The sequence below is a fragment of the Cavia porcellus genome, unplaced genomic scaffold, assembly GCF_034190915.1.
Source record: "Cavia porcellus strain 051 isolate PalLab524CR breed Dunkin Hartley unplaced genomic scaffold, mCavPor4.1 scaffold_5, whole genome shotgun sequence".
NCBI classification, from domain to species: Eukaryota; Metazoa; Chordata; class Mammalia; order Rodentia; family Caviidae; genus Cavia; species Cavia porcellus.
In genome coordinates, this window is record NW_026947488.1 from 74,210,862 (window position 1) to 74,282,950 (window position 72,089).

At 39.3% G+C, this 72,089-nt stretch overlaps 1 protein-coding gene across 2 annotated transcripts; it reads right to left on the minus strand.

Moving 5' to 3' along the window:
• Positions 1–29,054: 29,054 nt before the first annotated feature.
• Positions 29,055–37,335, minus strand: Tm4sf1 (transmembrane 4 L six family member 1). 2 transcript variants are annotated; one of them, XM_005006725.4, is made up of 6 exons: positions 37,044–37,335; positions 35,557–35,649; positions 35,324–35,469; positions 31,572–31,776; positions 30,325–30,329; positions 29,055–29,820 (listed from the first exon to the last, which is right to left on the minus strand). In XM_005006725.4, the coding sequence occupies exons 1-6, from the start codon at positions 37,218–37,220 to the stop codon at positions 29,628–29,630; spliced, it is 819 nt and encodes a 272-aa protein (XP_005006782.1). In that variant the 5' UTR covers positions 37,221–37,335; the 3' UTR covers positions 29,055–29,627. The 2 variants fall into 2 exon arrangements, with proteins under 2 accessions (XP_005006782.1, XP_003476817.1); XM_003476769.5 differs by lacking the exon at positions 30,325–30,329 and having other exon boundaries at positions 29,055–29,850; positions 31,596–31,776; positions 37,044–37,331.
• Between the last annotated feature and the right edge of the window lie 34,754 nt (positions 37,336–72,089).

Genomic DNA, 72,089 nt, shown 5'->3' on the forward strand with positions numbered 1-72,089 from the left:
AAGGTAATAGGAAACTTAAAAATTATTTTTTAATTTACAAAACAGAAGTGTTTGTAATTTCAAAAAGCATCATATTGCATCTCAACTGGGCATTTAGTTCCATTCACATAATATGGTTTACAAAGTGCTTTGCTGGCATAATCTCATTGACCTAATAACAATTCTGTAGGGTAGGCAGGAAGGACAGTGTGCCTTCAGAGAGAGAGACAGAGACAGACAGACAGACAGACAGACAGAGACAGAGACAGAGAAACAGACAGACAGACAGACAGACAGAGAGACAGACAGACAGACAGACACACAGAGAGAGAGACAGAGAGAGAGATAGAGAGAGAGAGAGAGAGAAGACAAAGCCAAGATGGGAGTGACATGCTGTGTTGGGAAGGAATGTTAGGGATCATGTGGGATTGGCACTGGAAAAACCTCAGTCAGTTTTAGCAGCAGTTCCTAACCATTTGTTTCTTTTTCCTTTTAAATCTGTTTTAGTCATAGATTAAAAAAAAAAGAAAGAAAAAATTCAACAAGATAACAATGGTAACATATATTGGTAACATACGGGGTAACAATGGTACATACATTGTGCACTGTCATCCCCAAATCATTCACCCAGAGCATGAGACATCTGCATTCAATTGTCCGAACAATACCAGCACAAATCTTTCTCTTCAGCAAACTCAGAGGAATCAATAGCATAACTATCTTAACTATTTTAATGTACATATATATATACACATACATATACATATGTTTTTTTCTTTTAGCTTGTCACACTAATGAAACAATACAGTGTTTACACATGTGTGTCTTATTTATTTCACTAATAAATATGTTCTCAAGTGTATCCATTTACTTATAAAAATGTCCAGTTTATCATTCTTTGTGGCTCAGTAGTACTCCATTATATAAAAATACTACATCTTTTTTATCCATCCATCAGTCGATGTGCATTTAGGTTGTTTCTAAGATTTGACTATTGTAAACTGTGCTGCTATAAATATGAGTGTACGTACATCACTGTGGTATGATGTTTTTAATTCTTTTGGGAAGATACCCAGAAGAGGAATAGCTGGATTGAATAGAACTTCTAATCCTACTTTTTGGAGAAATCTCCACACAGCTTTCCACAGTGGCTGCACCAGTCTACACTCCCACCAGAAGAGTCCCCTTTCCCCACAGCCTCTCCAGCATTTGGTACTGCTTGATTTCTTGAGAGTAGCCCTTCGTTCTGGGGTGGGGCGAATCCCAGTGTTGTTTTAATCTGAGTCTCTCAAATGACCACTCCCTGCTTGTTTCTAAAACAGCTTCTAACTCAGAATGTGCTGTATAAGAAAGAAATCCTCCTCAAAATTGTATTCATTGCCTGTGACACAAGCACACATCCATTCACCTTCTCCATTCAGTCACACCAGTGAGTCCCAATCTAGGGTGCACATTAATTCATGATTAAAAATTCAGAACTCTAAAGCATAATGTGGACAAACTACATCGTACTTTTGAACATCAGTATTTTTTAAACTTCCCCACTGATTCTGATGCACACCATAGAATTATAGTAAACTATCATTGGTCTAAACTGACAGCTCCTCCTAAGTGGGTCAACTCTTGACTTGAATCTAATAAAATGTGTTGATTATTTGATTCATCCACATAATTCACTTAAGTTCAATTTCTGAAGCAGGCCTGCTCAGCACTGTGCTTCCCTGGTATTACCTCATTTAAACATCCCTTGAGGTAGATATTCTCTACAATTCATAGATGAGGAAGCTGAGGCATACAGGAAGATGTGCTAATAACCACCCAGCAACTAAACGGTGGAACTGGAGCTCAAAACCGAGTAACCCTGACACCAACACCTGCCACAGTTTCTGAGCATCCCTGCCTTTCCCATAACTTTCTTTTTGTTTGTTTGTTTGAGACAGAGTCTCTCTATGTAGTTCAGGCTGGCCTTGAACTCACTATGTGGCTCAGGCTTGCCTTCAGCTCACATTTATCCTCCTGCCTCAGCCTCCCACTTGGGGACACTTGTCAGGTTTACAGTTATGAGCTACCACCTGGACTCTGTTAGATGTTGATTTAATAATTTGTGTCTGCCTTTCTTTCTCTCAGAATCCATGGTGGCACCTGAGATCGACTCAGATCTTCCCTGTCTGTTTTTAAGAGTTTCTGTGATTCTTTCTGGCCAAGGAGACTCTTTGACTGGAAAAGCTGGTTTTTCCCATACGCTCTTTATCTTCCATGCCTAGAAAAATGTCCAGCATCTGGTGAGGCCTATACACTAAGCCACGCTAACTAAGTTACAATGCTATAGTCTCATATATATATAAAATAAATGTTTCATGAAACTGATACTATGGTGTTCACTCAGAAATAAAACATTTCATCAACTAGAAGTCTATCACGAGTAGAGCGAATTCCAGGGGAATCTTAAAAAATTGAACAGCTCTGGGCTGGGGATTTAGCTTAGTGTCTCAAGCACTTGCTTGGGAAGTGCAAGGTTGTGAGTTCAATCCCCAGTACCAAAAATAAATAAATAAAATTCAAAAGTTAAACAGCTCCATAAAAAATAGAGCAATTTGAATTGAAAAATATCTTAGCGAAAAGCATTATGACCCCAGTCAGAACCTGGATTCTTCTACTCATTCCATTTTTCCTTCTAGAAAAAATGTTGGCATACCATGCAGTGAAAGAGCAAATGAAGCCACCCCAATGTCCAGTGGCCTGGAGCGATGCTCAGGGATTCCAGCAAACCTGCACAAGACACGTAATTACAAACTTGCAGAAACGGGAGTAAAGCTGACTTTATTTGAAAGTGTATCTACACAGCACAAACTGCCCCAACAAATCAAAGTGGCCACACTGAAAGAAGCCGCTGTACTCTCCACCTAGCCTAGGAATGAGGTCAGTGTCAGTCTCCTGAAGTCTGGGCTCTCAGTGCTAGTGTGGGATTTGTAACCTGGCCAGTCATCTTCAACCTGAGACTATTGGTCCAGTGCTTGTCTTTACTTCTCTCGGCCACGTGGTGGCACTGTTGAAGACTTAGTCCCCTTAAAATGCGCCCTCTGCTGTGAGCTGACCTGTGCCAGATCCTGCTTGGAGACACAAAGGCCCTGCCTAGAGGAAAACCACTTACTTCCCTTGAAGCTCAGCTCTGCTGAGACCTGCCACAGGACAGCCCTTTAGGCCAGCTATTTCTGTTATGCGCCTCTCAAGCTGGCTGCAGAATGAATTCCCATTTACAAGACTGTCTCCCATTGGGCACGGGCACACCTGTAATTCCGGCTTCATGGAGGCCAAGGCGTGAGAATCACACATGTGAGGTCAGCCTGGACAACTTAGGGAGACCGTATCTAAAAATAAAAAGGCAGGGCATGTAACTCAGTGATAGAAAACTTCTCGGCGCAGTGCCTAATACTACAAAAATACAATCAAACCCCAAATCAAACCAAACAAAAACCTAGATTCCCCTCTATCCTTTTTCCCCAGTGGTAGTGAAGAGAAGGAACGGTAGGGTCCTGCTCCCCACAAGCACACGTGGGTCTTTCTAGTGGCCCCCTTTCCCAGAGTGGGCAAGGCTACTTACTGTCCACTCTCCTGGCTTACTGCATTTAAACGATGTGCCTCCTTTTAAAGAAACACCCTACTCCAGGTCACTGAAGCTAATTCTCATCCTGGCCTGGGAGGGAAAGTCATTTTGCATTTCTCTTACTAAAGAGCCAGGCAGGTGCCTGCTTGACAAGCGCAAGGTCTAGAGCTCGATCCCAGGTACACACACACACACACACACACACAGTCTCTTACCAAACCGCAAAGAGGGAAGAAATAAAGTCAGCTTCTCTTATAGGGCTAAGATAAAATAATACCAAATATATTTTCATTCAATTACTTTTACTCTTCAGTGGTTACAGATCTGATGTGCTGTAATGTTTTGTGATTGGAAATAATGCTAACCCTCTCGTGAAGGTGAACGTATTTCTCCCCACTGTGCTGGTCTTATGTCAGGTCCGCTGAGAGGGGAGTGTCCTTGGGCTGGTCAGGAGGGAGCCAGAATTGAATGGAGCTCATAGAGCCCTGCTCTGTGCTCTTTTGACAGCATGATCCTGCATCTCCACTTCTGAGGACACTGTCAGACTGGGAACAGTCCCGCCTGGGTTGAGTCTGTGAGGTCCCTGAGTCTGTAATAAGAAACTGATTCTTCTCTTGTGGCCCAGGGGGAAAACCTCCAAATTTGTGATAAAGACACGATACTGTGGATTTACAATACCCGTGTTTATTGTTTATAATATTTCTCTGATGAATTATTAATTTTAATTTTATGAGTTTTATCATATTAAACAATAAACTAGGAATAATGTATTGATTTTTAAAATTTATTGGGTGTTTATAAAGAAGCACCCAATTTTTTAATATTGACTGGTTTTTGGTGTGCAAAGTCTAAAAATAATAACAAAAATAAAATCCTATATAAACTGCAATGAAAATACCAATAGAACCCAACCAAAAAAAAAACCTTTACTTCAACTGTTACACATAAGGCAGTCTTCAGACATGAAATCAGCACATTCCTTACACATGGACCATTTACACTGACAATGTATGCGTTCCCTAGTCTTCTTATGGGACATACATGACATTTTGTTGGTCATGCTTTTTTGTCAGAAGGTTCTTATATTATACAGTGTACAGTTAACAGGAACATAAAATATCAATAAAGTACAATTTAAATTCTTAATATGTATTGTGCATTTAGAATAAACATTTCATATCAGCTATATATTTGCTTATAAAACCTAAAAGATAACATCAGAAATACATTCCTATGTGAACTGCAATGAAAATATCAATAGGTCTCTGTAACAACAACAACAAAAATCTTTTCTTCAATTATCGTACCCAAGGCGATCTGCCCACATCTCTCGTATACTGAGAGGACATGGTAGGTTTCCTTTCCTGTGTGTCAGGCTACTCATGTCACTTCTCTTGTCTTCTTGTTCTATCAGGAACTTGCTATTATGCTGCGGAATGCACACGTAACAGGAAAATAAAATATCTATAAAACAAAATGTGAAATTTGTATTGAATGCTTATGAAATCAGTATTTTTAATGTCAGCAATTTACTCGCTTGCAAAACCTAAAAGGTAACATTAGAAATAAAAACCTATGTGAACTACAGTGTAATAAACAGAAGTAAAAATTCATTACAGAAATAATCTTTGATTCAACTGTCACACCCAATGCAATCTTCACACACAAAAACCACAGGTTCCATTCACAAGTATCGCTTACATTGATAGGTATGTTTTGTTTTGTTTTTTTTCTGTAGGGCATAGTTGAAAGCTTTTTTGTTTTCCTGTTGTCATAGTAGGTCTTTGGGATGCTGTGCCTGCCTGTTTATCACCAGGGTGCTCCACAATTTTTTTGTCGTTTTTCTGGGCAGAAACATTCTTGTTTTTCCTCTCGCAAATGACCTCTAATGAGTTCCAGTCCCAATCTTCTAAGAAAAATTCTCCATGGTATTTTGCACTTGTTATTTTCTTTGTAAGCTATCAAACTATTTGTGGCACACGTGATTAGGAGTGAGTAAAACACAACCATTGGCCAGTGCTTGGTGTTTCGAGTGACATCATAGTTGGTGTGTAACTCATCAACAGCATCTCCTCTGCCTTTGGTTTTGTGGTAGAAGGTTACCATCTCAGGTTTCCGTTTTGTTGAGGTTTCCCTGTCCATATTTCCTTCATGGTGAAATGTTGACATTAGCAGTACCAGTTTGTTTTCCTTTGTTATATACAAGGCCAATGTTGTATCTTTCTGAAGTCCAAAGATTATACTGTACAATTTTACGTTTTGAACTTGCAACATTTCATTTAGAATTTCTTATTCCTGGATACAGTTCCTTTACTGGTCAGCTGGTGCTCTGGTCACAAATGTAGCATCAGCTGAAAACTGGTAAACCAATCTTTGAATGTCACCTGCAGATTAGTTTGGCAGATGAGAGCAACAAGTCATTCATAATATCATTTGATTTATTACTATACAAAGAAGGACCTGGTGGCTGAGTTCCAGGTTAAATTTTTAAATTAAAGACATAATAAGTCTTTTCATCTACAAGGGCATAAATTTTTATGCCATATTTTGGAAGTTTTGGGAGACTATTTCACCTGAAGCCATAGTGACTATGAAATGCTGCAAGATGTTCACCGATTGTCACGTATTCAGTTGGTATATACGTTGCTTGACAAGGACCTACAAATCTATTAAACCACAAGTGTATAGCAGGCAGATTATCAATTCTTTTTCTTTCCTAGTGAATGGTTTTGTCATCAGACCTCAATTTTATACCAAATCTCAGTGTCAGTGTTATTTTACAAACCTCAAGTCCACATCCATTGCTTTTCCATAAATCTTTTGCATCCCTGATATTACTAATGGAAAGCCCTGCTAAGTACAACAGACCTATGAATGCTTCCATTTCAGCTAGTGAAGTGCAATAATAAATACATTTTTGAGTATGGCTATTGATGCATACAGAATGTTTTACTTACATTTCAGCATTTGTGTATTTTACAACATCTTGTAGCATTTCACTTATTATAAACAACTTCACACACTGAATGGAAGTGCTGGCATTCCATTCAATAGGTTCCATCCCCAAGATCCTCATTATATTTTTGAATCTAGTTCTAACATTGGATCATTCCATTTTGTGGTGTGACCATTTTGTACCATTTCTGCTAGCTGTATATGCACTCACATTGCTGTTTTTGTCATCATCTGAATGAAGGAGTTTGTATTCCTTGTGTCTGATCATTCAATTTTGCTGCATTTCATTGTCACAGAAACTTTGCCTCCCATAACCAACATCAAACTCATTATCATATTAATCATTCATGCACAAACGATCTGATGATTCACTTTCTACCTCCTTCAAAATTTGTAAATCTGGTTTTTCATGTGCCACTCTACTCAATTGGGTTACTTCTGCCAGAAAAATCAAAAGAAAACTTTTTAAAAACAAAACTTAAATGTAAAGAAGTTTAGCAAAGAGATTTCATGGGTAAAATTCACCAGTTCCTGCTTTGGTTCTCCTATACATACCTTACCATTCGTCTGTCAAGCGGGGAAATGCACAGATGGGTATTTGCTTTCCCCAGGCACAGCTACTGTAAGTCACTCTCACATTGCATTTATTGTAAAATACATGTTTACAAAACAAAAGAATAGTGTGGGTGTATTTTACCCCCTGTGATGCTCTATTATGTTCCATGGTCCATGTATCTGTTTTTGTTCCAGTATAATGCCATTCTTTATTACTATTACTTTGTAACGTAGCTTGAAATCAATATTGTAAGGCTTCCTGCTTTGCTCTTGTTGCCCATAATTACTTCTGGTATTTTAGGTCTCTTCTGGTTCCATATGAATTTTAGGATTGTTTTCTCTAATTCTGTAAAGTATGCTGTTGGTGTTTTGATTAGGACAGCATTGAATCTATACAACAGATTTGGGAGTGTGATCATTTTGACAATATTTATTCTGCTTATCCAGGAGCAGGGAATATATTTCTGTTTTCTGATGTCCTCTTCAGTTTCTGCCTTCAGAGTATTGTAGTTTTCCTTGTAGAGGTCTTTCATTTTCTTGGTTAAGTTAAATCCTAGTTATTTCATTTCTCATGAATGGTATTGTTTTTGTAACTTTTTTCTTATTGAGTTCATTATTGGTATATACAAAATGCTAATGATTTTTTTTGCATTGACTGTGTATCTTGCTATGTTGCTGACGTTTGTTATTAATTCTAAGAGTTTTTTGGTGAAGTTCTTTGGGTTTTCAATGTAAAGTATCATGTCATCTGCAAAAAAATGATAATTTAAATTCTTTCTTTCCTATATTTATCCCTTTTTTTTTCTTTCTTTCTCTTGATTGATTTCTCTGGCTAATATTTTGGGTACTATGTTGAATAGAATTGGTGATAGTGGACATCTTTGACTTGTTCCTGATTTTAAGGGAGATGCTTTTACTTTTCCCCATTTAGAATGGTGGTGTCTGTTGGTTTGTCATAAATAACTTTTATCATATTAAAATATGGGCCTTCTTTACCTGTTTTCTTTAGGATTTTTATCATGAAGGGCATAAGATTTTGTTGAAAGCCTTTTTTGCATCTGTTGATAAGATCATGTGGTTCCTGGCCTTACTCCTGTTTGTAAGATGCATTACATTTACTGACATGAATGCTGAGCTAGTCTTACATCTCTGGAATGAAACCTACTTGATCATTATGTATGAACTTTTTGTTGATTTGCTACATTATATTTGCTAATATCTTGTTGAGGATTTTTGCATCTACCATTAAAGAGATTAGCCTGTTGTTTTCTTTTTCAGTTGGGTCTTTGTATGGATTTGGGACCAGAGTAACACTGGCTTCCTTACATGAATTTGGGAGCACTCAATCTTTGAAGCACTTGAAATTATATAAGTGATACAGCATCCTTAAGTGTATTACAGTATTCATCAGTGCAGGCTTAAATTCCTGGGCTTTTGTTGTTGTTGGTGGTGGTGGTGGTAGATTCCTTATTTACTGTGTCAATTTCATTGATTGTCACTGAGTTGTTAAGCATATTTATATCTTCTTGGGTTAGCTTTGGTAATTTATATGAGTCTAGGAATTCATCCATTTCTTCAAAATTTGCTAATTTGTCAGTATGCAATTTTTTAAACTAGTTACTATTTTTTGAATTTTGAAAGTATTTGTTATGATTTCACCTCCCACATTTCTAACTGTACTGATGTGAGTCTTTTCTCTCTTTCTTTCGGTGTACCTGATAATAGCTTACCTATTTTATTTATTTTTCTAAGAACTATTTCTTCAATTTGTTGATTTTTGTAAGTTTTTAAGTCTCAATTTTATTGATTTCCACTGTCTCATCTTTGTAATTTCTTTCCTTGATTTCAGGTTGAGGCTGGTTTGTTGTTGGTTTTCAAGTATCTTAAGATTTCTCCTGAGGTTATGTATTGGACTTGCTTTCTTTTCCTAATGTGAGCACTGATTGCAATGAATTTTCCCACTGGAACTGCTTCCATAATGTCCCGGAGTTTTGTTGAATTGTACAGTCATTGTCATTAACTTCCAGATATTTTTAAACTTATTCTTCAGTTTCTTCTGTGACTAATTGGTTGTTTAGGAGTAAGTTTTTAATTTGCTAGGAGCTTTTTGCTTTTGCTAAAATTTCTTCTGTCACTAGTTTCTGTTTTCATTGCACAGTGGTCTGATAGTATGTATGCAGTAATTTCAATTCATTTGTAGTTACTTAAGCACACTTTGTGGACTAGTATGTGATCTATTTGTAAAAAGTACTATGTGCTGCTGAAAAGAGTGTATATTCTGTTATAAAGGGATAAATATCCTATAGATATCAATTAAGTCCCTATTTTTAATTGACTTTTTGTTTAGTTGATCTATCTCTTTGCAAAAGTGAGGTGTCAAAAACCCCCTACTATGATTGCGTTAGTGTTTATTTGATCATTTAAGTTCAGCAGTTCTTATTTTATGAAAATAGATGCTCCAGTATGCCTTTAACTAGTATGTAGTGACCTTTGTCTCTTCTAATAAGTTCTAATCAATTTTAGCTTGAAGTTTACCATATATGATACTAGAATTTCTGCTTCTGCTTGTGTTGGGGTTCTAGCACATAAAATGTTTTCCATCCTTTTGTTTTTAGTCTATAAGTATCTTTTTTTTATTAGATCAGTTTCTTGTATGCCACAGACTGTTGGATTCTGTTTTTGCATCTATCTGCAAATTGGAGAGTTGAGGCCATTAATGTTGAGAGATATTACTGCAATGTGTTGATTACATTGCCTTCTTTATCTGTTGATGAATCATTTGTTTTTCTTTTCCTGACATTAATTGATATTTATCCACTGACATTTATTGGAGTTTTTGTTTCCTCTGTGTTTTTACCTGTGTTGATGGTCTCATTATTTCTGTCAAGAATGTTCTTCATTATTTTCTCAAGTGCTGCTTTAGCACTCATATATCTTTTGATGTAGTTTTTTTAATGGAAATACTTTATTTCTCCATCTATTTTGAAGGACAGTTTTGCTGGTTAAGTTAATCTGGGTTGGAGGTTATTTGCTATTAGGGTTTGAAACTTTTCACTCCAAGCTCTTTGGGCTTTCAGGGCTTGTGTTGAGAAGTCTGCTGTGATTCTAACTGATTTATCTTTATACGTAAACTGCTTTTAAAATTCTGGATTTTTAAAGAAAAGAAGGTGCTCTAAAGGTTATAACTGCATATATGTTTAAGTGTATAAGATAGATAACCATATTACTGAGTTTTTTTTTGGATCAATGAACAAAACTCTTTGCACTCTCACTGTTTGAAAGTCCACTTTATATGCTTCAATTTTGTAACTTGAACAACTATTTCTAAGAAGAGAATATGTAATCTATTAACTAGTGATTTCCTACTGTTTATTTTTTAAATTTTGTATTATTTGTACCCCTTTTCTATTTTTTTTTTCTTTTTCTCCTTAAATAAAACATATTCTGGCTTTTTGCTGATATATGGTAATTTAATAAGGATGTGCTTTTATTTGGTGTTCTGTATCACTTGCTTATATTTTAAGCTTTTCTTATATTTGGAAAGTTTTCTTCTATGGTTACTACAAACAAGCTAGTAAATCTAACTGTGTTATCTTCTAGTTTTTCTCTAGCTTCACTTAGCTTTAGATTGGTATCACTGAGTATAGTAGTTGTTGAATAATCTTCTCCTGTTCCTTTATTTTATTGTTATTTCTCTGAGTACTTCATTGTAATTCACTATTTTGTGCTCAATTGCAGACACCCTGTCCTCATATGGGTCATGTCTGCAATTTGTTAATTTTATATAGTTTTTTAAATTTCATACATTTCTATCTGACAACTTCTTGAGGGTCCTATATCCTTCCTGAATCTGTCATTTAAGTTTGGATCTCACTTGGTTAGCTCATCCAGTATTTACTTATTTCCCCTGTATTCTCTATGGGGATATTGAGCGAAATTGCTGTGAAATTTCTACTTGTTTCTTCTTTGAGCTCATCTAACTTATTCATCCCTTTCATAAACTTTTCATAGAGTTCTGCTACAACCATTCCATAGAATTGCTTTTTCTTCCATTTGCAAACTCTTGCTCTGTCTTGGAGAGTTGGGAGACCTCAGGGATCTTCTGTTGCCTCACTTCCCTATGCATCTTTGTATATGCACATCTGTGGGACATATATTCTGGTTTTTCCCTTTTGTGGGTGGGGTGAAGACTGTGGGTTAGATCTAGAAGTTTAAGGAGAGTTTGTGACATATATGGAGGTTTTAGTAGGATGTTGCCTCTGTGTGAATAATTTTCAGCTTTGTATGTCCAGTGCTAATAGCTATTCTTTCTGTTATTTACTTACTGATTTGGATTCTGTCCTTATGTGTTACCAAAAGAATTGCTCCTGGTTACAGCACCATCAATAGACTCAATCACACAACTCTTCTGTATGACAGTTCTTGCATTATACTGCTCCCCTAAGTCTATCCTCTATGTACTCTATGATCATTTATTATTTATAACTGTCCTGCAGTGAGGAAGGTGAAGTGGAAGGAGGAGAATGGGAGGTGACAGAAGGAGGACTGTAGGACACTAGGGGGAGGTTGAAGCAAGGGGTGAGTGACAAGAAGAAAAAAAAATGATGTGGGTTCTGATAGTACTGGAGTCATTTTAGTGGAGTTAGGGACTGGTGTTGACAGTTTTAGAAGGATATTTGTGAGGGAAGGAGTGAAATATTGTAGGAGAGAGGTTTCCTTTGTAATTGAGGAAAGCTATCTGGTTGTCAGAATCCACTGATAGAAAGGACAATAGTCTAGTTAAGATATGGAAAGGGGGGGTTAGCTCAGCAGTATAAGTACCTGCTCCCCGCCAAAACAAAACAAACCAAACAAATAAACAAAAGACCTGGAAGAAGCAAAGACTCAGGACTAGAAGAGTTGAGACTTAAAACTAGAGAAGATCGCAGTGACTATGGGGAGCTAAGTATAGAAAATTAAAATCTGGGAGGGGAAGTTTATATATTTGGAACAAGAATAAAGAAATATGATAATAATATTACTGCAGGGTTTGAGAGGAACTAGACAGAAAGTCGAGGTGAGGGAGAGAACTTAGACACTTATTAAGTCAGACCCAGTGGAAGAAAAACATCCACAAAAGCAAAAACCTGATAACACAAGGGCATCACATAACCCCACATTACCACATAATCCAAGAAACAACAAAATGTCAAAGCTGTAGGATATCCGGTGGGAACACGGCTTAAACATTCCGGTGAGACAGTGTATGTGATTCACACATAGCTTCTTTGCCAGGCAGTTTGCCTACACCCCAGAAACTCCTCCGAACCCTTCACTGCAGGACAGAAGCTAACTCAGAGTCAGGACTCCTGCCTCCCAGGCTGCAGCCAGGCCTGCAGAGTCTGATTCAGTCTGAGTTCTTGGTGTAGGAAGCCTCGCTGTTCCTCTCCCTGGGTGCGAAGGCGACGTTGGCAGACAGATTCACAGGGAGAAAATTGCCCTCTGAGTCAGGAGTATTCCTATACAGCCACATCAGCTACAGTAGAGAGAAGTGAATCAGTTACCATGGTAACTATCAGGGAAAATTGAGAAATAATATACCACGAGACCCAACTTTGAATCTCACTTAAGCCTGGTAACAGTGTAAGAATTGTAAGAGCCTAAGTATGAACCCACAGGTAATACGCACTAAATATGATAGCTATGTTTCCTCTAATGGTTTTTTTTTTTTAGAGAAAAAAGGAGTAACAATAATTTTATAGAATCAATTATCTAAGGCCCAAGGATTGGAGACCGAGTAATGCCAGAGATGTGGGAGAAGAAGAGGGGGGAAAGGTTTTTTTCTTTTTATTTTTAGGTCTACCTTTAATGAACTAGATCAGAAGAAAAAGGCAAGCAGAAGTATGTGCACACACTCATCAAAGACGATGGAAAATAATGGAATAAAAATGATGGGAAATAAACGAAGGAGGAAAACAGAGAAAGGAAGGAAGGAAGGAAGGAGAGAAGGAAGGAATAAACAAAGCCTCCACTGCTTTGGGCTTGACTGTGTTCTCACTGGAAGTCTAAGCTGGCGGTCCTCCTGCCCCCAACCATGCTGGATTCAGACTTCTGCACAGGGTGGGAACAGGCAGTGGCCTTCCAACCCCATGCACCTCAGGGTGAACCTGGCCTCCACCGCCCACGTTCACCAGCTGCCGGCCCTCAGCAGGACTCCCTGCAGCCTGCCTCCTGGTTGCCCGTTGTCTCCCATGGTTGCTCTCCTTTCCTCATCTGCTCTGGGAACTTGACCGGTCCGGGCTGGCTCGTAGTCACTGAGACCCAGGTCTGGACCCTGAGCCCTTCCCTCCAACGGCCACCCTACCAGTTCTTGTTGCTCCATTATGGTGGCAAACTCTGGAGTGAGGTCATTTGCCACAGCTGACTGTGGAAGGCCATTCTGGAATCAGTATCCCCCGTTTTCTTTGTAGTTGCCAACAGTCACCAGGCTAAGAGAAGTGTTAAGCGTGGCTCTCATGAATGAAAAGCTTTTAGTTTCCCTTTGTCTCCCCCCTGGTGGCCGGCCAGCCCCTCCTGGCTGTGGTTTGCAGAGGGTCCCCTCTCTTCCCCATGATGTGTTCTATTCTTCTGTATCATTTAATTCCTTTTCCCCTCTTTTGCTGGTTTCCTCCTCATCCCCAGGTAACATTCTCTCACGTGGATCCCTCTCCAGGCCACTGTTTTCCAGACTGTAGACACTTTGACCTAGAGACGCTGAATTGCTAGCACTCACTGCTCTGCTATTTTCTTTCCTCACTCTCCTAAAACTGGGAAAAAAAAATTTTTTTTTTTTGTCTTTTTCATTTTTATCGGTACCGGGGATCGAACCCATGACTGCCTACTTACAAGGCAGGCGCTTATGCCGCTGAGCTAAATCCCCAGCCCCAAAACTGGGAATTTTTTTGAGCGAGTTTCTTGCAAGGGAAAAAAGGTTTGTTCTGAAGCTACAGTTCTTAATTGTAAAATCTCATTTTCCATATCTTCTTTCTACTTACTTTTTCTTTTACTACCTTAGGAAGGTCATGGAATTACCTACATACTGGCCGAAAGTCAGAAATGAGTCAAGGCCAACAAAAAACACACCAGTCTTTGAGCAGCACCAGAGTTTACATTGTAGCATTTCACCGGAACCACTATGCTATGCTGTTTCTATATCTCACTCTTTCCCAGGCACAAAGTATTCCTGCTCAGACTCCCACCAAATCCACTTGTAGCAAACGTGTGTTGTGTTTTAGCTACCTAAGGTCTTTTTATCCTTTCCGTGAAGGAAGTACCTTCCAGCATTCCACTTGATCCTTGTGGGTTTGCCAGTCATGTTGACCTCTTCTGGGTCCTATTAGAGTGACTACATGACCCCTGCTTGCACAGTCAAAACATTCCGATTTCAGCGCCATGGTGAGTTGGTCTTATCATCTGCTTTAGTTTACTTGTGCTACTATACCAAAATTTTATTGAGTAGAATTTATAGACCATAGAAATTTATTTCTCCTAGTTCTAGAGTCTGGAATATTTGCGATCAAGGTATTGGTATTCTGTATTTAAAGAGGGCTTTCTGGCTGTGTCCTCACACTACAGGAAGCAGAGAGGAAAATGATCTTACATAGTTCTCTCCAGCATGCCTTTCAAAACATGGACAGAGAAATCTAAAAGTCTCTGTCCTGCTTCGAATCATATAAGCAGCTCTCCACCAGGCACCAGTGATCTCTTCAGCATCCCTCTCATTTCCACGCTGCTCCAACTGTACCGCTAGAGAGGCCAAAGCTGATGAGCTCGATGTGAATACAAACCCAAGTGTAGGCTCAGTTTCTCCCAACAGCATTCACACGAGTAGAAAGAACAGAAATTCCCATTTGTTTCCTGTTTTCATCATTCAGTATTGAGTGCTGTGATAGGCAGCTTCTAAAACGGTGATCCCTGCCTCCTATACTGTCCCTTCCCATTCTGTAACAGAGATGCTCTCGATGACCAATAGAATACAGTAGAAGTAACGGTGCATAACACTCACTATTAGGGATTAAAGACTGAATCTTTCTCTCTCTCTCTCTCTCTCTCTCTCTGTCTCTTTTTCTCTCTTCATTCACTCTAGGAGAAGCTGGCTACCTTATTGTGAGAAGCTTTATGGCAAAGCCCATCATGCAGGGAAACTAGAGGTTTTTAACAATGATCACATTAGTGATCTTAGAAATGGACCCTCCCCCTCTATTTAGCCTCAGAGGACATCAGACCCAGTTGATATCTTGACTGGAGACCCTGAGAAACCCTAGCGTGAACCTGAGCTAACTACTCTTCAATTCCTGACCAAGAGAAACTGTGAGAAAAAAGTTTGTTGTTTTAAGATGCTACAGTTCAGAGTATTTCTACTCTGTGGCAGTAAATAAAGAATATAGACCCTTTTCCAATACTGCTTTTCACTGACTTGATAGATAGTTATTGCTAGTATATTTCACTGAATCTAAGACAACTGCATTTCAAGATGACTAATTTGTCCTATGAATCACTTAAAATGAAAAAAAAATGCCATCAACTAAACTATGATCAAATTTTAGGAATGTTGTATAGTGCCAAAAAATGTACATCTTAGAATTGTTAAGACATAGTATCTGATTTTGTTATAGGGCTCTCTCCATGTGTACTGGGAAAATAAAAACTTTCTTTTTCATGCCTATGATTAAGTTTGGTACAGATTCAGTATGTGTGAATGTAGAGGTTTTGTTTTGAGTTGAGAAGTCTTATATCCATGTGGGTGTTACATGACATTTTGGATAAACCCTAACTCGGTATAACTTTGGTCTTAACTGTAAATGCACACGGGAAACTTCAAAGACACAAGTTGTTCCAATTCACGTGTCAGTTGAAGGGATTCCCAGCCAGCACTGCTTTCTGTGCTTTCCGTTTGTCCAGAACAAAAGTGTTGCGCGAGTACCTCTTCACAATCTAGCCCAAGGCGACCCTCACCTCCTCATCCTGGCTGATGCCAAACATCTGCTGGTGTCTGCATTCTCACAGATGATTTTATCATTCCCACTGGACCAGTTGGCAGACATTAAGAAACCTGCTTTAGTAACACAACTAGACAGTGAGAAGGCTGGAGTAACACCAGGGTATTCACCCTCTGTCCTCCACAGATCCCTGTGCTTTCTCTGAAGAAGAAAGGCTATGGTCCTGCCTGTGACCTTAGAGGACAGTCATGGCAAAGGAAAACAAGGCAGCCAGCTCACCCAGAGGCACCAACACACACCTTTTGGGTTTATAATGAGCTGATTTTCATCTTGGGAACACTGAGCATTTTGCAAACATTATCTCATTAATCCTCATCATGTCAGACATTTTTCAAACAAATGAGCTTTTGGAAAGACCTTGAGGTCTGAAGGTTACAGGCACAGTGTGAACGTACAGCATTGTCCTATAAAGCCTGACCAACTGCCACGGAGTCAACCTTGGGGAGCTCTCCTGTGAAAATGCCAAACCTTCTGCATCCTGGAGATACAGGCCAGAAGATGGGGAGCTCAGTTCCACACAACTACCTCTGACTTGAGGGAGGAGTTAGCCTAAAGCTGAGCTGCCAAAGGGGATTCCACTGGAAACTGGTCAACTATCTGTGTCTGCCTGACACACTAAGAAGAATCCCATGGCCACATTCAGGCTCCCTGGGAAAGAGCTGTGGAGTGATTAGTGCGGTTTGCCTTGGGTGTAGGACTGGAGAATTTACCATTTGGGGGATCAGGAATCCTCAATGCTGGCTGTATATTAGAATTATCTGAAGAGTTGGTAAACTAAAAATATGTAGGTATTTTCCCAGCACAATTGAATCAGAATTTAGTGAGTGGGCCTACGCGGTCATCTATATAGTCTTAAGAGTGCCCAGGTGATTTAAACTGGCAATTCTAATTTAACACTCACCGAGATTTAATGGGTGATTCTAATCAAGTGTAATTGAGATTCACCATAGGGAGGGTAGCAGGTAGGGCAGTAGTTCTCAGCCTTGACTGTAATTGGGATTACTTAGGGTATTTAAAAAAGTTGCTAGTCTGGATCACTCCCCATTTACTTGGATTTAATTGATTCTGGGGGTAGCTTAGGCCTTGACGTTTTGTTTTGTTTTGTTTTGTTTTGTTTTGTTTTGTTTTGTTTTGTTTTGTTTTGTTTGAGAAAGGGATTCATTATGTTGTCCAGGTTCCTCTCAAGTTAGGCTCAAGCATTACAAGAAGCTGGGGCTATAATCACAGGCCTTCTTATCCATTTTGGCATTGGAAATTTAGAAAACTAGGGGTTTGTTTTGTTTTTAATATAAATATTTTTAGAGCACGTTTAGTTTCACAGCAAAATTGATTGGAAAGCACAGAGTTTAACTCAGACACACTCCTGTCTCCATACACACAGGCACTTCTGCCTCGCTACCCTCTGGAAAATTTTCAACTGTGTGGGAATTAAACAACACACTCATGAACAACTGATGGGTTTAAGAATAAATCAGGGGAAATCAAAAAATACTTTGAGACAAACAAAAAAGGATGCACAACATACCAAAATTTAGGGAATGTATCAAAAGTAAATTCTAAAAGGGAAGTCTAATGTAGTAGAGGACAATATTTTTTTTAAAAAAGTATCAAGTAAATCTAACTTGATACTTCAAAAAGCTAGAAAAAGAGCAAACTGAGCCCAAAGTTGCGAAAGAAAGGAAATAATGGACTAGAAAAAAAAATAAAGAAACTAGAAATACAATTGAAAGAATCTGTGAAACTAAGTTGTTTTTTCGAAAAGATAAACACAATTAAGAAATATTTAGCTACAGTAACTAACTAAAGAGAATAAAAGACAAGACTCAGGTAAATAGATAAATACAAGAGGAGACATTATAACCCTATTCTACAGAAATATAGGACATTAAGAAACAATAGAACACTCTAACGGATATAACAGCAAGTGTGTTTAGGGGTGTTAAATAGCTGACTGTATCAATGTTTTTGGATCCTTGAACACAGCTGTTTGCAGCCTACCTGTTTGAATGTCCACCTTGTATTCTTTGATACTGTGATTTGAGGAACTATTTTCAAGATGATAATATGTAATATACTAACAGGTGATTTCTTACTGTTATGTTTTTTTGTTTGTTTGTTTGTTTTGTTTTTTTTTTGTTTTGTTTTGTTGTTTTTTGTAGTTCTGTATTATGTGTACCCTTACACCGCTTTGGTTTGTTTTGTGTTTTTCTCTTTTTCCTCTTAAATAAAAAAAAAAAAAGAAAGAAACAATAGAACAATTATTACATGCCAACAAATTGAGTAAGTCGGAGTAAATGAATAAATTCCTAGAAATACACAAACTACCAAGATTCAATCATAAGTAAAGATATAAACAAAGTAATAATGAGTAAGGTGATTAAATCAATTATTAAAAATCACCCTCCCAAAAAGTATAGGACCAGAGAGCTTTATGAATGAATTCATTGAAAGCATTTAAAGAACTAATACCAGTATTTCACAAACCCTTAAAAAAAAAAGAGGAGAAAATACTATCAAACTCATTTCATGATGACAGCATTACCCTCATACCAAAGTCAGATAAATACACTACCAGTACAGAAAATTTAAAAATAATACCCATGAAGAATGCAAGTACAAAAAGCTCCCAGTAAATTTTAACAAACCATACCAAACCACGCAGTAACAGGGTCATACATTATGATCCATGGAGGGCAAATGTGATTCAACATGTGAAAATCAGTAAATGTAATACCCTACATTAACAGAATGAAGAACAAAAAAACTCGTTTATCTCATTTCCAGTGAACTAACGATTTCAGTGTAATACCTGAACCCATTAAAATTCTAAGAAAAAATATAGGAGAAAAGCTGTTAGGCATGTGCTAAGTTAGCGATTTTTTTTTTTTTTTGCACTGAACACCAAAAAACATTGGTGCAACAAAAGCAAAAGTAATTAAGTAGAACTATATCAAACTAAAAAGTTTTTTCACAAATAAGGAAACAATCAACAAAAGTAAAAGGTAACCTATTGAATAGGTGAAAATATTTGCAAACCATATAGCTGATAAGGAGTTAGTATCAAACTATATAAAAGATTCTACTGATATAATTCAACAGCAATCAAATCAAGTAAATCTGATTTTGCTGGGCATGGTGGTGTATGGCTGTAACCCCAGCACTCTGGAGGCTGAAGCAAAAGGTTTGCCATGAATTTGAGACCAGCCTGGGCTACATAAGTGAGTTCAAGGCCGGCTGCACTGCATATGAGATCTTGCCTCGATAAATAAATAAATATAACTAATTTAAAAATGGTTCAAGAATCCCAATAGATATTTTTCCAAAGAAGACGTACAAATCATCAGGGAAATACATATCAAAACTACAATGAGCCATTACCTCCCTGTAATAAAAATGGCTATTATAAAAGACAAGTGCTCACAATAGTATAGAAAAAGGTGAGTTCTTCTACAGTAAACCAGTATGCCCATCGTGGAAAAGAGAATGGAGGTTCCTCAAAAACATAAAAATAGAACCACTATATAATCAAGCAATCCCACTTCTGAGTATTTATTCAAAGGAAATGAAATTTATATCTAACGAAGTATTTGTATCCTATGGAAACAACCTATGTGACTACAGATGGATGAATGGATAAGGAATGTGTGACACACACGTATATACAAACACATGGTGAAATATTACTCAGCCATAGAAAGAAGGAAAGCCTGCCATCTGCAACAGCGTGAACAAATGCAGAGGCCATTATGCTAAGTCAAATAAGTCCAACAGAGAGGGGAAAAGTACTGTACGATCTCACTTATATGTGGAGACTTTCAAAAGACACTAGAATGGTAGTTGTATCATCTGAATTATAGAGGAAATAGGGAGTTAGCCAAAGAATACAAACTCTCAGTCGTAAAATAAATTATGAGGCTCAAATATACAGCATGGTGAGTATAGTTATACTGTATTGTTCTTGCAATTTGCTAAGAGAATAGATCACAAATGTTCTTACCCTTTACACACACACACAACCCACACAAATGGTAATTGAGGTGATTGGTGTGTTAACTTGATTTAAATTTAAAATATTTAAAATATAGGTAGATAGAGACAGAGACAGAGACAGAGAGAATGGTCTTCAATTTACATATCAAGAAACAGACTCAAAGAGAAAAAGGGACCTGATCAACAACTGTGACTCACACCCATGGTCCCAAGTGAACCCAGAGCCCTTTCTATAGCTCTCCAGGTATTCAAATGTCCATGCTTCTTCATTCACTTAAATGTGTTCACCAAGAGTGAGTGTGGTTATCATTTAATCCCCATGACATTAGGGAGGAATGGTTTTCAAAGGTAAAAGGAATTTTCAAAAAGGCAAATGGAGAGAACCGCCAACCTTGGGTGCCTAGAAGCTGCCTCTCTTGCTCTCCAGATTCAGAAGTCCGGCTGGTGCTGATGGGAGAGAGGAAGGTGTGCGGCCGTAAAGAGTGTGTTGGGACTGTCAAGGGAGCCTCCAGCCTTCCCCTGCCCACAAGGCCCATTCTTTGCTGGCCCATCTCCATAGCTATCGGTTCTGGTGCCTCTCCACACATGTGGGTCCTGACACTAGACATGGATATTCTCTTCTTATGCAAGAGGAGACTCATCATTCCCTCCAGCATGATGCCTCCCTGGGCCAAAGCCACATTAAACTGCTCCCAGAGTACCTGACTCACAAGTCTTTTTGACCCTTTGGCCTAGGATGCCCAAGACTGAGTTACTCAGCTTGCGTTTTAGAAACTGGTTTCTATTGTGACATTGGATGTATCTTTTTCCAATCTTAAAATCTCTCTGGACCACATTCACAGCATGTCCTTGTCCCTATGCCTCTCTACCCGTAAGCAAGAGGATGTTTAGACCAATATTCTCAGAGGCTGCTTTTCAAACTGCGGGGATTTGTCGGTGACATGTGTTATTATAAAACACACTCCATGCAAATACCCCCATAATATACATTTGGGGACTCAGAACTGCAGGTGGGTGGAAGAACTAGCTTGGAGGGCTGGAAATTATTGCTATCTCTGAAATTCTGTTGTCTCTGCCACTTAGAGAAGTCTGTGATTTATCAAGTCATCCATGATTGAAATTTTCTGTCCAAAATTATGGGGAAACCAAGACTTCTCCCACATACATAGGCAGCAGGATTGTTTAAAGATTGTATAACATTCACCTTAGAGAAGTGGACAAGGTCAGTAACGTGCATCAATGTTCCCATCTCTGAGTAAACAGCAGGTGTTTTTACAGAGAATTTTCTTCTTTCATCCTAAACTCCAGTTGTCTTTGAAGGATTCCTTTAGACTCTACCCACTTATTGTCATTTAATGAGTTTAATCATGTTTCTGGCACTTTGCTTTCCTTTCCGTCACATTTGCTGTTCACTTTCTTTCCCCAACCTCTAGTCCTAAAGTCTGATAGTTAAGTAACTTGGAAGCTTTGAGTTAAATGAGTTTTTAAGACATGACTTTTCAGAACATTGATGTGTGCGGTGAATCTTCAGGAAGATTTATACAATGTATGCAATAGTCAAAATCTTTTCAAGGGCATCTTATGAGACTTAAGTTTAGTTCAGAAGATGCTGGATAGTCTCAGATGGAAACCAGTTTCTCCTCTACCATGGATTAAATTGTAGCACTCCATATCTCAAAGTGTGAGCTTATTTTAACAGAATAATCAAGTTAGAATGAGATTATTACAATGGTCCCTAATCCACTGTGACTAGTGTCCTTTGAAAGGGGGAGAAATTTGGACATAGAGACAGATGTGCACACAAGGAAGATGGTGTGAAGAGAAACAGGGAGATGATACCATCTACAAGCCAAGAAATTTCCAAGGTTTACAGCTGATAGGAGAAAGGTCCGGAACACACCCCTCCCTAGCAGCTCCAGGGAACGTGAATGTGCCAACACCTTGATTTCAGATCTCTGGCCTCTAGAACCACAAAACAATGCATTTCTGTCACTTTAGCCTACACAATTTTAACCTATACAAGAGAGTGCCCTGAAGGGCTATAATACATCCCTTCATGTCCATTCTTCCATCCGCCTGGTAGGTAAATCAGGTTCACAGGATTTTTTGTCCTACTTTTAAAAGCATATACATTTGAAAATTATCATAATCTAAAGCTAATATAAATACTTGTTTCTCCTTTTAGGTTATAATAGAAGTCTTATTTTCTAGGTAGGTAAATGGCCAACTAGCTAGAGGTTAACACAACTGTTTTCTGTAAAGCATTAGAGAATAATTACCCTTAGGCTATTCAACCCTACCACTGCTTCAGGGAGGTAATACAGTCATCAGTATGTAAAGGGAAGAGTGTGACCATGTTCCCATAAATTTGTATCAACAAAACTGGCAGCAGACCAGGTTTTGCTCACAAGTTACAGCTTGCTGACCTTTAATCACTGTTACTAATGCTGTTACTAATGCTGGTCACTATTTTAGGAGCAGGCGATGCAGTTGGGAGCAACATAGTCAAACTCTCTGCTCTCACAGAGCGTGGAAAATCTTGTTCACAGCTGTGTTGCCAGTAAGTACATGACACACAGTGAGTAATCCACAAATGCCGAATCCGTGAGTGACTGACAGGCCCTCCAGCAGGAAGAAATGAGCCACGCCTTAGGCCAGAGGGAATTCTGGGACTCTAAAATGCTATCTGAAAAGTAGTTCTATTTGCAGTTTGATTCCCTGACAAGGCAAACACAAACATCAGTGGGTTTTCATATGCAGCCAAACATATACACAAAAATGGTCATAAAAGCATGTTTCCTAAATTACCTCAAAATCATTACCTTGCTGTCTCTCCCACCCTAAATGATTATATAATAACCCTTACCAGTCTTGAAAGAGCCACATTAAAGTAGGATCAAAATCTCAAATCCAGTCTTTTCCTTCCCCCTTAATGACATCAGAAATTTTTTAAATGTTTTGTTTTTGAGACAGAGTTTTGCTATGCAGTTCAGGCTGGACTTGAACTTATTTTGTAGCCCAGGCTGGCCACCCAGTGATCTTTCTGCCTTAACTTCTTGGGATTACAGGCATTTGTTATGAAACCCTGCCTACCAGAGCTCCTGATGACTGCCCTGGGGAATATAGCTTCCTGTTGTCACCAGCTTGGGCTGGGGCTAGTTCATGAGCTAGTATCCAACAACATAACGCTCAGTGAGAAAAACCAGGCACAAAAGAGAACATAATCCACAAATCAATGTACATAAAGTTCAGAGAGAGAAAAACTTATTTATGGTGACAGAAAACTGCAATTCCTCTGAGTGGTGGTGGGTTAGGATGCATTTTGCCCAGGAGAGGATAGCGGGGAGTCCTCCACACCAGACGTGTCCTCTGTCTTGATTCAGATGGTATTTACATAGTGGAAGTATATGGGAAAAGTCATCAAGTTGTACATTTTTTTTCTGTGCATTTTATTGCACAAAGGCAGTAATTTTTTAAAAAGTTAAAAATGTAATAGGCATCAGCAGTTATTAGGGAACTGATGTTAGTATTAGAACAGTTCGATCTAAGAGATTGTCTTGGATAAAATTGAATTAGGTGTTGGAGAAATCTTAGGCTGGCTTCTTTCATTTTCCTCTCAAAGCCTTCTGGGCATTGTCTGCTGTCTGAGATAAAGTGATCATTGCACTTGACTCCAACCCCCACCCAAGGATCAAGGTTATCTGGGTACATGTAACTAGCTTGTGGCAATAACTGGAACACTTTACAGAGTCTTCCAATTGGAGGATGCACCCAGGGAGGGGATATATGTTGAAAAGTACAGTTGGGGTGTTGGGGCACAATTATAATGTAAGAACACATTTATAAAATAGCAAACTTATTGGTATTTCATAGAGAGCTACTAGGGGTCTCTGACCAAGTTTCTGACCTTGACAATGTCTAAAGTCCAGCTGCATACCTCTGATAGGCACAGTCTGAGTAACTGTCTATACCTTAAGGCACTCTGGCCTAATTAAACGACGCCCTTTAAGGGTCCTGTGGTGGATTAAAAACTGATGGTCAACTTAAACACCAGTTGAACTGAATCAGTGTGGTGCTAAGTGTAGATGGTCCACCTGAGAAAAATTTCAGCATAAAAGGAGAACTGGAAGAGAAGAATTTAGCATTGTGGCTTCTCGGAAGTGCTGTTGTTAGAAGCTATTGGTTCCCCTTTGTCATGCTGGCTTCCCTGGTACAAACTCGCTCTTACCATCAGAGGAGCTCAGAACCTTATCACTGAGAATGACTGTGGTTCACTTTGGAGGAGCTCTGGTCCTTACTTTGAGCGTTGCTTCTGGCTCCAAGGGGAGGAAGGTGTGCTGTTCAGTCTCCTGGAGAAGCTTGTCACACTGGCTTCTTGATATGAACTCTAGTGTGCTCATTGTTGTAGCTAGTGGGCTTGTTGTCACCAAGCATGACTGTGGTACTTTTGGGGGGAGCTCTGGTCCTTATTTTGAGCATCTGTTCTTGGCTTCAGTGCAAAACTCTTCACTTACTGGCACAGATCCTTCATTCCACTGGCATAGACTTTTTAACTTCTGCTGTTGATGCTGGAGCCTTCTCAGAGCAGATCCATGCAACAGGCTTGCATGAGTCATTGTCGTGGGCTCTAGGTCTCCTTTTGGATTTACGGAGGGCATTGTCATGGGCTCTAGGTTTTCATCTGAATTCACGCAGACTATTGCCATGGGATCCAGGCCCTTGGCTGGTTTTTCTAGGTGTTTAGTATGTAGACAGAGTTCCTGTACTTTCTTTGTATTTGACTCTTTGGATGACTATCATAAAATAATACTATAGATTATGTGTCCCATATATGATTGTTTTCCTTGCAATCCCCTAGATAGCAGACATCCGCCCTGAAATGTTTCTATATTATGGCAATGTCTTTATTCTCATTCTATAAGGGCCCATTTCCCTGGTTCCCCCAAGTGTTTCTATATTATGTTAAACAATCCCTTTATTTCAACAAATCTGTTCAAGACTAGTCGGTCTGTCAATATATGACTCAATGCATGTAAACAATTATATAATGTTTAGTCACTTGCTTTGTATCTTCTAAATTCTGTATGGACCAAGCTCTTCCTAAATTCAGTGCTGTTGCCTTTGTGGAACTATCCTGCAACAGTCCGCTGATGTAAAGATTAAACACTGTCTTCTTACTTGGTTGGTGCAAAGAGTAATCCTTTTGGTTTGGGTTGGATTGGAAATTTTCCCACAACAGGGGGAACGGACTGCTGCTCCTATTCATAGTGTATGTGAATGTTGCATAAGGGAAACAGCTACACTCTTGAGATTACATCCAGAGCTGTTCCTCATAATCGATGATGGGGTGGGGAAATGAATTTGGTCCTCATCAGTAATGAAAGGTGTCCATGTTTTCTCAGATAGAAATAATTTATTCTTATTCACTGCTGAAGTTAAGAAAATGTATGTGTGGTATGAGTGTGTCTATGCGTAATGAGGCGAGGGGACTCCTGGAAATAACGTGAAATCTAGCCACAGAAAAATCTGGAAATCTTTAACTGGAGTAATCCAAATAAGTATCTAAATTGACCTATCCTCATACACATACAAGTATTTACTCTTAAAATAGACTAGAAACAATTTCCACTAGTGTAGAGTGGGACACTCAGTTTCTATGCTTGTTAGGACATACTGGATCATTTCTACAAGCCAGGTAGGCCAAGTTTTATTCATTTGTAACCCTCCTCTCACCTCAGAAAATGAAATTAAGGAAAATTTAGATTGTATTATAAAAAGCTTTGGTGAAAACCAGTGTGCAAAGTAAATGTATGTCCTTACCTTCATTTTTTAAAAAATGGAAAAATACATAGCTGACATTTGTAACAATGTAGCTACACCAAGTAGAACACACACTTACATTTCCACAGAGTGGGAATCCTGGCTTCCCTTAGTGTTTTCAGCCTGTGTTTATTGCCTGCCTCACCTGCGCCATCCCTCCAGTTAATTGCCGCTGTAATTACCTCCAGTGACTACTATAGAATGAATCCTCTGTTTGGGCACAAGAACAATGGTTTTCTCATTCATGTAGGGAGTTTCCTTTAAACACTGTGGGCTGCTTTCTGAATGATTCTACCACATAATCTTTCTTTTTTCTAGCATCGAATCTTTCTTTTCTCATTTTGGTTTTCTCTCCATAGTAACGTGCATTTGTTTTAGAAGCTTCAGAAAATATAAATAAGCAAAATGAGCCAAGGCAAAAATAATCTAGAGTCTGACCAAACTTACTTTCATCTCTATATGACATACATAGTCACACATGTACGTAGGGATAGAGAAGCCATCTTTTTTCTATTTCAAAACTTTCTCCTCCACGGAATGTGTTAACTGTATCATTTACCCTAATTAACTACCCTTTTTCATTTCTTTGTATCAACTACATTCCTTTGAAACAATTACTTTGTTGTCCAATATTTTTGTCATACTTCATGGTATTAGAAACAATAGTCCCATAATTATCCCTGGAAGCTGAGTTATTGTGAGCGTCCTTGATGATTTTCTTATAATAAATTTCTAAAAATACAAATTCCAGCTTAAAGTGAATGTAAGATCTTTTTTTAAATGATGGCATTGGGAATTGAACTCAGGGCCTTCTGGGTGAGCTACATCCCCAGCCTTTTTAATTTTTTATTTTGAGACAGGTTCATTTTAAATCACTCAGTTGCTCAGGCTGGGTTCCAACTTATCACCCCCTCCTCAGCTAACTACAGACTTTGCAGATTCCTGATACATATCACCAAAATGTTTTCCTGAGCAGTCACATCAAATCCCATCCTTGTGCTCACCATGAGAGGACCAGAGAAAATGTAATCAAAGAGAACTCACACACATACAAGATAATCAAATTACGATGAAGGTAAAATTCTATTTATTTCCTTATATTTCAGTCAAGAGATTTCCTTCATGCAGGTGGTTATCTGTAGATTTGGTGACTCTGGTAAACTGGCATTCAGAGGCTAGGTATACTCTCAAGTGATTCAGATTCTATAGTAATTCAATTGATTTTTGTACTGCCAGGTAATAATGAGCTGTCTGGCACAATCCCTTAGGGGGGTTTCCAGCCAAATTGAAAGGTCTAGAAATTTCATATGTAGAGTACAGGCTGTAAATAGAACTTAACTAGGATATAAAGTGACTGGAACCAGCTGCTTCCTCTGGGCAATTGTAATGTCTACTATTAAAGAATTTACAAATGAGGAGAAACTTTGAGTCACACAAATTTAGGCCCTGGGACAGGGATGACAGAGTCACAGGGGCTTGTCACAGCCCCTATTAGGTGGGTGGAGTCTGAGCTTCAGGTGGTTGGTGAGAAGACTACAGTCTCTGGGCAAAGATGACAGAGGAGCAGGAAGATGGAGGGAGGCCTAGGAAGTGTGTTCCTGTTAGAATGCGTGCAAATCACAGCCTTTGTGTTAGCTAAAGACATGGTGTTGGGCAGAGTCCTGAAACTGGCTGAGTTTTGAATCTATAAAAAGGAGGCAAGCTCTTCTTTCTTTGGCAGTTGGAGGATTTTATTGAAATAAAACTGACACATTGAAAGAACCCATCGGTGGTTGCCATATTACTCTAATGGTTAACAATGTTAACCAGTTCCCATTTCTCTTAGCGTTAGGAAAACATGGACTCTATGACTGATCATTAACCACCACCACCTCCTTTTTTTGACAATTTTTTATTCAGGGATTCTTAACAAGAACTCCCTAGAGACCATGGGTAGCTAGGAAAGGATGTTAAATTTGAATGGAAAAGAAAATATACTTAATAATTGGCTGTACACTCCTAGCCAAAGTGTATTGTTTTCTTCCATTACAACAGCATGCAGCAAACTAATCTCAACAATGTTGATCATATTCTGATTTATGGCACAAAATCTATGCATATCATATCACAATTAAAATGTATCTCAAAATAGCACTTTAATTGAAATCATATTTCAAAATGCTGTATGTTCTTAGTGGACTCATTGGAGAGCAGGTGGACAGCAGGTGAACAGCGTGTGCCTGTCTGCAGATGGGATGCAATGGAGCTGGCTGTCAAGACAACTATACTATGATTTTAAAAACATTTGGGGGCCAGTGATATAGCTGAGTGGCACAACACCTGTGTGGCAAGTGCAAGGCCCTGAGTTCAATTTCCCATACCAAAAAAAAGAAGCTTCAATGTAAAAATGGTTTGATAAAATATTACTTTGTTTATTGTTGTTTTACTTAATAATTTTATGTTTTATTTTATGTGTTTATAAATAATTATGCTGAGAAAAAAACCTGTGGGTTTCACCAGACTGGAACAGAGGCCATGACACAAAAAGATTTAGCACAATGGTAGTAAATCTACCGCATGATGCCACCATGGGCAAGCACAGCCCTCTGTCAGCACGTGAGCCACATCACCCCAGCAGCCAAGTATCAGATCTTCAGGTTTCACTGCAGTGCTGCACTTTGAAATAAGTAAGTGGGTTTGGGGCTGCAGCTTCCACTCAGCTCTAAATGGTGCCCAGTCACTGACTCAGGATCTTCAGGCAGGCGCTGCCTCAGGGAGGAGCGCAGGCCTCAAACAGCGGGGGGCCTCTTTATAATCTCTTGTGTGTTGCCCATCAATGGATATCAAAAGCAACAACATTTCTGTGGAGAATTTTCAACAGGTGAGGGAGTCATCACATCTAACACATAATTCTGTACTAGAAGAGAGAAAAGCTCTATCTGCTTCCCCCAGGAATCCGATGTTCAGAGCATCTTGGAGAAATAAGTTACCTAGCTGACGAGCGACCCCGATGGACCCTTCAACACTGACAACTTACAGATAGCAGAGGAAGGCAGGAGAGGATGAGGGAGGAAAATGAGATAAAGAAACCAGGAGACAGGAAGCCCTTGGCGATGCAAACCATCAGAGGCAAAGAGGAGAAACTTTACACAGAAGACCATGAAATTAATACTTTATTTTGCGACAGGTGATCAAGTCTGGGGGAGTGTCCCTGTGGTCTTTCCACCCCTATACCCCTGTCATTTCCCACCATGCTGACCAATGCTCTAGTCCATTTCCCATCTTCTTGCCCAGTTTTCTGCTCTTTTCCTCTTTACACATTTGGTCTTTCTTCAAAGAACAAAAAATTTTTCACATGTTAAAAACAAAATTAGGATCTGGTGGGAGTCCACAGCAACTTGTAGCATTGCATGTTTTGACTCCTTCAAATATTTTCAATTAGGATGGAATACTTTCAATTAGGCCTCCAAACCCAGGCAAGAGTTCATGTTGCACAGAACTAAAATAGTCCAAAAGGCCTCTGGTTAGAGGTATATAGGCATAGAAATGGGAAACACCATATAAGCAATGATACACAACATCTTGGGTTTCTTTCTTCTTGGTCTTAAAAGCAATGAGACATCTTTCATTTAAAACACATACACATATATACAATTGTAATTGGAAAGGCACTTTTATCCTAAACATTACAAAGTTTACATTACCTCCAGTACTGTTTTTCTCATTCCTTAAAAAAAAAGTTGGTTTGCTAAGTTCAAACACTGAAATGGGTGCTCAAACACTGAAATCATGTTAGAACGCCGGTCTTTATACACATTTATAAAAGTAGAATATGAGGAGTATGATACACAGTACAAAGTTTTACAATAATACAAGTACATGTATAAATTACAGTGAAATAGAGGAAGCTTATGGTTCTGTCTTCAGGTGCCCCTCTCAGCAGTTGTATTGCTGTAAAGAAAATGAAATGGGCATTAGTTACAATCAGGATTAAAAAAATGGTGGCATTTCTGTCCTTTACATCCCTGTTGGAGCAATACAAATTTAACTTTAGCAGAGCTTTAGGCAACCACACTTCCGGTTTAGACAAGGCTTACAAAATGTTTTCTAAACAAACCAGGCCCATTGTCTACTCCAGCAAATCGGCAAAATACTGATGCAGGTTTCACTTCGAGTGCAGTTTGCCTGGGCTTTAGGGGTTTTAAGGGATAATGCCCTGGGAGTTTCACCTTGTGTGAGCTCAGTGGAGGTAACCTTTCAAATGAAGTGCTGTAAAGCCAGCAACGGACTCCCCTGCTTACACTCCGAAGTCCTGCTCTTTGAAAGTGTCTTTTGTCTTCTAAACAGAGCTAACAAATCTTCCCAGTGTCTGGGAAAAGCTGTCCCTGAGCAGAGCAGGATGGGAATTGAGTCATGGGAGGTGGCCCTGGCTGCCAAATCACTGCTGCAGTTTTGAACACTGACTTGTTATGTCTGTCCCCAAAAATGACCCACCGAGTTTAAACTCTGTGTTGTACAAATCTGAAGGCTAAATATAGGTTGTGTTCAGAAATCCCGAGAGAATTCTTCTCTGCCCCTCCCGAAATATGCTTGCCTGAAAACAACTCCATGCCAAACGTTTCCCACCCGTTATTTTCTTGGAAATTTGGCAACACCCCAAAATAATTATTAATTTTGCTATACTTGCCTGATAAGGAAAACTATATTAACTTCCCCTCAAAATTATAGAAAGTTTCCATTTATTTACAGCAGAATTTTTCATGATAGAAATGAACTTTTAGTTTCCATTGGACTTTTGTCTCATTGTCCAAGAAAGGTAAAAGCCTTGGAACCAGAGGAGTGAATGGTTTGGAAAATATAAAGGAACAAGTTTCTGTTTGCCTAATCATGCTTTACAGAATATGACAAAAAACAAATCACTTCCCAAAACTGGGCCAAAGCTGGACTTCCATCAATTCAATAATATATATTTTTTAGGAAGATAAAGAAAAAAGAACTTTCCCCGCTATGCACAAATGCATATTTTTCTCCTAAATCATATCCTCAGGAAACAAGTGCTTCCTGGTTTTCTTTTACACGGAAAAGCTTTTCATAATTGCTATTCAAAGGCTACTAGTGCCTCACCATCCCTAGTCTCTTAGACATTTTTTGACCCTTTATTAGGAAGGCATTGTACAAAATCCAAAAGGACAGCAGTGTAGCTTACAGGTAAAGACCGAGCGTTTTGGTATTAAAGCCTGTTACTTCCAGAGGGGATCTTACACATAACTACTTAATTTCCGAATCATAGTGTTATCTGAATAATGAGTTTAGCATAGTGTCTGGTCCAGTTAATGCAATTAACTAATATTTGTGTGCTAGGAACAGGAGAGCAGGTAAAGGAGAAGACTTCCTGGACATCTCTTTCGGGTCTTTGTAACTAGAGCTGGAATAGAGGTTCTGCATTGAAGGTGCAAAGACAGCAGGTCTCTCTGCACTGAGAGCACCGCGAAGAAGCAAGATAATAACCCTGAGAGCAAAACTGAATGAGAGCAAAACTGAACGCTACTGGTGCATCGCCACAGAGATAACAGAAGAATAAATGTTGCTCGTTTGAGCATGTTTGGTTTTGTTTCTTTCTCTTTGATGGAAAGAATGATGTGTTACAACAGCTGAAACACCGGTGCCAGCACAGGCATTTTCTCACAGGTTCTTACCTGCTGACGAGAGCAGCAGTAGCCACAAATGCCTCCGAGCAATCCATTTATTATTTGAATGAGACAAAAGATGAATTCGATTCCACCGAAAGCCAAGAGGAGAGAAAAGAGAGTTACATTCCACTCTACTATGTGCTTGGGTTCCTTGCACTGGGACCACGTGGAGCTATCCATAAGGTACCTGCGGATACAAAGAGTAGCTTCTGACACATGACCTTCCTGATGGGTTATTTCATAAGCTAACTTTTAGTATGGTGGTTTTGATTCAGAAATAAAGGAGGTGAATTAATTAATGTCCTTTGTTAGATTTTCTCACAAAATGGAGAAATTTACCTGAGATTTTACTATTATGATAAACACAAAATTAAAACCCCAAAACTTCTGGCAGGGGATGGTAGCCAACATGAATCTGAACACTCAGGAGGTGAGGCAAGAAGATTCCCATGAGTTTCAGCCGGCCTAGGCCACATAGTGAGTCCAAGGCCATCCTACACTACACAGTGAGATACGGTCTCAAAAACAAGAACAAAGACAAAAATATTTAAGAACTTTTGACTCCTAACACAGGATTCTGTAGTTAAAAATCCTCACCTTAGAATGATGTTTGTGTTCTCTACAGACATATAAATTTCTGTAGACAAAAAATGAAAGTGCAAACTATATTTGTGCCATATTTAAGGTAAAATTCATAGACGTGTGGGATGTGAACTAAGAATGTATGTGGAAAAGTGAAATCAAATTATGTATTCAAGATAGCAGAAATATAGAGATTGTTTTACTTGATTTCTCAAATTTATTGTTGCCTACTTGTTACCTGTGTGAAAGGTAGGACTTTATAGCCAATATCAAGTGACTATTTAGAAACTATGATTTCTTTACATTACTTTTTTAAACTTTAAATCATTTCATTAAAATATGAAACATTCTCTTTGAAAATTATCCAGTTTATGCCAAGTGTAGAGATTTAATATGCTAGAGTTTTAAATTGGGACCTTTTGAACAAAGCTTTTTTTTTTTTTTTTTTTTGGTGTTAAGGAATAAGTTACTTTGCAACAAAAAGCAGAAGGATTAAATTCAATTAATTTGATACTTCTTTACGTTTATGATGTCCCCAAGCATCCATAATAGTATGAAGCACATGATATTCTCTAACTCAACCGAGATTCCTTAGCACTCTGCATGAATTCAGAGCTGGGGATATAATGGTGAACAAGGCACAGGCTCTGGAAGGACACAACGTATAAGGGAGACAACATGTAATAGAGAACCAACAAGTAAGATGATTAGGTGAGCAGAATGTGGAAGGAGCACTAACCAGTCCAGAGTAAATGCCTGGCTATGTCTGTTCTCCAAGGCTATGCTCCATGAAGGCAGGAGCTAGACTTGTCTATCTTTACCACCAGAAGAGTACTTGGCCCGTGGTATTGAGCACATTTTCAAAGTAGCCAGATGATAAATAACAACCTGAAGCCACTTTGGAATGTTAACAAACCATGATGAGATCATACCTGACTGCATATGTATCTGGTTTAAGACAATTTCTAAATATATGGATATTCTTCTTATCTGAAAAAAATCTTCCTCTGATTACTTTCCTAAAATTTCAACCTTTGGTGCTCCCTCCTATTTTAAAAATTTTATTGGCGTGTTTTAAGCTGTAGAGCAATGGGTTTCATTTTGGCATATTTGTACATGCATATAACATGCTTTGATTAGTTTCACTCCACAGTTGCTCTATCCTTGTCCCTTTTCTTTACCTGATCCCCTTTCTCTTCTCTAATAGTCTCCCTTCTGCTTTCTTCTCTTTTTTCCTTCTCTCTCTCTCTCTCTCTCTCTCTCTCTCTCTCTCTTTCTCTCTCTCTTTCTTAACCTTTTGATTCTTAACGAAATAGGGTTTAATCATGTGGGAAAATCTAGGATTGACTTAGTTCCACAAAGAGACCTGGTCTAATCCTTTTCTTATCACTTCTCTTTGCCTCAGCAGAACAAAGGGACTTGCAATTAGAGCCCTAACTTTGAAAGAGTCCATTAAGCCAATCAGAGGTCCATTTTGATGGTTTAAAATTCTTTTATAATTTCTCTCCTTCTGGACCTGGCCCGCTGCATGTTAGTGGAGCAAAAATGTATACATTTTCAGATTGCAATGTTGAAAAACTATTTGGTTCCATGAGCATATTGGTCAACTAATCAGTGACTTGGAACTGCTAGCTAATCCTATCTTGCAATCCCCAGACAAGTTCAAATGCAAGGCGATGGAGAAGAGGAGAAAAGTTTCTTACAAAGCTAGAGCAGATAATGGGAGAGGCATACAAGCAGCTACTAAAAATGTTTAGTGACACAACCACCTGAATTTCGAGTGCATAAATTATGACTTTTTTAAAAGGCAGATTGATGCAGTAGTTTCATGTATGTTTGTACATACATGAATAATCATTTTGTGATAGTATACTCAATATTGACAATTTGGAACACTAAAATTTGGGGGTTTTTGGCACCAGGGATCAAACTTACGACCTTGAGCTTGCCAGGCAGGCACTTGTGCTGCTGAGTTAAATCCCCTTCTAACACTAAAACTTTAAACTCTGTAAGTGCCAGTTTTCCTTCAGAGTTACCATTGTGTGATGTTCACCTTAACCCAGGAGGTAATATGAACACTTAGCAGCAGCAGCAGTGCTATAGTGAGTTAGCCTCTGCAGAACATTTCACGCATTCCATTAATTCTCATGACAACTATCCTTGATATTTTATGGATAAAGGAACTAAAATGCAGACAGATCTGTTCATTTTTTCCCCTGTACTCAGCAACTGCAGAACTTGGATGGAACTCAGGTCTAATCCCAAATTCATTATCTCATAGGGGGAAAAATATGAGAGTGTGTGTATATCCAATCACACTGTACGCTACATGGAGTCATGGAGGCAAACACTCTCAATAATAGAAGGGTAATTCGGTTTCATTATAATATTCTTTTTAATCATGAATCTCAAAACTGGACCTTTCAAAATTCAGCTTTAAAAGCTCAATCAGGAAACAGTAAACTTAGAAACAGCTATTGCTAAAGGACCACGTGATTCATTTATTTCCACATACATTGATTTCTAGCAGTTTTCCTGTTTTTGCTCCTCTCTTTATAATTAATTAAAAGTAAATGTCAGCATGGAACAATGGACTTTCTTAATCTGTCCTCACATCAAAGTTGTGAACAAGATCTCTCTTCTATATCTTGCTAAGTTAAAATAAAGGATGTGTTGTACACAATTCTGATGTTATAGATGAACATGTATGTGTATGATGGTTAGTGTATGATTGTTCTGGGTTTTTATTAAATTCATTTAACTGCTGCTCCTGTTATGTAAGGATCTATAATATTCTCTGATAAAGTGTGTTACATTTAGTTGTTCCAGCATAACATACATGCTATATGGTACAAACTCTGTATACAAATAACTGACTTACGTTAAATTATGTCATATTTCTTGGCTTCCCTTTTCTCATCCATAAAATAGGAGTAAGAGTAGAAGCAAGTTCAGAGGGTTCATATATGCATAGACCTATTAAAAAGCACTTACCCTTGTGTGGTCAGGAATTGGCCACCTATCCTTGGACACCTAGTGCCTAACCTGTGTCTGAGGCAGTGAAACACTGGATGTGCACCTGGTTTAATGAGATCGCCACTATGCATGTGTGATGGATAGGAAAGTAACCCAGATATAGAATAATTACGTACTGTCCATTAGTGTTGGCAAAGGTGTAGTTCCACTGGCCGAGAGAGTCAAGACACCACGGTCCTTCTCCTAAACCCAAAGATGCCACGGTGACACAGTAGCCAGATGCTAAGAGTCCAATAAAAGCAGCAAATATAGAAGAAAACATCTAGAGAAAGGAGAAACAAGAAGTGGGCTGACGCATCACGTGGCTGTATCTCAGGACTGGGTCACGTCATCGGGTGGCAGGACTCACCGCACATCTCTTGCCACAGTTGTCATGGCCACAGCATCCGCAGCAGTCCTCCTCCTCCTCCAGCATCATGAAGACTATGGCAGGCAGGAACATCTGGTTGGGAGGCAAGCGAATTAAAACTATTGTCCTTCCCCAGGGTCTGTTGGGTCAGGTTAAGTAGCATTGGTATATTTAACTCCTCACGGTACTGACTGATTTTGATTAGGTTGACCAAAATATTTGAAAGAACACAAAAGTCTAAAGAGGGAAAAAAAAATCTGTAATATTTGCTTGTTTTCAGGCAACATGCCAAAATATTCTCTAAAATGAGGATGCACAATAACTGTATCCTTTACTGTAAGTAAAATAACATAAATGTGTTTATTCCACCTAATTTCATAATGATGCTCCAGGTACAAACTAAACTCTCCCCTGAAACTGTTAAGTGTAGTTCTTAAATCTGACTTTTCCTCACTTGTCAAATGTAGAAGAAATCAACAAGTCTTAAATAGAATAACTGAATCTTTTTAAGTGGAGGGATTAAATCTATCTGTAATAAACAGAATCACTCTGAAGCTACAAATGTACTGTTCTGGCATGACAATAAACCTCTTTAAGTAATGTAAGTATGACATACTTGAAGTTCAAAGTCATACTTAAACAAGTTCAATGTTAAGGATTATGTTAATATGATGGTAATGTTTAAATTAGAAGCAGATTTGCCACACCTTAACTCATATACAGTGTTAGATTTAAATGTTTCAATGCTTTGTAATGAACTAAGACAAACTATTTGTGTTTGATACTAACAATCCCTAAAATTTCTCTTTAAAATTCTTAATCCCAACATTTTCAAGTTCCAAACTCAGGTTTTCACATTCTTTCCACGCTGAGGCTGAAGTTAATACTTTCAGCTCCCAGCGTGGCAAGCAAATTCCTCTCACTTCAATTAAAAACAAAGCCTGGGAAACACAGCACATTCCACTGTTAACTTCAGACACTGATCCCCAGCTACCTGTGAGATTTTCCTAGATACCATGCCCAAGCAGAATGTGTTGTAAATAGCATTCTTTGTACATAACAATGTACTCAGTTGATTATTTTTTCTTGTCACAGATGCCTGCAAATAAACTGCAGATAATTTTAATCCAAACTGTTGATTACAGCCAACCCTCTCAGATCCCAAGATCAAATGTTAAATGACTATGCACTCCAGTACCAGAAACTCGATAAGTTTCTCAAATGTTGTTTAAAAATACCTATTTTCTAGCTATAAAGTAATACAGTTAGCATACTTTCAGTTCAAAGAAGATTTTGTAAAACAACATCTAATGAAACTAGTAAAAAGTCTATCACAAACTTTGCATAATCTGCTTCCATAAAAAATGAACAACAAAAACCTCTGGACTTGCTAATATGCATCACAGAAAGCTTTCCATGGAGATAACGACAACTTCTAGTTAGCAGCAGAGAATTCTTAAAAGTTGTAGCAATTCTAAATGACTTACCAGCAAGCCTCCTCCTGCAATGCCACCAAAGAACCACACATAGCGGCTGAGGTTATTTTCAGATGCATACTTTGTTTCCCCATTGGGAAAGTAAAGCAAAATATTAGCTACGATGCAGAGCACAGCAAGCCACACCAGTGAGTGTCCGATGCACCGTGCACATTTGCCATAGCACATGGTGGTGATGGGAGCCTGTGAGGTTTTCCCCACCTTGCTCTCTACAACTCGGTGTCACCCCAGACCAGATGAGAGGTGTGCCTGTGTGTGGGGAGAGCAGAGGCAACTCTCAGCCCATTCCTGCTCCCTCTTAAATATGAGCGTTCTTAGTCACTCAGTGGATGAAGTACTTTGCTTTCATTGGTCCTGACTGCAGGCTGGGCTTGGCTGGGGTGGAGGGATGTGGGGGATGCCCCGCCCTTCGAATGCAATCCTTGGGACAAGCGAAACCAGGGGCAGGACATGAGAAACAGCCTCAGTCACAAGCAACCAAGAAAAATGATTAATCCTCCACAAGGTATTCACTGTGCAATTCCTTCTCCGGATAAAGAATCAACAGGAAAATCTACACAACTTTCCAGTAGCTGCCAAGTGTCAGCGGTGGGACCGCCCTGGGAGAGAATTTCAAAAACAGCTGACTGTGACCCCCTCTCTGGACAGCTTCCAGTGTACGGCTGTGTGTTCATTGCTACCTTGGCACTGTTTAATTTGTGACCTGGGGCAATTCTCCCCTAGCCCTGAGTTCATTTCCTTGTTTGTTAAAGACAGCGTGTCCAAACTGTCCCTCATGGATTTGAAGAGGCTGCTAGAAAAATCACAGAGCAGGCTTCGTTGCTCAACCTGTGTGAGCTCTGAATGCCCACCGTTCCTGGATGTTTGACCCCAAAAGAAATCTGCACCCTAAGAAAAGAGCATCAGGCAACAGGATGGATTCTGGCACCTTCTCATTCTTGAGTATTGCTGTCCAGCAAAGCAGCGTCAGGAAGGGCCGACAAAGGCCCAACCTATCCTGCAAGGATAAAAGAAAAAGGCAGGAGAAAATGAGAAGGAGCAGATGGAAAGATGACAAAAGGAAAAAGCAAGAGACTTTGTAAATCAAGTGAGAAAACAAGTTTTTAAAGAACGGGGAGTAAGTAAGAGAATCAAAGCCCGCTGAGCAGGGCACAGAGTAGGAAGGTGGTCCACACTGCCAGACCCTGAGACCAGATTTCCCAGGCTCCCACTTAAAGGCAGATGTGAGGTAGAAGACTCATTTCCGATGTGGTTACATTGCAATAGAAGAAACCAACACCAAGTAAATTTAGCCCTTGAAAAGCAGGTTGCTCCGGCCAGCAGGATGAGGGGGAGAACAGAGTGACCAGATGGGACCACACAGGAGAGGCCCTTCACCAAGACAGGTTTCGAAGTACAGAAAAAAATGAAAGCAGTCAAGGTATTTCAGAAGAGGGAGGCGAGCAAGGCTGACAAATCCGGAGATGTCCGCTTAGGCCAGAGCATGAAGAGTTTGTCCTAAAACTAGAAGGCAGACTACATAACGCAGTCTGAGAGAGCCATGGGGTTAGTGCCATGGAATTGGACTGGGAGTGGAGCCCGAGAGGAAGGGTGGCTGGGCTTACTAACAGGTGTGAGTCACAGTCCAGACTGGGCTGAGAAAGAAAATAAGTGGAAAGTAGGCAGGGAGGTGTGGAACCGTCCGCCTGCTCAGGTGTGCCGGACAAGGGCTTGTAACAGCATCACGCGGTCACCACCACACTTCCGAGAGCAGAGCGTGTGGGCTTCTGCTTGATTAGTCCTGCTCGGAGACAGGATCTCACAGTGAGCATGGCCTGGGATGGACACACATGTCTTCTTTCAGGTATCAGCCTCCTCTCCACTGTACTGATCTGTCCCACCTGGGTCCAAAGTAAGGGAAAGCCATCCTTTGACTGCTTTGCACACAAAGATGAGATGCCAGCTTTGTGTTACCAGCTTTGTGAACGCAGGCAAGTCACATTCCCTTGAATGTTTTCTGGTCCCTAATACAAGTTTTCTGATCCCTAATACAAGTGGAAGGCCACTAACCACTTGTTAAGGGGTTCTTAACAAGTTTTTGAGAACCTTGCAATCCTGACCCTCTTTTCAGATAAAGAAATGTACGTCTATCTAAGCAGACAAAACTTTCATCGTCTTTCTGGGGTTCACAGACTCACTGAAGCCCAATGGTGGATCCTCTTGACATTTCTCTAGGTGTGGCCTAGCTGGGGACCACTTAAAACACACATGCAAATCTGGGGTCTTTCCTTCGAGAAAATGAGTAAGAATTTCCAGGTGGGGCCCAGCAATCTGCATTTTCTGCAAACATTCTACGAATGAGTCATTTGTTCCCTCAGTTTTGGGATCACAGCCCCAAATATGTGCCCTTTGTATTAGGTGCTTTCTGAGGCCATGTGCGCTTCAGTCTCCTCAATATCACCAACACAGGCAGATCACCTACTCGGAGGACTCTCGCAGTTCAGGTGCAAGGTATTTTCAGACATAAACTGACAAAATTCTGCACTAAGGCGTCCCTTCCCCTTCCCCACCTGGTTCTTCTCTTCAGCACCCTCTGCTTCTGTGCCTCAACTGCTCACCTGACCTTGGCACTGAAGTGGGGATCTTTCTGGTTAGTCTCCTGGTCTAAGACCAAGTGTGTTCTTCTGGACAATTTCTTTAGCACTTGACTATGGTCTCCTCCAGGCCTGGCTCCAGAGATGAACCTGGCCTTTCTCCCCTCCCGGGCACTCTGCTTCCTATGCGGGAACTGCCATCCTCACAGACGCTTCTTGGGTTTTGATTCTCTACCCAACCTTGGTCCTGGCCTTAAGCCTACTGCTGCCTCCTGTTCTGAGCATTATCTTCTCCCAAAGCATTATCCTTCAGAAGTCTGTTCACAGACAAGATGAGCATCCCTAATCTAAAAATCCAAAACACACAGAAATCCAGACTCTTAAGCACTAATGTTATACTACAAATGGAAAATTCCACACCTTATCTCATGTGATAGGGTACAGTCAAAACACAGGTGCGCTAAAAATATTGTGTAAATTTATCTCCTGCCTATGTGTACAGGGTATACATGAATTTCATGTTCAGGCTTGGATCTCATGATATCTCATTATGTATAATGAAATATTGCAAAGTTTTTAAAAATTCAAAATTGCGACACTTCTGACCCCAAGTGTTTTGGACAAAGGCTACTCAAGTGTGTCAGCTTCTCAAAGATGCCCGCTCTGCAGACAAACCTAGTGATGCTCTGCCCCCAATCAAGTCACTTTCCATCACTCTGTTCTGTGATGGCCACAGAGTTTTTCAGCCCTGGAAATTATTCTGGGTGTTTCCTTGTTTCCTTTTCTATCGTCTGTCTTTCCTCCCTTCCACCCCTTACTTAGTCCATCCACTAGTGTTTCCCCAGTCCCTGAAACACAATAGCTCCTCTGTGAGTATTGTTGAATAGTTGAACAATAAGTGAGTCGATTTGCTTTTAAGCTCCTCTTACTAAGTTAATGGTCTAGGTCAGTGATGGCAAACCTGTGGCATGCGTGGTGCATTAGACTGGGTCACTGAAAGCTCTAAAAGGTTCACCTTTTTGAGAGAACTCAAAAATAACAGCAAATAATAGCATGCACAATGTTTCAGGCAATGCAGAAAAGGGAAATGGCGGGGGATGAAGGACACCTCACTAGGAGCCTTCTCTAGCACACAGTGGTAACGGAATTGACCTCTCAGGGTCACGCTGTACTGAAACAAGTCAACAACCTGTGCAAACCCTGAGACATCTGGGCATTTAGCAATCGCTCGATAAATGTTACTTATTATTTCAGGTAAGACATCTCTACTCCGGTTATGATGTCTTATGTTTACTTTTCTGAGATCCATTCCTGTGACACATGTTGGACTTATCTTTCCTGGAAAATTTTTAAATATTAAAGTTTCTACAGCTATAGCAAAACTCCCTCAAGTTCCCTCACCTCTCTGGAATCACTCTCAGTTCATGACTGTCTTTGGAAGGAGTTTTTACTGTGATCTCACGTTGAGTACACAGTCGACTACAAGACAGGCCCTGCCCATCCTGCCTTCATCCACCTGCCCCTGTCATCCCCCTGCTAAACTCTGTTCTTCTTCCAGAATACCTTCCATCCCAGCTCAGGCCCAACGGTGACTCTCATCCTGTCCTTGATGTAGCACACCCACATGATTTGCAGGAATACCATGATGCAGGAAACTCTGTCCTCCACATTCCCAAATCCACTAAGGTCTCAAGAGCAAGGACCTTCTGTATTCTTCTTTGAGAGAACAGCTAGCAGAGTGTCAAGGATTTAGTTGGCTGTCAGAAATATTTGCCAGACTTTGCTAAAGTGAATAGGGGAACTCAGTATGTGTAGTCCTAAGGTTATTTCCTTTTAAATAGAATACACATAGGTCATGAAAAGTTGGGCAAAATTGACATCTATTATATTTCAACTTGAAAATTTTAAGTTTTATGCATCATTCACATAAGCTGCTGGCATATGCTTCTTATGGCTTTCTCTGTTATCTATTTGCTGTACAGTTGAGGCTTCAAGAATAATTCTAGGGGCTGGGGATTTAGCTCAGTGGCATAAGCACCTGCCTTGCAAGCAGGCAGTCGTGAGTTCGATCCCTGGTACCAATAAAAACGAAAAAGACAAAAAAAAAAAAAAAAAGAAAGAATAATTCTAGAAAAACTCCCTTCAGTAGTATCAAGTTTCACATAAACATAAGTTTTCATGTTGAAAGCAGCCTCAGTAGACAAAATGATGGGTTGAATGTTTAGCTCAGTGACACAAATGCCTGTCTGGCAAGCACAAGATTGTGAGTTTGATTCTCAGTACTTAAACAAACAAAAAAACAATAGAGAAAATGTTCAACTCCCATCCTTTCATGAATCGTTATACCTATTTGCAATTAAGTCCAAAGTTATAAATTCTATCTGGTTAGCAGTGGAACTGGATTACCTTATTTAAGAAATAACAATAGTAGGCAATGATGCTATGTGGTTGTTGAATACAAAAAAAGATCTGAGGTCAGATTTCCTGTCTGCTAGTTACATCCATCCACATGACTTCCCTGTTGTAATGGCACTAGTCTTTTTTTCTCATCTGAATATGACAAATGTTATGATTCATACACAGTAACCATGTTCATTAGAGCCTTATGATTATAACAGCTTCTGTAACAAAAGCCAATTCAGCTGCCTTGGCAAAAGGGCATTAATTATGAACTCCGAAAGTAGAAATGTGGATGGGACTTGGGGCTAAGGAGATGTCACCTATGCAGGAAATCCAGAATGTCCTTTGTTTTGCATCTTTGGCACTTTCTGTCCATACACTTCATTCTCCCCCCCATGCAGACTCAGTTTCTCTGCTCCCCAATTTGTGTGAAAGGATATGACAGCTTGTTTTTCCCATTGAAGAGACTCAGGTTTCAAAGGGGGCAAGTTGCTCTGGACAAGACTGGAATGGATCCGGACCTATGGAACCTGCAGAAATGTGGCTGCTGGGTGCCATCTCTGCAACCACACAAGATGAGGATTTGTTCTTAGGGCAATGAGGTGCAGAAGTTGGCTGCCAACCTTTATTAGAAGCCATTCTCAGGGCGTATACATTTATAGTAAAGGGGATAGGGGAAAATAGTTGTATGAAGCCTTTTGCACACAGCTGCCTAGCCTGCCCCTCATTTTAGACTGCAGTGAAATTTATTCCTGATGTAAAAATAAGCTTTTTGGTTCCAGAGATTCCCTTTACCCTTTATCCCCTCACTCCTCAATTGCCCCATGCTCACAGGATATGCTTAGTTTGACCTGAATCATCAAGCCAGGGAATCTCCCAGGCCTCAGTGCTTTTTTCAAGTGAGACACCTCCTGTGTTGCCTGCTCCTTGGTTAAGAGCTCAAGAGACAAGACTGGGTTTCCTTTCCTGGAGCTGGGTACTCAGAAGGGCTGGCTGGACTCCTGCTGGATGGGTGAATTGAGGGCATCTGTGTCTGGAACAGTGACAGCACAAATACTTTAAGAGAAGGACTTTTGTTTTGTGATATGAGTATCAGTGCTTCAGGTTTTATAATAACTGGATCCTGGCACAGGAAATGTGGAAGGCTTCAAAGACCATCTGAATTCCACAGAGAATGACTTATGGTTTTCTAAAACAACAGATATGGATTCAGCCCAAAGGAGACAGAGCATCCCTGAGGCTAGAGCCAGGAGTCTACATTTTGAGCAACCAAGTCAATCCACTGCACAGAGGAGGTGACATCCACTGATGCCAGAGGTCCAGCTTCCTGCTTTCAGAGACAAGGCTACCAAGATTCCCAGAGATTCCTTTGGTTGCGAAGAAAAATTAAGGGTTAAAAGAAAACAAAAGCAAACCCTAAGATATTAAAGCTAATGACTTCATCTGTTCATGCGTTTTGAATCTTGCCAGCCAGATAGATGGTTCTCCTCATGAGTGGGAAGAAGCTGCCCACACCCACCTCTGCTTTCATCATGTGGGAGATCAGATGCTGCCCGAGAGAAGTGGGATCCTCCCCTGCTGGCCTGATATCACAGATTCCTGCTGCATGTAAGGAGAGTAACAACAATTTTTTTCAGGGCTTTTGGACAATATTTATCTAGTATCTATGCCTTCAGGAAGTTGGGCAAAGAAGAACAGAGATATAAGACATTTAAAGAGTATGTGGAAATATGTAGCAGTCACTCTTATGTCGTGGTTGAATTTATAGCTCCCTTAAGCAAAGGGAGCTCTCCACGAGTAAGGAAACTGAGGCTCATATGGGCTACACGAGCAGGCCAAGGTCACAAGGCTGGCAAAGAGACACGGCCTGGATTCCTCCCAGTCATTATCCCTGACTCAGCACCCTGGTCTTTCATTTGGCTCATTTTTACTACTGCACGAGGACCCCTTTAGTGAAAAACACTGGCCACACTTATGGACTTCTTATCTCATAATTCTAAATAACAATTTCCAGATATTAATCTCTTAAATCCTACTTTCGGTAAATGATTTTACCATTCACCCAGTGTCTTTGAAATAACATGTTCTACCAAGGTAGGTCAAAAGGTCAGAACTCTGATGGACAGTTCAGAACTAAAGCAATGGCTTATGTTCACTAACACTGTTTTTAACCACAGAAAAATAAAATTGTAAGAAGACAAGACACGTGCACGATTAAAGATTTCAAAAAAATCTCCTAAGCTCAGTAAAAAAAAAAAAAATTAAACTCATTTCCATTTCTTTAACCTCATCTGCTTGTGAAAGGGCTTCCCCATCTGTCCTTTTGACCTTATATAAAAATATGCTTGCATTTATGTGGCAATGTTGGGGGCGGAGCTCTCCCCCCATAAATGACGCTTAGACCATTGAAAGCTCAGCCCAGTGATGATTTTTATCAGCTGATCATTTCAAATGCCACTAAGAGAGGAAGAGAGGCTAACTGGTTCACCACTGAGTTTTAGACACCACTTTCCAGGGAGATCCCTGGTGACGGCTTTTTCATGTGAGCAAGTTCTGAATATACAAGCTTCCTGCTGTATGTTTGTTTAGTCGTTTCTATGACTTCAGCGCTCTCAGAGAAGTTAGAATGAAGCATAAATAAGAGACCATGTGAGCATTCTCCAAGGGATCATTCCAAGTTGGTGAGTTAATACTCCACTTAGAGCCCAAGGGCCTGCGGATCACAGTCAGACTGGTTTTTGTGACTGTCAGACTCCAACATGGCATATTTCCCACTGATACTCAATGAGCTGAAAACTCAAGTTACTGCTTACTTTGCCTTAGGGAATTTTATCAACGTTGGACTTAAAAAAAATGGAGAGTTGCAGCTTGGGGTGTGTGTGTGTGTGTGTGTGTGTGTGTGTGTGTGTTGAAGACAGATAACAAGGAACCATGACAGACTGGATTTACTATAAGGTTCTGCTGGTCAAGGTGGGCAGCTGACCTGCGTTCCTGTCCACCTCCCGGTGTAATCTCTAGCTGGCTTGATAAGGGAGAGCTGAATTCCGAGTAAGCAGTACCCTCCAGCCTCATGTAATCACCATGCCTCAGATTTCCTCCCCACAAAGGGAGTTGCCATTCTAAGCAGCTGAGTCATCTAGTGGCAACTCCCTTCTTTGTGTTAGGTTACAAAAGCACTCGCCCTTACTATGGGAACCCTAATGGGAAATCTTTCAGGTTAAACCGTTAGCCTGTCTGTTTCAACAGATTCTAAAGAGCTATGATTTTTCAGTAATGCATTCGTGATGATTTGGAAAGTCTTTTTGCAGACTTACAGGATAAAGAAATTCTAAGCAAAAATTGCAAAGGGCCCAATGAGAACAGGCCTTATCACATGGGTTAATAATATCTTGATGTTTAAACAAAATGCATCTGGTACCCAGACACTGGTTTCAAACTGCCATTCTCCAATAAAAGGAGCCAAAGCTCTGTGGAAAAATAGTTGATTCCAAGGCAGAAGCAAGGAAAACATGAGACAGTGCTTCTATATTTTGTGCCAGGTTCTTTTATGGGGTAGCTGGTTAGGTGAGGAGACAGCGAGAAATTCAGGAAAACAAACTCATTATTCCTACAGGTCTTAGAGAGAGGAGGCAAGAGACACCACAGAGGGACACAGGGCAGCACCAGCAGGCAGCTGGAGCTCTGGTCTTTACTGCAGCTTGATCAAAGTACCCTCAGAGTAAACTACAGCTGAACTACATCCCAGCTCCTGACCCACAGAAACAGTGACGTAATAAACATCTGTGGCTTTGAGATGTTCAATTTATGGTAATTTACTGTACACAAAACAGAATGAACACAGTCAGTTTCATAGTATTCTTGCCAGTGACACCTGTAGTCTTCAGTTGTGTCAAGGCAACAAAAGTAAGGAAGGATTAAGAAACTATGCTAGATTGGAGGAGTCCAAGGTCACCAAACAACTAAATACAAGACATGATCTTGGATTGAATCCTGGACTACTGAGGGGAGGGTCACTGTTAAGTATGGACCATGGATGAAATATTAGCAAAGTATAAATGTTGAATTTCTTATTTTTATCATGGTATCAGCTACACAGTAAATAATAAAATGCATGTGGCAAAACGTTAACAATCGGCAAATGGTATCTAGGAGGATGGGTACTATTCTTGCAACTTTTCAGTAAGTTTGAAATTCTTTCAAAGTAAAAAGGAAGCACTTTGTGTTAGGTTTCAGCTTTAAGATTGTACCGGCCATAATTGTGAATTCCCTTGTCACTTTGGGCACTCAGGAATTGCATTACCACTGACATACAGAACACTGCTTCCGTCACACAGGTGTAAAGCACTGAATGATGCATAACCTTTTATCACTTTATATGGATGTGCTGGGCTTGTCAGGAGTTTGTAGTAAAAACTGTCCTTCGTGACTAATGCCTACATGTGACTCACCTAGCAGTGTGGGTGAGTAAAGACCTAGGAGCAGTTCCATGCGCTGTAAAGTCGGTGTGATGCATACTGCAGTGGACGTACTGCTATGGGGTGCGCTAGGCGTCCACACCTTGGCTTTGACTGGGACAGCCCTCCACCTAAGGAAGGGGCCTCCCCCCAGCTGTGGCCCCTCCCTGAGGGCAACTTCTAGCCTGTAGGTCCCAGTGAGGACAACCTCAGCTGCAGAGTGGGTGGGATTAGCCAAGGCCTCCTGCAACTGCTTCCCAGTTCACTTTCTCCTGCTGCCTGACCCGTTCCCTTCGAGCACGCCTTGCCCCTTCTAGGTGACCACCAGATGCCCCTCTCCCAGGAGCCAGGAGCTCAGCTTCCCCCAGAGCCTGCTTCTAGGAAGCTGATCTGCAATTGGTGCCCCTCTCTGCATCCCTTGAGCACTGCCTGGCCGCAAGGCTGCCTGACAACATTGCTGTTCCTTTCTCTGAAATGCAGACTGAAACACTTCTGACCTGTGAAATCATATACAAATTTTAAATTTCAGATTTTTTAAAAAACTGTGTTAATAGAAGCTAAGTGAAATGAGGTAATTCCCAGCTTCTCTCATTTCACTGTCCTTGTTCAGAACCAGCTGACTTTTAGTGATTTGGTTTATTTTAAAAATGTTAAACAGAGGAGCAAAGATGGCAGATAGATAACAGCAGGCTACAGAGGCTCCCTGAGATAGTCAACTTAGAATTCAACAAAATACAGCGTGGGGAGTCCCAAACAGAGGGAGATGCATTCTCTTATCCCAAGAAGAATCTAAGGTAAGGAGAACCAATTAAACATACAGTCCCGGTTCTGCTATTGGAACAGCTGAAGGTTCAGTGTACCTGCTGCAGTACCTAAATCCGAGCCTTGGCAACTTATTGAGCTGTCAGAAATCCCACCGCTTTGACTCACTGGAAACACACTTGCACTAAGGATGGGAGTCGGCAAGCTGAACAGAGAGCTGAGCTAGCAGGGAACCTGCATCAACCTGTGGTGAGTGACGGAAATAAAACCATTTCACAGAGAAGGGGGCTCCAACAGATGACATCCTGGGACCAGGCAGGACTGACAGGAACAAGGGGCAGCAGTGACTTCAGTCAGTTGTTCCCTTCCCAAGCGGGATTGGTGGAGCAAGCTTGGCCTGGGTCACATGACCTGGCTGAGACCCAATGGGTTATCCAAAATCAATTCCCTAGGAAGCAGCACACACGAATGCAGTGAAGGCCTCAGCAGGTTCACTGACTGGGAGGGTCAAACAGAGGCATCACTAGCACACTGCAATGGGAAGGGTCACTTTACCAGCATGCTTCAGAAGAATTGTAACCAACAAAGAAAGAAACTGGGGCCTCCTGGAAGAAACAAAAAAGATGGGAAGAGGAAGCAAAAAGAATAAGTCCCCAGGTCCCAACCCTGAGAACATGGACCCAGGGCAGGTAAATACAAAGGAGAATGAGGACAACAATCATGCAATATCAGACATGGTACCAGTGGACATGAAGAGATATTTTTGGGACCTCATAGACGAGTTCAAAAGGGAAATATTTAGCCAAGTAAAGCAAGATATAAGAAGATTAATAAAAGAGATGCTAAGCACCCCTCAAGAAGACAAAGATGGAAGAAGGAAGGAACTCAAACAAAGGAGAGAACCATTTGATGAAGAATAAAGAAAATATAGAATACATCAAGCAGATTCAAAGAGATTACCAGGAAATTAAAAACTCTATGGAACAATGGCAAAACTGCTTCAAAGAAACTAAAGATAGATTATCCAAACTGGAAGACAGGTTTGCAATGTGGGATTATGAAAGGAAAAGCTTTTTAAAACTAACAAGGAAACAAGCAGTAACAATACAAAGGCTCGAAGACAACAAGAGGATCTATAACTTGAGAATAAAGAATGTGAATGAAGAAACAGGGGTACAAACAAAGGAACTACAAGGGCCACTCACAGAAATAATTAAGGAAAACTTCCCAAACATAGCAAAAGGAAATGATATTCTGATATATGAAGCATACAGAACTCCAGCCACCTACAACCAAAACAGAGCTACACCCAGGCATATAATAATCAAGATCCCAGAAATTTAATATAAGAACAGAATATTAAAAGCTTTTAGAGACAAGAAACAGATTACCTATAGAGGAAAGCCCATCAGAATCATGGCAGACTTCTTGACACAAACCATCAAGTCAAGAAGAGCCTGGAGTGAAATATTCCAAGCCCTGAAAGAAAATAACCTCCATCCCAGACTGATATACCTTGAAAATCTGTCTTTAGAGATTAATGGATAAACAAGATGCTTCCAATACAAAGAAGAACTTGGGAAATTTGCAACCACCAATCCAGCTCTACAGAGAATGCTGCAGGGCATTCTAGAGAGAGAGAAAAGTACTAGGATTCCAGGAACAGTGGCAGAGAGGCCTCAATGAATGGAGAAGAAAACAGAATGAGGAAGACAAGCAGACAACTGATGGGGAAAAAAAGAGCATAACAAATGAGGCAGAGAATGTTGGTTATAATCTCTAATATACATGGCCTTGATATACTAAATTTTAAAAAAAGAAGAACCACATACAGAGTAGATCAAGAGGTAGGGTCCACTGAGATGCTATTTTTAGGAAATATAATTAACATGAAAAAGAGTACATGGACTGAAAATCAAATATGAGAAAACAATGCTCTATGTGACAGAGAACCAGAGAGTAATAGGGGCAACTAGACCAGTATTTGTGAATAGGTTGGAAAGACAGGGTTTAATAGAGACCCTTCCCACTGCAGTATGCTAGTGAGTTGCAAACAGAGGCAGCATATGCTGGCCCCTCCCCTCCAGCTCAGTCAACCTGCTGAGGCCTTCACTGTGTTAGGTAAAGGAATACAATTAGAGGTCAAGTCCAGGAGAGAGAAGGTTCAGAACCTCTTAGGTAAATAGCAGGTTGCCCCCCACCACCAATTTAAAACCAAGGATCTTAGTGATATCCCAAAATGCACAATGTACCCTGGGGAAGTAAAAGGGGAGAAGAGTCTTTAAAAAGATGGCAGAAGATATTGTTAATAGTGTATCAGGATTTAAAACACACATTACTTGCGACACTCTGATTAGACAGATTTTATTCTGTCCCAATTTGTCTAGTTGCATTAGATTTTAGAGCACAGACAGCTATCCCAAAAACATTAAGATATAGCACAGTGATTATCTTTCTTTCCTATTAACTTAATCTGGAGCCCTGTATGAGTTATACTGTTTTATCATGACTGATCTTAGTTAAATCTGGTTTGTTTGATTCCTATTTGGTATTGACAGATTTTATTAAAAACTGATATGTGTGATAGTATCAAGTCTGAGAGTACAGGCAGCTACACTGAAGATGACAAGACTCACTACAATACACATTCTGGTTTGATAACTGCTGGTTTTTGAAGTTTTATACAAAGTTATTTTTTTCATATTATTTTCATACAAAGTTATGTTTTTATTAATACTGTGGTATATTCAATTATACTATGTCTGATGATATAGCCAATTCTATTGAAGATAATGAGAGACAACACAGGAACTATGGCAGAATTCCTTGTACAAGGGTCTTATATGTCTTTTTTGTTTCATGTGTTTATAGGAATATGTTTGCTTTTGTCTTGCTTTGTTTTGTTTCTCACTTTAATATAGAAAGGATATGAATACATATTAAGACTCATGCAGTGTAGAATCTATAAACAGTTATGAGAACTGATCTTATGACACATGATGAAATGAACAGATACTTTGAAGAAAAAGAGACACTGAAGTACCCAGTGCTGATCCTGGAGGGTCATAATGTGACACCCAACAATAACATTATTCTATGTTCAGAATGATATTAGCCTGCTTGGGTTTGTTCAATCTCAACATACTTGAAGATATGGAAAACTGCATGTATGTTTAAGTGTATAGGATTGATAACCATATTTCTAAGTTTTTGTTGGATAGTTGAACTGAATTGGTTGCAGTCTCACTGTTTGAATCTCCACTTTATATGCTCCACTTAATATCTTGAATAACTATTTGTAAGTGGACAATATGTAATCATCGACTAGTGATTTCTTACTTTATTTTTGTAAAGGCTCTTTATTTTTTTCTTTGAAAGTATGTATTATTTCTACTCATTTTCTGTTTTAATATTTCTTTAAATAAAATTTTAAAAAGACACTACAGTACCCAGTGCTGATCCCATAATGTCATGATGTGAAATTCAGCAGTACTGTTATTCTTTGTTCAGAATGATTTTAGCCTGCTTTAGTTTGTTTAATCTCAACATAAATGAACATATGGATAACTGCATGTATGTTTGAATGTATAGGATTTATAACCATATTACTAAGTTTTTGTTGAATAGTTGAACAGAACTGTTTGCTGTCTCGCTGTTTGAATTCCCACATTATATATTCCACTTTTGTATCTTGAACAATTTGTAAGCAGACAGTATGTAAACATCAACTAGTGATTTCTTGCTGTGTATTTTTTCTTTGAACGTATGTATTACTTCTACCCATTTTCTGTTTTGTTTAGTCTTTCTTTAAATACAATTTTTAAAAAATATAGGGGGCTGGAGATTTAACTCAGCGGCATAAGTGTCTGCCTTGCAAGCAGGCAGTCGTGAGTTCGATCCCCGGTACCGATAAAAAAGGGAAAAGGAAAAAGACAAAAAAATATATATATATAGTGACAAATTTCTGACTCAAAAAAAATTAAACATGTGGACAATTAGAATAAGCCATAAAGACTCTCATTAAATTCTAACAATTACTCATGGCCTGTCTATATTATTTTAAGCATTTTATATATACAATATTATTTCATTTGTCAGTTTTTCAGCATATATATTTTTAGAGAATGGCTCTTTTTAAAAACATAACCATCAAAAATAAACAAATAAAACAACCATCATATTTATAAGCTAGTAATAATATTTCCTTAACATCATCAAATTCGTTCTGTGTTCAAATTTCCAGCTGTTTTGTAAATGTTTTAAAAGTTACTTTCCTTGATTTCCATGGTTTATGTGTTTCAAAACCATGATCTGTTGAGCTGTCTCTGATGTTTCCCCTCCAGCTTTTTTTCCTCTCTTTTTTGGTTTCTTTGTTGAAGGAAGTTGGACAGTTTCCCAAAGTATGGAAACCTGTAGTACTGTTTAACATCCCTGTGTGAATTTCCTGCACACTGGTTTTTGGGCCTAGAGGCTTCATCAGATTCAGGGCCTCTCTTTCTCTCGCTGGCAATACAACTTTTTATATGGGATTCGTTCTTTATTAAGAGGCTATTAAGGACTACTTATTTTTAGTAATAGTCACAGCTGTTGGTGGTCAGTCCTATATATAATAATTCATTACGACTGGGTGTGGTGGCTCATGCCTGTAATCCCAGCACTAGAGAGGCTGAGGCAGGAGGATTATTGCAAGTTTGAGACCAGCCTGGGCTACAAAGGGAGCTCTAGGCCAGGCTGCACTGCACAAAGAGACCCGTCTCAAAAGGACAAAAAAAAAAAAAAAAAAAAAAAAAAGAGCATATTTTATGATTCCATTTTAATTAGACTATTTTTTATAAAGGGAATCTTTTATTCTTTTATTTGATGACCCAGAAACGGAGTGAATAAAAAAGCTAAATGCTGAATTCTTTCTGTTGATTTGTCATTTATCAAAATAATGTGTTGGTTCCCATCATCTTCCTGATATGAGTAATTAATTTGAACAGTGTTCAATATTATTACGAGCTTCACGAGTTTGTAATGTATTTCCGGCCATTATACTTATTGATCCTGAAGCTGCTCTGTCTTTGGTCAGTGGGAGCCTGAGTTAGTTTGAGCTGATTTCTGAGTCACTTCCCTCTGGCTCTTGTCATCTGTGGTCACCGCTTTGCCTCCTGATATAAGGAGAGGTGGCCAATTCACTTTGTATACTTCTGCCTTATACCTGTAATCACTCATTTCTCTAAGCAACTCTTGGTCTTCCCAGTGGAAATCGTATTCCTACCTACAGTATAGATGGAGTGCCCAGTAACTTTGTTTTCAGTTCTTACGCTGAGGAAAAGGGATTCTTGTATGCTCTTTCTATATGCCTCTATTATTTTTATCATGTAATTATTATTTCATCATAATTAATATTTATTAGTTATTTTATTTATTGCATACAAATTATACATAAATATATAGTTAGAAAAAATCAAAATACTAATTCTTTTTCTATGTTATCCATGCTACTTGCCTTCTAGATATAACCACAGTTAACTATTTGGTGTGAATTCTCCTAGACTTTTTCTTAGACAATGTCGAGACCTAAATAAGACTAGTACACTTATAATTGTAGATTCCATTTTTTATTTTAAAGAGAAAGAATAATAAAAACAATGATACAGAACTTCATAACAAACTAATAGGAAATTAACAATGGTTAATATATCACTTATTGCTATCTTCAAAGTATTTGAGCAAAGTATGCCCTCCACAATATAAGCACAAACTGTTCTCTTCAATGAGCTAAAAGAAATTAGTAGTGTAACTATTGTAGCCGTCTTGTGTGCATATATATATGCTTTTTCTTTTCCCTGTCTTCTTTTCTCCTTTCTCCCATTCCAGTTGTCCTTTCTTTCTGAGCAGTTACTTTCCTTTTCACAATATCTAGTGCAGATTTTGGATCTTATGTACTCTTTCAGTTAAGAGATGCCATTTTAATTTACTCAAATTATTCAATTATTAATCAAAGAAACAGAAGTCTAATGGGAAAACAGCAGCAATCTAAGTCTTTCCTGGGCCTGACTACGAGTTGGCCTTCGTGTTGCCAACTCCAGGGGGCGCTGTGTGCACTGCGGTCTCTTGATTGATGTCCCCTCCCATTTGCAACACACAATAGACCTGCTCAGGAGCCAGCAGGGCGGAGAACAAAGAGCATGAAAGCTCAGAAACGACTCTGAAATGTATAGAAAGATGTTCAAGTTCACTTGCAGGGGGGTAAATGCAAACTAAAACTATACCAAAGTGCTAATTTTTCACCTTTTTAAATAGGCAAAGATTAAAATGCTTGGTTATACACCCTCATTCAATGCTGGAATGACTATGCATTTCTGGCAATTTGGCAATATGTGTTCATACATACATACATAGTTGTTTCGATGTATTAATATACTTTAAATGTGATAAATGTATTCATAGTTGGTAATTCAAAACACTTCTAAAAATTTCCCATACAAATATAATTGAATTGAATTCAAGTATATAAAGTAGGGTTTCTTAACTCTAAATGAAATTTTATTATTTCCTTGAATTGCGAAGCAGGCAGCATATGCTTTTATTACCGATACAAATCACATACATTTTAGGTTATATTGTAACCGTTGCAGATACTGTGAAATAATATTTATACTTCTCTGGAGCTACAACTTCATTAGATGACATCATATAATTCATTAGTAAGGGTATAGCTTTCATAAAAGTATCTTGATAATTATATTTCACAATAACTGATTTCAAGTCTGAGGATTTTATTGTATACACTTAAGAACATTATAGTTAGGAGACATTCATAGGATATACACGCATAAACGATCTCCCAGATATTGGAGAGGGGCTGATATATATATAAACGTCTGTTTGCTTGAACACAAAGCTAATAAGCTAACAAGTCAGCTATGGAAGATACACAAGCCACTGCTGGTGCTGGCGGCCTCCGTGTATGAGAGCTGGGTGGCTGGAGGCTGGAGAGTTAAGGGAAGCTTTTTCTAGTAATCCTTACAGGACCTTTAAATTTTCTAAACCTTGCAAATATATAATCTATTCAAAGATCAAGTAAATAAACTCTAACCTATAAGGATTCCTTATAGAGTCTGACAAGGGGATTGACTAGTCCACGGCCCATGGCAACAATTTTTTTGGTTCCAGGAATTAAACTCATGACCTTGCACTTGCCAGGTGGGTACCTGTGCCACTGAGCTAAATCCCCACCATAGCAATGCTTCTGCACTGTGGCCTCCTCCTCCTCTCTGGCCTCAGCCTGCTCTGCAGCAAAGTCCCACGGATTCTGTCAGCTTCCTTCTCTCAACACCCAGGGAAATCTGATCTCCACGACATTTTTGACTCTTGCCTTTCCTTACACTGGCAGAATTTTCTCTTCCAGAATTAAATTTTAGCTTATGCAAAAGCAAAGCAATCCCATTTATTTTCACTTTTGTTGAATCAGAAATCCATACGAGCAGCTGTCCTTAATGGGCACTGAAGTTAAATACGTAAATATTCATGAGTTAAGCATTTTCTCCTCAAATATTTGTTCATGTTCTCACATTTATTTTAAAATTAAGTCTTATTGATAAAATCGGTGCAGACTTTTCATATTGTTAGTTAAAAGTGAGGCCTAACTACCATGATTTGTAAGAGGACACAAATCTTGAGATTAAAGTACAAAAATATTTCTTCTTCCCAAAATTGTCCTTATGAATTTCCTACTGTTTCCAAAATGAAACCAATTTTCACCCACAATAGAGTGATGATCACTGTTGTCAACACCTCTGTGGCAAAACAGAGTACATTTGCATTACCAAAGTAAAATATCTGTAAAAAACACTAATGCTAAGTCTTAAGTGATGATACTATCATGAGTAATGGTTATCAAAATTATGCAAATTGCAAAAGAAGTCATAACCAGAGTTTATAAATATTTGTTTGGAGCTTTGTTATAGCAAGTGGAGACTTTCTGAGATTTAGTTCAGCAGCAGGCCTGCATTATATTTTGGAAAATTCTCTGTTTAGGAACAGGCTCAAGTTTCTTGGTACAATAAACACAACTGTAGCAGGATCTTGCCATAAGAATCCACATAAAGAAATCATTTAAAATAAAAATGCCACTCTATTATTTTTATGGTAGGCTCTGGGAAAATATTTCAGGCTTCACTGGAAACCTTCAGCTTGTTTTTGAGTGAGAAATACGTTGGGTTTTTTTTCGAAGTCCTAAACAGGATGAGGAAAACTAGGACAATTTCCCAGTCTCTCCGTGCCACAATATATAACAGTAGAAATTCAGGGTAGATTGAGGGGGGAGATTTGGAAAGAAGATTAGTAAAGCTTCCTGTTGCTTCTGAAGAAGTATTTTTATGGTTCGGATCTAAAACGGCTCCCAAAAGTCTCACTGTGTGGAAGGCCATGTCCCCAGGGCAGCCATATTCAGAAAGGGCCTTGGGGACTGATGGACGGTGAATTTGCTAACCTTCTTTATAGCCCACTGATGAGCTCATAGCTGAATGGCCCCAGGGCATAAGCCATGCCTCAGGGAGTGAGTCACGGCCACTTGCCGTGGGAACTGTATCTGTCTCGGCCCCTTCTCCTTTTCTTGTTCTCCCTGCTTTCCTCCACGTCCACTGTGCCCTCCTGCAATGGTGTTTCTGTCTGGCCACACTCTAAAACCAGTGGAGTCAACTGGCCATGGCTAACACTGTGAAACGATGAGCCAAATAAATATTTCTTCTTTTAATGTATTTCTCTCGGGTATTTGGTAACAGTAAAAGAAAACAAAACAAAAGCTGATGAATAGCTATGAGGAAAGGAATAACCAGCACCTCCAGTTCCTTTTCCTATGCATGACATCTGGTTCCAAGTGTTCTCCCGATGTGTCCCCCAAAGGAGAGGTACAAGGGTTAGTGCACTGGCACTGAAGACACAGACGCCACCTACTTGGTGCAGAAGTTTGTTTTCCTCAGGCTGTATCAGATGCTCGTAGGCATCTGAATAGCCTGGTCTCCCTTGCACATCAGGGTGCATTTTGAAGCCCCAACATTTGTCTCCAAGCTCATAGGCCATAATGAAGGCTCGTGGGCCTGCGTGTGGCAGGCGAGGGTGTCACCGATCCGGCTGGAACACATCACCTGTACAGTGCCCGGAAAACCTGCTGAGCCACCGAGGATAGAGTAGCTGACAGCTTTGGTCATCGTGGACTCTGAATTCACCAAAAACGAGGGAGATGGACCTTCTACAGTCACGTGAGTGAAAGTATTAAGCAAATAATCTGATTTAGAGAAATGTAACATTTATGTACCATTAAACACCACAGTAACATTCATAGTCACTAAACTGAAAGTATTTATACATCCATAGAAAGCTTACCTCCCCTGTAGTACCTCTACACTCATACAAATACGTGCTTGAAAACACACGCACGTACACACACACACACACACACACACACACACACACACACACGCGCGCGCGCACACACACCCCTCTGTCAGCATCTCTGGAAACAACTGGCTCCTCACCCTCCTTACTCACCTCCAGCCAGCCTGTACCCGGAACACCGCAGTGGCCTTTTATTTGTTGCTTTTATTCACTTCTTACTTAATTCTGCAGAAAATCTTGGGATTTTAATATTTGTGCATAACTCAGAGGCATAATTTCACTTTGAAGATATTCACAATCTATGTGGAGTATGCAGTTGAGCGGAGTGTAGAAAGAAGCATGCAGGGGACACGGGAGCATGTTGTGACCTTTGAAGAAGGTCAGAGCAGTTCCAAATAGCAGTTACTCGGCCTGGAATGAGAAGGGGTCAGGCTAAGCTTTTGGTAGAAATTGATGACTTCCCAGATATTATGCTGCTGATAGTAAATGGAGACAGGAAGAGCATTACGGAGGGATGGGTAAGTTAGAGAAAGATATACTCTGCTTCATAAACCACAGAGTGTAGTGTTGTAAAAATAGGGGGCATAAAAGGAGCAAATTGTAGCACTCGTTCTATTTCTGTGCTTTACATAATGCCCTTAATTAACTAATTTGTCAAAGAAATTTTTCCCAATGAGAAGGTAGGTAAAAATAAATAGCAAAGCAAAAGATGAGACTGTTGGGAGCATTTTATCCAACAAATCCTTAAGTCCTGGACTCTTCTGCTTATATAGAAATAATCAATGTGTACTAATCAAAGTCTGGGCCCACGTAAAGCATGGCGGTTAATGCCTAAAAGTCCACTGGGGAGACTGAGGTAGGAGGATCTCTGTAAGTTTGTGGTCAGCCTGGGCTACGTAGTAAGTTCAAGGTTAGCCTAGTGAGACCCTGTCTTAAAAACAACAACAACAACAATAACAACAACAAAAATGGTCTGGGCCCTTGCATTTCTTCCCCTAGATTAAGAGTTAGAATACAGTAGTTTTCTGTAAATGAGTACATATTAACAGATGTTACTACAACAAATATATTCCCTTATGTGGACAGACTTAACATATAATTTACTGCTTGTCCGTCGAAAATAAAATTATGAAATTACTTCATGCACAATTTAATTAACTGTGATTGAGAGGACACAGAAGGGTTATTCAGGGCATGGCTTCTCACATAAAAACAAATGTTGTTTTCAAACTCGATGCAGAAATGTCCTACCCAAGGTAAGCTCTTATCCTTGTTATTTTTCCCTTCCCTTTCCACTTTCCTCTCCGTCTTAAGCTATGTCTCCTTTCAGGAAGGACCAGGGAACCAAACTCAGTGTGTTTTCAGCAGTCAGCTCATTTCTCCAGCAGTAAGAAGGGATGGCATTTCTTGAAGGCTTTTGCACACATTAGGTATTACCTCTGTGTTGCTGTGACAAAACACATGAGAAAGACACCTTGAATGAGGAAAGGTTGATTTGGGTTTACTTTAGGAGCCTTCAGTCCTTGGCTGCTTGGTTCTGTTCTGTGGGGAGACAGAAGCGTCCTGGGAGGAGGATGTAGCAGAGCAAGGCTGATCACCTCATGGCAGGGAGGAAGCAGAGGGAACAAGAGAAAAACAGACAGGAAAAGCATGGAGATGAATCTCATTCCCGAATTCACACCCTATGACCTTACTTCCTTTGATCAGGCCCCACCTCCCAAAAATATCATCCAGTTATGAACTCACTGGATTAATCCACTCAGGAAGTGAGAGCCTTCAGTCCCCTATCTGCCAGCATCTGAGCTGTTTGGGCTGTTTTAAATCCAAACAATTCCATGGTGTTTGTGGAGTGTTTACCAGACCAAGCAGGAAGCAATAAAGAAATCAAAGAATTTTGACCCAACTTCTCTCCTCCTTAAAAGGAATATTTGGAAAATTTGATCCCAAGGAGTAATTTCAGATTTTCAGTGAGTGTCCCTTTAGAGAAAATTTTTAAAAGTCACTTTTAGTTTTATGTTGACAGCCAAGGGATGCCCGTACTTCTTCCTGGAGTAATATTGTTACATGCATTAAGTAAAATACTTAAAAATTACATTTGCAAAAGAATAATTATGGTGTAGAAATACAGCTTGTGGTGGCTTTTAAAAGTTCATGGTTAAATGTCTTGATTAATACGTTAAATAGCAACATATACCTGCAAGTCTAGTGCTCACCATACGTACCATATTATGAAGCTGTGATGAACATCAGGGTTAGTTTCAAGCTATCTACAACGACTGTGATATGATTGAAAAATATTTTTAAAAATTTCTCTTGGTAATAGATTCATAGAAACCACTACTGATTGTTATGGTGTAGAACCTAAATTAATAGTTGCAGGAAATGTCAAAGGCTTTTAAAATAAAAAAAGAGGAGCAATTTATTTCTTCTTCTCAGCCCGCTGACTTCCTGAATTCTATCCCAGAGGTAGGCAACAAAACAAAACAAAACAACAAAACTCCTGTTTCACAGCAGCCTAAAATGAAAACCCTGACTTCATTTTTACTGTTCATGCAAAGATGGCCCCAGGACACCCATCCCTCCACAGAGAGGCCAGGGGCTGCTCGTCTCCCCTTAGAAGAGGTGAGAAGGGAAAGGAGACCAACTCTTTTGTTGTTCCTTTAAGATACTTCACTGCACTCATTCCTAATTTTCTATAAAGATGGCAGAATTTTTAAAAGATGTCCCCCAGAGGCAGCCCAGAAATAGGAAAGCCCGAGCTTCACCTCTTGCATGATCTCAGTAATTCCCTTAACTCTGGTCTTCCTTTTGCTCACTGTAAAGCGGGAACGATCATCCCTAGCTCCTGTGTTACAGTGATGTTTAAGCACAATCGTCTGTATGCTATGCAGGGCTGTGTAAACAGTACTAAAGTCCACTGTTCATAGAGGACTGGGTCTCTCCTGTGTCTTTTTCTCACTCTTTCATAAGACTGTGGGGACAGGGGAAGGCAAAGTGGGTGACACAGTATTGAGGAAGAACTGCCTGGAGTCAAGGACCATGCAGGATCTGAGGGAAGCGGAGTGGCCCCTGCCCCTGGAGGACCTCAGAGCTTCCTACCTGTCTGTACCTATATGAAAACACCCTGTGCCACTGGCTCCTACAAGTACAACAAAAATCCCCCAAGTGTACTTCTACCATCAAAATATTCACTCAACCACCCATGAAAAGCTGAGAAAGTGTGTTAGAAATGGCTTTGCAGGAACCAAACAGTTGAAATTGTAGAGGGATCAGGGACTACAGTGAACTTTCTGTTTCAAAATAAATATTTAAACCTGCAAATGTTTGTAAACATAATTGCTCAGTCCCAGTGAACATTTCTTATTCTTCTGCCTCTACTCTGCCAAACTCTTCCAAATTGAAACATTGGACTTATTATATACATTTTTTAGAATATGCACTGCAGTATTTTTGAATGAAATGACAGGAAACGTGGGAGAAACGAATCCAGTGATGTGTTAACATTTGTTAAAACTGCCTCGTAGGTGCATAGGGTTTTACCACACTATTATTTCTGACTCTGTGTATAACTGAATTTTACCACTATAAAAATATTCAGCTTTTACACGTCCAGAATAAAAACAAAGGTATTCCATATTCATGTTACATAAATGAAAATAAAATGAAATGGCTATCTAGTGTGTGCTCATACCCTTCTAGCAATATCGATGGTCGTATAGAAGATGTTAGCAAACCCCTTGTTAGGAAAACAGAGAAAACATACATTTTTGGTGTATCTCTACACATAACATCCTTTCTTCAACTACACTGATAATGACTGCCAGTGAAGATACCTCTATTTACATCTGTTCAAATATTTGTTGTTCTTTTATAATAAGCAGCTGGGCTATTTTATTTTGAAACTTCACATGTATGATCAACCAGGTAATAAATTCAAGGCACGCATGTATAACATATATAGTATCTATATAGTACAATGTAGAATTAAAATTCATAATGAAGACATTATTATTTATTGAGTAGTTTAGAAAGTCATCATGTAGTCAATGAATAAGACACACATAGCAGCCTTACTTCTGTATCAACAAGTTACACATGAGACATACTTTAAGATATCTTTATATAAATAATTCACCTCTTTATTTTATAGCCAGTCAACAAGCTCCTATGAAAAGGATTATCTACTGATACAGATTAACTAGTGATTACAGATTATCAAGGCAGCAGCAAAAAATGGTGGTAAATATTCATACACCATTTTAAAGATGAAATTTGAAGATATTTAAAAATGCTCCACTGGTCGTTTTTTCATTTTTCCTTTCCTCAGCATCATTGAAATGGTAATACCAAGACAAATATATTACACTAAAGAATTATGGCTAAAATCAAAGGGAAAGAAAGTGCTTAAAAGGAAAGAACAACTGGGATGGGGGAAAAGATTATATGTATGTTAGTAAACATACATAAGTGTATGTATTTATATATGTATGTATGTAAGATAGATAACTATACTACCAATCTCAGTTCATCAAAAAGAACGGTATGAGCTATCATTGTCTGATTGATTATTTTTGTGTCTTCATCCTGCAACCAGAACAACTACTTCTAAGATAACAATATGCAATATATTAACTGGTGTTAGTTTTTAAAAAAAAGGAAAAGAGAATTTCTTCATGCCGTTATTTATTATTAGAAGATATTTATTACTCCTACCACTTTGTAGCACAGTTTTATGAATTCTTATCTCTATGAATATGTATTTAAAACTTCACCTCATATTTCCAAGGAAACTTTTCTTAATATCATATTGTTACACAATGTGCTAAATACAAAAAAAAATGAGTATTTTGCAACTTGCCTCTTATTCAGCATCCCACCTTTCGATTATATGTATCAATAGTTACTTTTGTGGGCTCCAAAGCCCTTCTAGATTTTCAACCAAAAAGTAGAGAAAAGATCTATATGATTGCTATATATATATATATATATATATATATATATAATTTTTTTTTAATCAGTACCAGGGATCAAACTCACGACTGCCTGCTCACAAGGCAGGCACTTATGCTGCTGAGCTAAATCCCCTGCCTCAAGATAATTGCTATATTAAGGGACCAGAACTGACCTATTTCACTTGATGGTCAAAACAATACTATGACAAAAACAGAGAAGGTATTACTATTACTATTATTACTATTGGTGCAGCTACTACTATTACTACTACTACTATTTTATAGTCAGGAAAGCTAAGACTTAGAGAGGTCACATAGCTTGACCAAGCCCACAGAGAAAGAGTGTGAGACTAAAAACAAATCTAGTTCTCTTGGATCCTAGTGTTTGCCCCTACCTGACACACCAGACAGTTTCTAGGATAACTGAAAATGACAATTGATCTTAAATCACGTGTTCACCTTTGGAAAACATTTTTCTCTCTGGATCTCCAGCTGCCTGGCACCAGTCCTCTCTCCAGACTCTTAGCATTACGACTCACAGAGTGGAGGGAGGGTGAGGGTGGCAGCTTGGCCATCTGCCACGAAAAAAGACTAGGTTTCTTCCTTTGGGTAGAAGGTTCCCAGACTCGGTTTATCAAGCATTCTGAAAACACAGAGAAAATAAAATCCACCTCTGAAGCGGGTAAAGAAACATAAACACCAAAGTCAGTGTTTTGTATTTCAAAAGAAAACATTGCTCTAAAGGTAATTAGTTGTGATTTTTAGTAAAAGAAAATAAAATTTCAACTCTGTACTAAAACTATAGCCTCATCCATCAGGGACACCAGAAGCAAGCAGAAAGTGTAGTTCCTATATGCCTAGGTACTGCTTAAATAAATAACTGGTTCCCATCATACAACTCAATGTTTAGCCAAGTCCAAACATACGGCTGCCAACATTTAAAGTCAACACTGATATCTAAAACAAACACGGGCTGACTGACACACACTGGTACTTTAATAAAAATATATTGTGAAATAGCTCCTTGCCTGTAGAAGTTCTGAGAGTCTTTCTCTGGATACCAGTTGATTATTCAGAAGAATGGTAGTTCTCTAGATAGTTTTTATTCATTAAATCACTTTCCTGTTTGTTTGTTTGTTTGTTTGTTTTTGAGCACTTACTCTTAAGAACATGAAGGATCTGAAACTTTGCCTTACTTTGAAACTAAGTGAACCTGGCAGAGTTTCTCAGGAGCTGGCACAAGTCATGAAATTCTTGGGTCAGAGACAAAAGACTTTATCACATACAGTAGCATCAATAGCGTCAGCATCAGAGAGGGACTCAGGGAAGTCAAGTTTGTTACATAGGACAGTAAGCATGCTTGTTCTTTGTGCTTAAGAGACACTTTCTGACTCTTCCAAAATGATTACTGTACAAACATCCTTTTTAAAGACCTAGAACAGGCCAGGTGTTGTGGTAAACATCTATAATCCCAGCACTTGTGGAGTGAGGCAGGTGGATTGCAATGAGTTTGTGGTCAGCCTGGGCTACCTATGCAAATTCAAGATAAGCCTACATTACACTGCAAGACCCTATCTCAAAATAAATAAATAAATAAATAAAAGGTCTGGAACAAAGGCAGTCCATACCTTCATTCATAAGACAAGTAGAAATGTGAAAAATTTATGAAATGTGTCCATTACTTACTCTTTACCAGACAGTATGATTGATGCTAAAGATCTACTTCTTGATAATTCTGATAGTGCTAATAAGTTCAGCCGTGACAATCATCTCACACATTTTGCCTGTAGAAACTGTGGGAAGTTCAAGCTTATTCAGTATTCTTCCTTGATTCTTATCATAAAGGCAACTGAGGAAGGTTTCACCAGGCAGAAATCCTGCCCTTCTGTTTGCTCATGAAATGTTAAGTGTTAAGCACCAGAGAAATGGGGCTAACACATTGCCCTTGCAGTAGGGCGCAGTATTTCCACATTTCCAGAGCATCCAGTCTGTGGGCCAATGATCCAAATGACATAAAGGTAAAGGTCACTGACAAAGGAAGTAGATAGCAATGTATAAAAAAGAAGAGAATGTGGAGAGAAAAATTATTCTGAGTGAAATATCTCTTTATTGTACCATTGGCAGTTCTTTTAAAAGAAATTTTAGAATCAAGCCACACCAAATTCAGGGCAAAATAGCTAGGTCACACATAAAAAGTGGTCAAAATTATTTCAGCCACAATTCCTAGCATTCGAGGTTATATTTGCTTGATCTTTAGAGTAGCTTTTTGCTGGGTGCAAAAAACAGTGTAACAAAATATCAGAAGGCAGAGGATGAGTATGGTCCTTACTCCTAAAGCTTTCATTTATGTAGACGTTTATAATCTCTAAAGCCCTTCTAGATTCATGAAAAAAAACATTTTAAGATTGCTGCATTAATCAGCAAATGAATTCACCACAAATGCCTTTAAAATATAATCTAGATACGAGTTTTTCTGTGAGGACTCAAACATTATCACTAGAATGCATCAGTGAGATTTTTTAATTTTACTGGAAATGTATGCATTGAGTCTCTGAAAAAAGACAGACATTGTATCCAAATCATTTCAGCTTCAGTTGATTATTTATAAGGTTGCCTTTCTTCCTTTCTAATCTAACACCATTTATTGCTACTTTATTTTCAGTAATAGTGATTTGATTTCCTGGCAGACATTCTCTTAAGTCAGAAAATTCTGACTTGGTGCATGAGTATTTCAGCCTGCTTAACAGTTCACTCTTTTCCCCTCTGAATTAGTTAACTGGCTTATCAGTAAGGCCCTCAGAGAGTCAGTTAATATAAGCCTTTCCACCAGAGTTTGATTTCCCCTGAGCAACAAGTAAATAATTAGTGGATATTCTAAAAAGACAAAACACTATCCATTGCTGCATAAACGTGTTTTGAATACCCAAATGATTTACCACCAAGCTTTTTTCCCTTTAAAATTTTTGAGTGTCATAATAATTCTGTTTTTTTCCTTTTCCTTTGGGTTTTCCATTTTAAAAAATTAAGAATCTCTTATATATCTATCTATCTATAGCCAAGTGCACAACAGAATTTCATTCGAGTCCTATATATGAACCAATTTTGGGGCCATCTATGACTCCCAATTGCTTTAGTGTATAGGCCTATCTACGGTTCTAAGATAACACGTGACTCTCTTTGTTCCATATCTGTGCAAATTAAAAACATTTTTAGAAGGTTGTCTGTATCAAACATGGATACCTTTTCCTTGTCATTACTCCCCAAGCAACACAACTTAACAACTATTTACAGATCATTTACATTGAATTGGGTATTATAAGTAGTCTAGAGATGATTTAAAGTATATGAGATCTTATAGAAGTGATTTGAAGGGCCGCTAAAACTTATTTCCTGTGCATCTGAGGAACAGCCATGAAAACAAATACACACACACACACAACACTCAAAAGATGCTTCAACTTACAATTTTCTATCTTTACAGTGATAAAAGGAAATATATTGATACTATTTGGCTCTGGAAAGAAAATTGAAAAATGAGAAAACATGAATGTGAGGATAATTATATTCTCCCACTTACACAGCTTCTTGAGCTCTTCCCATATTTATGTGCATTTTAAAATCAGGAAAATGAACTAAATTTGTCAACTTCGATTTTTTTCCTATCTTTCTCCCCTTTTTTCACTAATCTTGAGGTTCGTTACCTGACACATTCACTGTTGCAGAATAACCTTCAAAACTTTTCAGTGAAAAGCACCCCAATCTCTATCAATGGGTAAATAAATAAGCAAATCATGGTAGATGTTAAGGAATGGCATACTGATACATATTTTGTGTATGAACCTCAAAAATAAGCCTAGTGAAAGAAATCAGTCACAAAAGGTCACAGATTACATAATTCCATTTATGGAAAATAGTCAGAAGAGATAAATCCATAGACAAGGAAAAAAGATTAGTGGCTGCCAGAAGAAGGGGTTAGGGAGAAGGGGAGTGAATCCTTACTGGATATAGATTTCTTCTGGGATGAGGAAATGCTTTACAACTAGATACTGATAGCTGTTGTGTAACCTAGCAAATGCACTAAATTCCAGGGAGTGTTCACTTCCAACTGGTTAATTTTATGTTGCGTAAATTTCACCCTAATAAAAAAATGAATTTTTTAAATGATAAAATGAATCAGTGCCCAATGTGATTCAGAGACTTAGATTTATCAAGTTTAGTTAATTTCCTTGTTTTAAAATACACATAAATATGGGAAAAGAAAACAGAAAGAAAAGAAAAGAAGGAGGCTATAAAAGAGGCAAAGAGAAAAACTTCTTTCCTTAGTATTCAGAGAAAATCATTAATGTTTTAGGTTTTTATTTTGTATTACTTTACAGTGTAGTAATAGTCAAATATTTTCTAGACTTAAAAAGCAGTCTAACCTTTCAGTCTTTTTTTATTCTGCACAAATACGTTTTCATTAGCAATTAAAAGTAATATTAGATTGTACATACACCTACATCTTTTTTCACTTAATTTTTCATATTGTTAAATATTCTTTTTTTTTTTTTTCAAGTTTTTTTTTTTTCTTTTTATTGGTACCGGGGATCGAACTCACGACCGCCTGTTTGCATTCAGGTGCTTATGCCGCTGAGCTAAATCCCCAGCCCCTAAATATTCTTCTATAACAGGATATTTGTTAGTGTTAACCATGCATTTATTATTGAGAGACAAAATCCTAACAACTGTAGAAATGAGAGCTGGGCATGGTGGCTTATGCCTGTAATCCCAGCACTCCAGGGGCTGAGGCAGGAGGACTGTCATGAGTTGGAGGCCAGCCTGGATTGTGTTCAAGAGCAGCCTGAGCTACATAGCAAGACCCTGTTTCAAAAACAAACAAACAAAAACGGTAGAGATGAGAATGCTTTGTTTCCAGCCACAAGCTGCTGGGTATACCTTGTTTGTATAAAGTTAGCACAGTTCGTCCTACTTTGCTACAACTAAAACACTTCTCTTAGCCAAAGTCATATCTGAAGTATTTTATTTATGAAGTCTTTTTGTTGCCAGGTAACTAAAAAAGTTCAAAGCCTTAAAAGTATTCCTCAAACTGCTTATAATTCTGAGACTAATTGGAACCAAAATAGTTAGCATACTTTAACAACATATTAAAGAGATAATCTTTAAAAATTTTTAATCTATTTTAACTGATACATCAAACAAAAACTGTACATTTTGTTTTGAGACAAAGTCCTTCTGCAGTCCAGACTGGTCTTGAACTCATTAGTTAGCCCAGACTGGCCTCAAACTTGTGGCAATCCTCCTGCCTCAGCCTCCCAAGGGCTAGGACTACCAGCTTGTACCACCATGCCCAGCTAAAAAATGGTATGTATTAATGCGGTACCATGTTCTGCTCTGATGCACGCATACACTGTATAACCCTTAAATCAGTTTAAGCATAATTATGTTCTCAAGCATTCATCATTTCTTGAAAACTTTCAATGTCCTTTTTCTTAGGCTTGGGGTTATTTTTCAAATGTCATGATATGAGGAGATGTTCATCTTATTTTACAGAAGTTATTACAAGGTGTGAGGAAACTCATCCTGAAACCAGACCATTAGCACAGCAGAAATCCAGAGAGAAAATGGAACATGATCATCAAATAATGTAAATAAAGTTGTTGGTGGTTTGATAGCTTATTAAAACAACAAACTCTTGTGTTTATTTAAGCCATTTCAGCCATCTGTCCCAAACACACAACTTCACTCAAAGCCAGGTGTTTGAATGTGCAAAGCTGAAAAGAACTTTATAGGCTTACATGCCCAGTGTGCCACAGTGTCTGCACCCTCAGCGCTCAGATGATCCTAAAGTCTATGGGGCCATTGCAGGAGGTGGGAACTGAGAGATCAGCTCCTGTTCTAGCGTTACAGACTTGGAGGGTCTGGTAAGTGACTGCAGTAAGGACGGCGATGCATTTGGGGTGCCTCGCTGCATGTTTAATAGACATCACTATAAAATATTTGTGTTTAGAAAGCTTGATATTATCATCAACATTTCCATATATGTGAAGTATAACTGGAAGATACAGTGAATATTTAAATTAAAAAGTTTATTATGGGAAAGACACACTGCCCTTAAACCGCGTCATCCCATCACTCTTTCCACTATCTGAAGCAGTTCTGCACGTCCTCTTTCTGTGAGTCTTAGTTGAGCTGTGCTGACTACCTCAAGTCCTGAATGAACTCTGTTTATCTGTCATGGCCAGTTTGACTTTGGGGAAGTAGCAGAGGGTCAGACCCAGTGAATCAGGGGGAAGAGGACACAACGTAATGATGTTCTCAGCCTGTCTTTCTGTTGCATGTCACTCAGCAGCAGCACTGACCTTAAGGAGACTTCCATAAATTCTTCAGAAAGTGGCAAGAATGCTGAGATAAGTGTGTTTGAAGTGAGGGGGAGTATTCCAAGGGAGAATAATGGCAGTGTGCCTTTTACTGTAAGACTTTTTAAAAATCTGAACATCTATCACATACTTTGGTCAAACCTCATATTAAATATGATCCAATTGTTTTCAAATTTTTTGAAATGCATTTTAGATCTTAAATAACATTACTATATGCTACTCAGTCGTTCAATAAATACTTTTACAGTGATTTGTGCCACATACCCTTCTCGGCTGCGGGGATATACAGACGAAAAAGGCAGACACAGCCCTTTACTCAGGGGGCTGGCATTCTCATGGTAGGTGTCGTCAATAAAATGAATAAGCAACAAATAAATAAAGTAGCAAGTGCTAGGAAAGAGATACATATGGACTGAGATTGAAAAAAACCAGGGTGGTGTCCTGCAGAGAGGCAGCCAAGGAGAAATTCTTGAAGTTGCTGCGAGCCGTGGCCCCACGCAGAGATGGAGCCAAGCTTGGGAGTGTGGAGGAAGGGCACTCCACACAGGGAGAGCAGTCTCCAGGGCCTTTGGAGACAGAGGAAACTGGGTGGGTCTGATGACCTATGAGGACACAAGCATGCGCAGTGCGGTGGTGCAGAAGTGGGGAGCTCAGGCTGAAGACACTATTTACTGGAACTCTCTTAGACAAGGCCTGATAGGCTGGGTAGGAACTTGGGTTATTTTTTTTCCAGGATGTGGGGCCAATTATAACATTTTGTAATCAAGCTTTTTCCTAAAGAGCTTATTCCAGAAGTTAAATAAACTCAGAGCCAATGAACTGTTTTATTTTAATAAGAAAATCACAAGATGTTCCTTTTAATGACAGTTCCTTTTAATTACAGCATCCTATAGCTGAACTGCCCAGGAAATACAGACTGGGGGCAGGTGATAGGTATCCTAGATGACTCAGAAAAGTCCCAGTGTACACCTGTATACCTCGTATCACTTTGTTGTGCAGCATTTATCCCAAAGACTTCATTTTTAAATGAAAGTGTGCTTATCAGTGCTAGGATTATTTCCAAAAGATGAAAAATATTTCCAAAAGATGAGAAGTATAAAACAAAAAGCGGCCTTTATTCTGAGAACATGGAGAGAGATGACCGGCACCCCCCACCGCTAGCAACCAGTGATCTCTCAGGCAGACACATGGCGTGGGGGGATATAAATAGCCTCGGTTTGGGGTGGAACCTAAGGCGGGCATTAGGGATGTACAGGTAGCCCATTGGTCGTAGGTTTGGCACCATATGTAAATTTCCAGGGGCAGGAAGATGGCGTCACAGGTAACTTCATAGGGGACAGGGAGATAGGGGCTTCCTGCTTCCGGTTGAGGCTTTCCTGGCTACAGTGTCCTGTCTGGGCCAAAACCCTTTCATATCCCATCTTATGATTATTATTATGAAAAGGGGCAAAGATTTTTCTCTTTAACTACTTCCTGCTGGCAGAGGGCGCTGTACTCGAGCTAGGGGAGTTGACGAGATGAAGGTTGATACCCAGATAGACGCTGGTGCCAGGTGTTTTGGCCAGGACTTCACTGGTGAATGCAAGTATGTTAGACTGGAAAAACAAAGAGACAAGATGCTATGAGAAGACATGGTACTGTCATATTTAAGGACCCAGGTGAGGTAGAGGGAAAGGTGCCTTTGATTTAGACATGTTCCACGGTAAGGCAGAATTCTGAAAATTAAGTGTGAGGTTAGGAGAGATGATGTTATGAGTGGTGATTACTCACCCATCTGAAAGCATAAAAGTTAAAAAGGATATGTGTGTAAGACTTGTCTGTGGTATGCATGACATTGGAGTCTGTAGGTAATGCTGTTAAAGAGTCCTGCTGTAAAAATGATCATTAATAGAATGTAAGAAATTAGGAACCAAAGTGGATAACAAAACATGACTTAGCCTGTTAACTGTGGCTGCGAGGCCTTCATGAAACAGAGACGGGTGGGCGACAGAAGATGAGATGACCACTCAGAATGATAAGATTTAGGGCCGGAAGGGCACCTCTTAGCCTGAGTGATGTGAAACCAGGATGGGGGTCCAGCAACTTTGATTTAGGCATGGGTCTCTGTAACCTGGTCGTATCAGCAGTTTACCTGGTTATGGGAAAGGCTTTTATGTATCCTGAAAAAGTATAAACAAAGTAAGAAGACAATGTATCTGTCAGTCTTGACCAGGGTTGTCTGACAAATTGGTGAATAAAAAAGGAAGGGAGTGGCATTATATCACTGAGGAAAGGTTTACTAGCAATAACAGGTAGAAGCTGTTGAGGCCTCAGTGTGTCTAAGTCAGCCTGTATAAAAGGCATTTTAAGATTTAGGACTGAGACCTGCACAAAATGGGCCCTGTTTATAAATGGCATAGGTTGACCCTCAATATCCTGTCATAGAGATTGAGGACTTAATATAGCAGCCTGAATACTCAGGAAGAACTCTGTATATGTGGCTTCTATGTCCACAAATATAGAGAATGTCTTACTTGAGACTTTAGTGCGACTTAGAATCTGAGACAGACACCTTAAAGGGGGCTGTTGTTGCCCTGAACTCCCTCAGTCTTCGGCAGCAATTTTTTTCAGCAATGGATCTGGCAGTGTCTACATTTCCTGTGAGGGCTAGAAGTTAGGATGGCTTTGGTGGCTAGGACAGTCCAGCAGCCCTGAAGTAAGGTCTCAAAGAACAGCAGGATGGGGCATTTTGTTGCCCAATGTCTTCTGCTGCATTTGAGCATGGTCCATGGGGGGGGGGGGAGCAGGCAGCTCCACCTTGTATAGGTTTACCTGCCTGAAAACTCCAAGTGTCACAAGTGTTAAAAATATGAAAAACCATATTAAGATCTCTATAAGGTTTGAAGATCAAGTTTTGCCTTTTTGTTTGGGATTTGGACTACAGTAGAATTAAGTAAGTATGTAGGAATTTAATATTGGCATTTCAGATCAGAGAGCAGGCTTTATCTGGATGGCACACTGCTTTTTTTTATAGGGTGCCACATGGAATTAACAAAAAAAGGCTTTAATCTGTCTAAAAAGGCTTTAATGGAAACATTTTGCAATAAAGGTTTAGCAATCTTATGAATAAATCTATCAAAACTGATCTAATACTGTCAAATTTTGAACACATTTATTTTTTAAAGTTGTTATTTGCAGTAGTATGAACTAAGGACAAATAAAATAAAACTTTGAAGAAAACCCTTGTCTTGAAACAGAGCTAGTGGTTCCCAGCAAAAAGGAATTTATAACCTTAGTTGTTAAACAGGAGATTGGTGAAGGCTTTGATTGATAAACAAGGCTGGTAAAATTATCAGGTGGCCAGTAACTTTGATTAAATGGTTTGAGAATTGTGATAAAAAATAGCATCTCTTGAGTGGAGCCGAATTGTAAAAAAAAGCATGCCTGAGCAGAGCTGCTGAGCTGCTGTTTTGTGGCACGCCGGCAGAGCACGCCCAGCGTGGAGGTGGGGTGAGCACCAGGATGTAGCATGCAGGGGTGGGCTGGGACTGCCCCCAGAAACGTGTAAGGCAGTGGCAACGACGGCACACAGGGGAGGGAGGGGCTGGGACGGCACATGGGGGAGGAGCTGGGAGGCACCCCAACGCAGTGCGCGAAGCAAGAACTGCTCGTAGGGTGCGAGGATTAGAAAGCCAATTTAGGAACACAGCTGGGTTTTTATTAGCCTCCTGAACCTGTTTTAAAAGTTTGTTATAGTTAGTATGCTTGTCCTGCTCTGGCACAGCTATAGGCCCAGGGTCATTATCAGTGGTGTTTACCTTTTGTCTGTGATCAGCTTCTTTTTGAGCTGCTTGCCACAGCTGATTCTGTTGTTGTGAGCTGAGAGTGGTATTTAGAATCCCATAAACATCCTTAAAATGTAAATCATAATAATTAGTAATAAATTTAAATTGCCTGATATAATTCTGTGGGTCAACAGAGCGGCTACCTAATTTATGGGTAATCTGAGATAGATCAGAAAGGGAAAAAGACACATGGATGTTAACAAGTCCCTTGTGGCCAGCTTGCTCCCGAAGTGGTAGCAGAGCCTGAGGAGAAGATTCTGGAGCAGAGGGCCATTGGGCAGCCATCGGTCCAGTAACGCATGTGAGCAATC

Excerpts from the sequence above, each read along its gene's own strand:
- Tm4sf1 (XM_005006725.4), bottom strand. The coding sequence starts at position 37,220 with ATGTGCTATGGCAAATGTGCACGGTGCATCGGACACTCACTGGTGTGG. Across the intron at positions 35,650-37,043 it reads TTGCAGGAGGAGGCTTGCTG|ATGTTCCTGCCTGCCATAGT; the intron begins GTAAGTCATTTA and ends CCTCCCAACCAG. Across the intron at positions 31,777-35,323 it reads TTTGCCAACACTAATGGACA|GTACCTTATGGATAGCTCCA; the intron begins GTACGTAATTAT and ends TTGTATCCGCAG.